The following is a 72,089-nucleotide window of genomic DNA, read 5'->3' as shown; positions in this document are numbered from 1 at the left end:
ATACAGGTAGAGGCCATTGGCAAGTGGTTTGGCTTTGTAAACCCACCTTGTGCCAATGACTTTCCTCTCCTTTGGAGGTTGCTGGGGGGTGAAGACCTTAAGTTGTTTTAAGCTCTGCATTTCCTTCTCCATTGCGAGCTGCCATTTCTCTTGCTCTTCGATGGGCAGCTCCTGGATATCAGAGAAGGATTTTGGGGTGACCACAACGCTGTTGACAGACGCGATGTGGCCAATGTCAATTCTCTTTGGCGGGACCCCTTTGTTGGACCGCTTTGACCTCCTTACCTTCTGCCACTCACCGCTCTTTTCTTCCGCGGGTCTCTGAGGTGTCGCAGGGAGTGAAGACGGCGTGTCTTCCTCCATGGGACTGGACGCATCTTCGTCTTGTTCCTCACTTTCGTCAGTGGCAGGGTACGAGGTCGCCTCTGGTGATGTCGCGGTCGGTGTGTCCTTGCTGGGTCAGTTGGCATATGGGCTCAGATCATTTGAGTGGATCTGGGTCCAATTGGAATCCTCTTCTAAAGAGGCAGATTGGGAAGTCACAGGCCTGCCCCCTTCTCCCAGGAAACGATAGGCCTTGGAGCCAGGAGCATAGCCCAAGAACCTTAGTCTCTGAGAAACAGATCTCCCCTTCTTCCGCAGCTGCTTGGGGATGTGTACCCATGCATAGGATCCAAACACACGCAAATGTCCCAGGTTTGGTTTCCTACCGTGAACCAGGAAATATGGGGTCTGGTTCACAACACTGCTCCAGGTGTGGTTTAAAGTGTAATTGGCATAATGAATTGCCTCCCCCCAGTATGATTCTGCGACATTTGCGTCCGCAATCAGACTACGCATCATGGTTTGCAGAACTCCATTTCTTTTCTCAGCTACACCATTTTGCGAAGGGGTGAACGGTGCAGTTAGAAAATGGCGGATGCCCTTACGCCTTACCCAGTCCTGGAACTTCTGAGACATGAACTCAGCCCCGCGATCGCTCTGCAATTGTGCGATCTTGGTCTTGTACTGGGTCTCTATGAAGTTGTACAGTGACTTTATGGCGTCAAAGGCTTCAGATTTTTCTGTGAGAGTATACACGTGACCGTAACGTGAAAAATCATCAACGGCAGTGAGAAAATACCTTTTCTTTCCTAGGGATGGTGTAAAAGGCCCAACCAAATCAACATGTACTAGTTGGAATGGGTACTGAGCCTTATGGGATGACACCTTTGGTATAGGGGCAGCCTTCCTCTTTGTTTTCTTGCAAATGGCACAGTCCAGAAACACGTCACAGTCCTTGAGCTGGACTCCCTTAGCAAACTCTCCCATCTTTTTAACTACAGGGAAGCTTGCATGTCCTAGCCTTCTGTGCATGAGGTGGATGCACTTATTGTGAATTGGCCTCCCCATTGAGACCCTCTTGGCTCTGGTTGCTTTGGGAGGTGCTGTAGGTGCCTGCTGAGATTCAGGCTCCTTGCCCACACTGCCCTTGGAAAGCCTTGGGGCAGGCTGTGGTGGCTTGGGAGAAAAATATGGTAAGCCGTTTATGATTGTAATATTTCCAATGACCCTCTGGTCCTGGGTGACATGACCTCCCCCCTTGCGAAATAAGACTTCCACTTTGTCATCGTCACACAATTTGGTAATGCTTAAAAGGTTGTTGGCTATGGAAGGGGCGTGTAAGACACCTTCAACTTTCCTAAGTCCAGGTACAGAAACAAACCCCTCCCCAACAACTAAAGCAGTATCACCGTTTGCAACCTTGACAGATGAGTTAATTTTCTTTAACCTTTTAAAACCTTGACTCATATTAGTAATGTGAGAAGAAGCTCCAGAGTCCAGTAACCATAAGTCAGTGGAGCTATCAGCCTTTGTTGTGGGGGTGAGGGAACAAGTATGCAGAGAATTTCCCTTGCTCCTGCCATGCCCCCTTCCTTGCCCCTTGCCCCTTGCCCCTTACTTGATTGGGACCACGTTTAGGGACTTGATGTTGATGGGGGCAGTCTTTCTTGAGGTGCTCCTCAGAGCCACAGATGAAACACTTAAGTAGAGCATTAATTTGCTCTGAGTTGTGGCGCCCCTTTCTGGCTTGCTGAGTGGTGACTCTGGCGTATTCTCCAGCATCCCGTCTCCTTCTATCTTCTTCGATCAGTCTCCCTGTGAGGTAGGACAGATTTAAATCTTCCCTCTTGACTGCTTCGAGTGAAACAATGAAATTTCTCCAACTCCTGTCTAGAGAAGTAAAAATTATGGAGAGCATGTTCACATCAGTTACGGGAAAATCTCGGGAAATCAATTGTGCCCTGAGTGCCTTTAATTTTGCAAGATGTTCAGGCATGCTGGCACCAAACTTCAGTTTGGTTGTATAAAACTCAGTTGTATATCTGGTGATGGAACCAATGGTATCGCTGTTGAATAAATTGTATAATAATTCCCAGACCTGAGCAGCTCTGAGACCTTCTGGGATGCTGGGGAACAAGTTATTGTCCAGCGAACTGAGCAGAGCAGAATAAGCCTGCAAGTGTCGCTGCTCTTCTTGACGTCCCCATGGGGGAGGGGGTGGTTTTCGAACCATTTGTAGAATCCCATTCTTTAAGAGATATAGCTGTATATCTTTACTCCAACTGCTGTAATTTTCTCCCCCCAGTTGTAGTTTTTTAAAATCTCTAGGACGATCTGTGGCTAGAAACTCAGACCCATATTCAAAGAAATCTGAGATGTCCATTGACATAAAGGGGAGCGGAAAAGTGGTTCCTAAAGTGAAAGGGGTCCCTCTAGTGGTCGAGGAGGGAATCCTTTCTTGACTATTTAGTAACTCCAGATGGGCGTGCCCGGAAACCATGTGACCTGGGGGAGGGCGTTGTTCAGGATTTCTCCCTTCTTCCCATGAGGCATTGGGGGGGCGGAGCCCAGATTTGCCAGTTCAGAGTTGCCGCAACGAATCCTCCCGAGAATTAAAGGCACATGGATTTTCAGCATTGCCTGGCTTGCCTGGCTGGCCCTGAAGACCTGAAGAGAAGGTGGGAGGCCGCGGGGGTTGATTGTTGGGAGGCTGCAGGCTGGATTCCCCCCGGCAGTTGGGCCCTGGGGAGAGGATGGGAGGCCTTGGGGGGGTGTGGGCACCCCCGATGCTGGGGCCGCTGTCTTGCTGGCCTCTAAGGCAGTGGCCAGGGCTTGCATGGCTGTCTGGAGAGCCGTTGTAACAGTTTTGGCTGGACAGACATCATTGTCACCATAGCACTTTAGGCTTTGTGGTGGGGAGAAGTCAGGAGTTTGCATGCTGCTTTGGCTGGAAGCCAGGGATTGCATGTCATTTCTGCTGTATGCCAGGGACTGCTGGCTTTCCAGACTTAAAAAATTCTTGTCTTTGTTAGACCGTGTGGGCTTACAGGGGGCCGCCATCTTGTTTCCTGTGCCAGACCACGTGGGCGGAGCCATCTTGTTTCTGCTTGCCCCAGGAAGCTGTAGCTCACAGCTGGGAGGGGGGGTTCACGCCAAAAGCCCTGGGGTCCCGGGATCACTAAGGGAGGTGGGTGCCATATTTGGAGGCCTCGTGGTCTTTAGGGAAAGACTCACCAGGGTTTCTGAGGCCTCCTGCGCGGTTTCTTGGGCTGCCCCCCCTTTCCCCTGCATTGCAAAGATCTCTTTAAGCAGCTCTTCACGTTCCTGTGCAGTCAGCTTACTCACACGGCGTTTGGCTTCAGCCAGGTCCGTCTCTGTAGCATCTGAGCAGCCTTGGGCAGTCTGCAAACCTTCTATGCTCTCCTCTGTGGCGTTCAGTTGTAGAGAGGCATGTGAAGGGGTCCTAGACGCTCTGCTGGATCCTCTGACAGGATGAAGGCCATCCGCGCTTTCATCTGCAGCTGAGGTTGCTTCAGGGACTGAAGTCTTGGATGTAGGCATCTTTGATTGATGACTTCTGGTCACAATCTGTGATCTCCGGCCATCCATTTCAGTTTCAAATCTAGGCGTCTTACGGCTATCTGCAAGCTTGGAAGCTTTCCTTTAAACCATCCTCTGCTACCAACTTGTGAGGTGATCTCACAATGAACCGTTAAAGGAGCTTCCAAGCGAAGGCAGCACGCAGAGATGCAATCATATTAGCTTTATTCATGATAGATCAAAGAGAAAGAAATACTTGGCATGAAAGCATTCATGCCTGCATGTAAGAGAGAAATAAAATAAAACAAGCTAGCATTACATGACTAAAAGAACAACTAAGAGCTAGGAGAGGAGAACTGGAACTAGAAGCAGAAAAGGAACAAAAAGCAGCCCCTCGTGCAGAGGTATTTATGGGGGGTCTTGGTTCCTCCCTGACCATAAAACTCTCTCACCAATGGGGCTGTAGGGTCTGAGACCCTTGGCTCATCAGTGGAAGCAAAGAAGCCTCTTTGCCTCCATCTGATGACCCTTTTGGGGAACTGCCAATGGCTGGCACTAATCATCTAACAGTGTAAGCAAACATAATTGAACCTGTAGGACAGGGGTGTCAAACTGGCAGCCCACAGGCCAGATGCATCACATGCAGGCCATGCCCACCCCTGCTTCACAAAGGCAAAAAACATTGTGATACGTCATGATATGTCATGTGCCCCGATCGAGTTTGACACCCGTGCTGTAGGACTTCAATAAATACTGGTTTGCTGGTTACAAAATGTTATTTCCTGGCCAAAGCAATTGTTACACATCAAAACATATTAACCTAATCTATTTCAATCTTAGTTTTGAGTCTGGGAATTCCTTGGTTATACTGATTAAAGACTCCTGTCAGCAGAAGGAATGCAATTTTATTAATTTTTCCATGATTTCTCACAGCTTGCAATACTACAACAAAACAAACAAACAAACAAAATCATATATTCCTTTACCATTATCATACCTTCTAGGAAGACTAATTCCAGAGGTCTGGGCTAGACTTCTCTGGACATGAATTCTTGGTATGGAGAAGCTAGATAAATATAAGTACTGTATGTCTATATGACTGTACAGTATATGATTTATCATACATCACACTTTATCTGACCAGTGAATGGTTGGGATGCAGTTCTTGTGTCAGTTATAAGTTTGCCTGTGTGGTTGTAAAACCATGGTCCTGATCTAATGCTTAGGTAGGCCATTTGAATCCTGCTTCTGTCCTTGCTCTAAGTGATTTTGAGAGCCACTGGGTAGGGACAAACATAACAGTCCTTCGCCCTTCGGGAGAAGGGCGGTATAGAAATTAAATTATTATTATTATTATTATTATTATTATTATTATTATTATTATTATTATTATTATTATTATTATTATTACGTGCTGGCCACCAAAAGGAGTTCTGCAATACTGTTGCTAAAAGCAATGAGTCTATTCCCATCAGCCAGATTTTAAACCTTGCTTCCAAATCCAACAGGAAAATATACAAGAAAGAATGTTTGAGTTAGCCAAGGGTTTAATAATAGGAAATGTGTTCCCACACAGCTGAGCAGTTGAAGAGGATTAGAGATTTTTTGCTGTATGCAGCAAAAATGCAGCATAAAACCTCAGTCCAACAGCTGAAAATGCAATGAAAGACAAAATAACATGTATTTAAACTGATTCCTCTGCAGGTTTGAACAAATTTATTAGGATAGTTAAGCTCTAGATTGCAAGTTTTTATCTCCTTTTATTTGTTGTAGTTACCGATCTTCTGTCTATGTCTAATATCATTTTGTGAGATGACTATCAACCCTCCAAAACAGATTTATTTTTCTTCTGTACAATATTTTTATTGTATTACTCTGCTAGACTCTCCCACATTTTGAGATGTACCAGCTATAATATAGTTAATTATTCTTGAATAATAATTCCAGATTATGTTATGACAAGCCTTTTTCATAAAGCCTCTTCTACAGGAATATGAAAGTAGACATTTATGGCTCTGTTAAGAGACCAAACGCTTTCTTTAGTGGTCTGATTAAAAAAAGACTGAATAGATTAGGGCTGTGAAGTGATAGCAGCTTTGAAAATGTAGTGCAAAACAGTGGACTGGACTATGGTCATTGGGATACTGTAGTGGCTTTCAGACCTATGCCTCACAAATGACTGGATGTGAAATCCTGTTAGTTTGGCTCTGGAGATTATTTGAGTTTGCTGCTCCTGTGCCGTCCTCCCTGCTGTATGCAACCTCTTTGCATGAACTCTTTAACTTTATGGTTGTGGTGATGGTGGAGTTCCCAGTTTATGGTCTTTAGGGAATTTAACTTGCCTTATTTGAAGCATCTTTTGTCCTTTGAACCAGGATCTCTGCACGTAATGTATTGAATGGAATTAAGCTTCAGTTATAGACCACATGTTTCACATGTACAGCATCTCATGTTCTAATCCTCAGCATTTCCTTAACCCCAGTTTTGCTTGAAACCTGATTTTGGCTGCCTATCAACATAGCTACTGCTGAATTAAAAAGACAAAAGTATGAATTGCCTTAAAGAAGTTTCCTGTAGTGTGCCATTTCTTTCTGCAGCTTGTCACCACTTGGTTTACACATCCCACTGAGTCATATTTATTACAACTATTTCACAAACCAAAATTGGATGGGCTGACATGATAAGCTAAGCCATCCACTGTGGTCTATAAATCACAGTAGCAAGGCTCAAATGGCACATTAAGCCAAAATAAGTCTGTATCATGCCTTAAACAATGGACAAATCTAGCCAAAGTGTCTCCTTTGAATTGGATACCCACTCCACAATATGGAATTTGGTTTGTGGGAGAAGCAGGGAAACATATATTTGATCTATCCAAGCCTTCATACTCTTTTCTTTCTTTTTTCTTTAGTTTTAATAATATATCATACTATTAACATAACTATATGTATCAAACTATTGTGCTAGTTTAATATTATAGAATATAAATCAAACCAGTATAGTTAAAGAATTGACTGATTTAATAGACACTCCCCTCCACCAAAAGGGGAATTTTGTGAAGAGATATTATATAAATGATTCTACTATATAAATTACATCGTTACTGTGGATTATAAATCCACAAAAAATATTTTCCCAAAAGTTTACTTTAAAAAACAAGCTAAGCCAAACCATGCTTTATGTCTCCTGGGAAGGCTGATCAGCTGCCTTTTTCCTATGGAATTTCTTTAGTAGAAGAAATAGTTTATGTTCCATGTTTTGCATCACAGAATAATAGACACATGAAAGCAAATCAGTGGTTTTGACATGTTGTTTCTCTTACTTAAGATTTGTTATTGTGAAAACTCCATTCCATATGGCTATAGAGCCTTCATATTGGAAGAATGTAAGCAAGTCCCAGCCAGTTTAGACATTTCTTCCCATCTACTAGACTGAATCAAACCCTTGTCAATATTGGCAACTATTGACAATCTTTATCTATTGACTGTCTCTTTAACTTTGACTAGCCCAAATTAGTATCTCTAGATATAATGAAGTGTTTGGAAAGAGCAATGAGCACTTGCTTTTTATAGATGTACGGTTCTTTATAGTAATAGGAAAATAAAAGAGTGTGCATTAGAATTACTGGGTTTGGAGATCAAAAGAATCCATTCTTGAAAGGTGTTAGTTATATGTCAGACTAAAATTTTAAGGAATCAAATAAGAAAAGAAAAGAAAAGCAACCATGAAAAATGGACATAGTCTAGATAAAAATTCCCTAAAAGAACATTTATCTAGTAATCAGTTCTTTTTGAGTGTCCAAACACAACTCTTATTGTTATGTATTCACATGTTAATAATGTTGTATATATAAACAGGGCTGAGGTAAAAGCCGCGGCAGCTTTTGACAGCTGTCAAAAGCTGCCGGACAGAACAACGCAGGCGCCAACCGACTGACAGCTCTCGGCTGTCAAAATCACCTGGTAACAGCACGCGCTACCGATGACAGCTCCGAGCTGTCAAAACCAGCCGACTCCGATTGGCGGAAACGGACGGCGCGGGAAAGCGGCTCAGCCCTGATTGGCCAAACCGTTGACAGCTGCTAGTATAAATAGGAGCAATGTTCTTCTGTTGTTTGCCTGGTTCGTAAATAAAGTTAAGTTGCTGAACTTGCTGTCTCGCCTGCTTCTTCGCCAAAGCACTGGCGACGAGGATGGGATGCCTGCTTGCTTAGCTGAAGTCACCGCCTAAGGGGAGAAGAGATTTTTCCCCTTAGCCTGAGCTAGTCACTCGCTGAAGTCACTCGGGAGCCTAACTCCCACACAAACGCAAGCAGCTGCACCCACGACTAGACAGACAGCATGACGAACCACGGCCACATTCGAGAGTTCAACACTCGCCACCCAGAATGCTGGGAATCTCATCTGGGTCAGGTAGAAGGATACCTGGTGGTGAAGAAGATTACGGATGACCGGGCGAAGGCAGCCGCCCTCCTCTGGCTCAGCGGGCCCGCTCTCTACGATGCCACTGTGGGACTCTTCAGTCCAGAACCAATCGCCACAATCTCCTATGCCGATCTCACCGAGGGGCTGAGTAAACACTTCATGCCCACGAAGTCAGAGCTCTTCTGGAGGGTAAATTTCGCCCGAAGAGTACAGCTTCCTGACGAGCCCGCCAATGACTTTATAACCCGGGTCAGACACGCCGCACGGCGATATCGGTTCCCGGACTTAGAGGACCGAATCCGGGACCAAATCATCATAGGGCTTAAAGATGAGCGGCTGAGGAAGAAGCTGATCGCCAAGCCCGAACTGACACTGGCTGAAGTGGCTAGGGAAGTCATTGCCTACGAGGACAGCCACGGTGACAACCAACGTTCCCCTGACAGCGGGCCCAGTGGGTCCGTGCACCAGGAGGACGGCGGTTTCAGCGGTCCAGAAGATGACGACGTCTCCATGGACATCGATGCTGTGCAGCGGCGGTTCGAAAGGCTCAGGCTGCAATGCAACAACAGAGGGGGCCCTGCCAACAACCAAAGGGGCGCTAACTACCAGCCAAACAGGGCTAAATGTGCCAGCTGCGGCGGAAGCCACCCGAGAGCAGCGTGCCGGTTCCGCAGTGCCAAGTGCCATGGATGCGGAAAGACAGGTCACCTCAAAGCCGTGTGCTGCAGCCGGAGCCAAGAAAATCTGCATGAACTGGAGATGACGTCCGCAGGTATGAACCAGCACACACCCAGGGTCAGGCACAATTCCAAACCCCTAGTGCTAAACGTGAAGGGAAGGGCGAGGGAACACACAGTCCACAGCACCCTTAAGCCCAAAGTCAAGGTGGACGTCCTGATTCACGGAATTCCCTGTGAGATGGAAGTGGACTCTGGGTCCTCCGTCTCACTCATTTCTTGGCAAACTTACAGGGACATTTGTAACCACAGCAGAAAACGGCCCGCCCTTCGTCCCACCAAACTCCGCCTAGCGGATTTTCAAAAGCCGCCCATTAAACTCCGGGGAAAGGCTTCCGTTCCAACAGAGTTTAAGCAATTTAAAGGACCCCTTACTATACTAGTGACCCAGGAAAACAGGACCAGCCTGCTAGGACTGGACTGGTTTGAGGCGCTAGGGATAGCGTTGACAGGCGTCAATGCCACTCAGCTGTCAAACTTAGAATCCGTCTGCCTTCAATTCGCGGACGTCTTTGACAGCTCACTAGGGAAATACACAGGGCCGCCTGTATCATTAAAACTAAACCCGAATGTAATGCCTGTCAGAATCAAGGCGAGAAGACTTCCCTTCGCCTTAAGAGAAAAAATAGAAACTGAACTAGACCGATTAACTAACTTAGGGGTCCTAGAACCAGTAGAAGGGGCAGAATGGGAGACACCCATAGTGACCCCAATTAAGCCAAATGGCCAAATCAGATTATGTGCTGACTATAAAGCGACCCTAAACCGCGCATTAAACGCCCATGCCTACCCGGTCCCGGCTGTCAAAGACATCCTTGCGGCCATTAAGTCAGGCGCCATTTTCGCTAAGTTAGACTTGGCGGAGGCGTATTTACAGCTGCCTGTCACCCCTGACACCGCCTTAGCACAGACTATCGTCACCCACAAAGGAGCTTTTAAAATTAACCGCCTTCAATTCGGCATCTCTGCAGCCCCAGGGATCTTCCAAGAAATCATGGAAAAAACACTTAAAGGGATCCCTGGGGTCTGTCCATATTTCGACGACATCCTAATTGCAGGGAAATCAGAAAATGACTTAGCTGACAAATTAACAAAGGTGCTCCTTAGATTCAGGGAGGCTGGCCTTAAATTAAGACGAGACAAATGCTCCATTGGGGTGCCCTCAACAGAGTTTTTAGGATTTAAAATTGACGCAAGGGGAATTCACCCCACTGAAACAAAAATTAAAGCCATTAAAACAGCACCAACCCCTAAAAATAAACAGGAACTACAAGCCTTCCTAGGTTTAGTTAATTTTTACCATACCTTCCTGCCTCATAAAGCCTCCATCGCTGAACCCCTCCACAGGTTATTAGACAAAGGCAAACCCTGGAACTGGTCACCTCAGCACGATAAAAGTTTTAACCTACTAAAAAATTTACTGACTAGCAATGCTACGGTAGCACTGTTCAACGAACAGCTACCCTTATGTCTGGCTTGCGATGCCTCTCCCTACGGCATCGGAGCAATCCTAAGCCACTTAACTAAGGAAGGTACGCAAACCCTGTAGCGTTCTATTCTAGAACGCTGTCAAAACCTGAGCGCAATTACGCTCAAATTGATAAAGAGGCTTTAGCTATAGTTGCTAGCGTAAAAAAGTTTCATGACTACCTATATGGCCGTCCATTTACCATTTTTATGGACCATAAGCCCCTATTAGGAATCTTTACAGTAAACAAACTAACGCCCCAAATATTATCTCCCCGCATCCTGAGATGGTCTACCTTTTTGTCAGCCTATTCATTCACTTTAGAATATAAACCAGGGAAAACCATTGGCCATGCTGACGGGCTTAGCAGACTGCCCCAACCAATAATCGACCCAGCACCAGCTGGAAAGATACTGGCTATCTCAGAACTGCCTGAATGCCCATTATCTGTTAAGGACATTTCTGCAGCCACTGCTGCAGACAAAACACTAGGCAGAGTCTTAGGCTATGTCACGTCTGGCTGGCAATCCACACCCCCAGACCCAGAATTCCAACCTTATATTTTAAAGCAAAAGGAATTATCCACCCATCAGGGATGTTTATTATGGGGCAGCAGGGGTAATCATACCTGAGAAGCACAGACTAAAGGTGTTAGAAAGCCTCCATGAAGGTCACCCAGGAACCGTCAAAATGAAGGCTCTGGCCAGAAGCTACGTCTGGTGGCCAGGATTAGACAAGCAGATAGAAGCGCATGTAGCCAGCTGCTATCCCTGTCAACTTGTCAGAGCAGCCCAGCCCCAAGCTCCCATACACAGATGGGAAACTACAAAGACACCCTGGTCACGTATCCACATAGACTTTGCAGGTCCATTCCAGGGACAAACATTCCTAATAGTCGTGGATAGCTATTCAAGATGGCTTGAGGTGGCCCCAGTGACAAGCACAACTTCGGCAGCCACAATACAGGTTTTAAGGGGGTTGTTTGCAACACATGGGCTTCCGGATGTAATAGTCTCCGATAACGGCCCCCAATTTACTTCCTACGAATTCCAGAGTTTCACAACGGTGAACTCTATTAGGCACACCACCACGACTCCGTTTCACCCATCCACTAACAGCTTGGCAGAGGTGATGGTGAAGTCAACTAAAGAGGCACTGCGGAAAATCATCACCGGCAACTGGCACCGCAGACTTGCTCAATTCCTTTTGGCACAACACACCACCCCCTGCACAACTACAGGGAAGTCTCCAGCAGAACTCCGCTGGGGCAAGAGACTAACTACTAGATTGGACCGTTTACATCCCGACAGATCCCCTCCAAACCCAGAACTTCCCCTCCAGTACAGAACTCTCAGCACAGGGCAAGCTGTCTGGGCAAGGAACTACGGAGGGGGCAACAAATGGACACAGGGGGTTGTCATTGAACAAACAGGTCCCCTATCATACGTCATAGACACAGGGCACAATTCCCACATCCGCAGACACATCGACCAACTTCGGCGTCGCAGCCCACAAAATATGGGGGAAATGCAGGCAGAAGCCCCGCTGCAAACATTATCACACCAACCCCCCCCCGATCAAATTGCACCACAACAATACCCCGCACAAAACGACTCTGAAACGACGGAGCCATGCCCCCTGCCCCCCGAGCCAGATCCCGATACGCCTGGGGAAAAGGAACAACCTACTGAGACAACCCCCCGGCGCTCCGAAAGAATAAAAAGACCCCCCGCCTATTTGGAAGACTTCGAATGGGGAAACCCAAAAAAGAAACAGTTGGGGAAACATCAACTCAATCAGAGGGAGGGGTAAGGGGTGTTATGTATTCACATGTTAATTATGTTGTATATATAAACAGGGCTGAGGTAAAAGCCGCGGCAGCTTTTGACAGCTGTCAAAAGCTGCCGGACAGAACAACGCAGGCGCCAACCGACTGACAGCTCTTGGCTGTCAAAATCACCTGGTAACAGCACGCGCTACCGATGACAGCTCCGAGCTGTCAAAACCAGCCGACTCCGATTGGCGGAAACGGACGGCGCGGGAAACCGGCTCAGCCCTGATTGGCCAAACCGTTGACAGCTGCTAGTATAAATAGGAGCAATGTTCTTCTGTTGTTTGCCTGGTTCGTAAATAAAGTTAAGTTGCTGAACTTGCTGTCTCGCCTGCTTCTTCGCCAAAGCACTTATAATCTAGAGAAAACCCATATTGTATGCATGGATGTGTGCTTAATGTATTAACTAATATAGAAATAGACAGTAGTTATAGCTCTCTTTAAAATATTTCATATTGTTTGGGTGGCCATGTTCTCTTCCTTTTATAAAAACTGAATGAAGGCCCAATGTGAATAATATCGAAAAGTTAATGAATAATGATTTTTATTTAGATATCCAATGTATGGTTGAGGTTAAACAAATCTTTTAGAGTTTTTGTAACTTATTATATTTTATGTGTTACTGATTCTTTATGGATAATAATAATAATAATAATAATAATAATAATAATAATAATAATAATAATAATAATAATAATAATAATATAATTATAATTATAATAATATAATAATAATAATAATAATAATAATAATAATAATAATAATAATAATAATAATAATAATAATAATAATAATAATAATAATAATAATATAATAATAATGTAATAATAATAATAATAATAATAATAACAACAACAACAACTCAGTCTTAAAGATGTCTATTCAAAATGTTCCATGAAGCTCAGCTGAGTTTCCCTTGAACATTTAGGACCACATATATCCTTCCAATATTACTGAGTCTTCAGTACTTTTAATTAACATATTGATTTGATGGATATGTGAAGTGGGTTGTAGAGGAATATTTTTAAATGCTATGATAAAACTGGTATGGAAATGCATTGTTCTACAGAGCTTAGATTTTAATTTTTCAAGAAGTTTTTCTACAAAGTAAAATTTGCTTTACCAAAGGCAGTCTGCACATGTGCTTATGGACAATTTCGCATAGCATTTCCCCCCTAATCCCATATTTCCTCTGTGTCTTCTAAAAATATGTTTCAATGTATTTGGGGATGTAGTTGTCCATGGGGATTGTGGGGATAGGACAAGCAATTGATGAAATGAGAGTTGTGACATTGTGATGCAAACCACATGACCAACATATCTGTGTTTGACATGTGACACATATTTCATACTTTTTCTTAATTATTTCAATTTGTATCCTACTTCTATGTCAGCAGACCTTTTGAAAAATATATTTTTGGAATGGGAAGTTTTAGAATGCATTTCAGTTAAGCTTTTTTTCCCTATTTCTTTCAGTGGAAGTCATTACTAAATCAAAAATGCCTGTTGCTTATGTAGGAAGGAATAATCAATCTTTTCTGTCCTGTTTAATATGACTGATACATTCAAATACTTCAATGTAATCCACAATCTACTGTTAATATTAGTCAATGCTTTTTTTGTAAAAGAAAAAGGTGCCGGAACTCACACATGTCATACAACCCACCTTGCCTACCCTACAAGGTTCTATCCAAAAAAGGTGCCGGAACTCCGTTCTGAGCGTTCTATGAGAAGCCCTGATATTAGTATGATTTAGATGTTTGAAAGAAAAGATGACATTTACAGAGAAAGTAAATGAGTTGTACTCATAAAGCAATATAATTCCATGCAATTATGAAGTACAAGGAGAAGAAAATGTTAACATCCTGTACTAGTATTTCCTATTTCTCATAATTTGATTATATTTGTCATTAATAATCCTAACCAGCTAAATGCTAACATGTTCTCTCACTATCTCATTTCAAAAGTTTTTTGTTAGTTTGCAAATTTCATATGAGCTATTGGATTATAATTCATTGAAAATGAGGTCAACATACCCTCAGTAATATTGTGCAGAAATTATTTCTAAAAAGAAAAAAGATAAAATATTTTCTCATTGCAGACAAAGAGATAAACATAAATTATTATTGCAAAGAATCATTATCAGTTTCTCTCTTGCTCCACAATGTACTTTCATAGTAACCAACCAATTTACTTTAATAACACTTGGATTCACATATATGGTCATTTCACAGGATGGTTTGAAAGAAATGATCTGGGTCTCTAGCTTGGATATTCATCATTATATCTTCCTTCTTTATTTTCTTTGTCAGCTTCTTTGTTTGATTGTGTTTTTGACCAATCAAGACAATACCTCATCATTGGAATGTTGGGTTTAACCAACAAATCAGAAAGTAGCTGATGGCTAAAATCATTTTATTAAAAATCCTTGGTTGAATTATAAAATCATGGTCTGGTTTGCATAGGTGACATTAAGTGGGAGACATTAAAAAAACGGAGTCTATTCAGGCATTTTTTCAATATGGTATGTCGTGCCATACCTAACTATTGTTGGTTTTTAATAGTTTCTATTTTTTATTTATTTCTACAAAAATGCTCTCAATAATTTTATGCACTTCCACTTGAGAAATGGGAAGAGATTTGGTGGACTAATATGAGGCTGGTGGTTTCCACGTCATATAAGGAGAACATATTCAAAATACTTTATAGATGGCATCTCCCTCCGGCTAGACTTTCCAAAATGTTCCCCGGATTGTCGGCCGATTGTTGGAAGTGTGGTAAAGGGATTGGCACATACTATCACTTATGGTGGACATGTCCGGAAGTGGTTAGATATTGGATGAGGATCCAAAAATGGAGAGAGGAAATCACAGGGTGTTTAGTTGATCTTAAACCAGAGATGTATCTGCTTGGCTCCAGGCCTGGAAATATTAAGAAGGAAATATGGTATTTGGTTTTACATATCTTAACGGTGGCAAGGATGGGGTATGCTCAATTTTGGAAGGCAAATCATACCCCGCCGGATGAAGTTATAATTAGGAGAATACTTGATTGTGCAGAAGCAGACACATTGACCAAGAAATTGAAGGGTAAAGAAGAGACACCAGCATTTCTATCATGGAATAAATGGTATATTTGGATGGATAAAAGATAAAAGAAATGAGGGTGGCTTGGAGGTTGGTCAAAAATGAAGTGATATAGTCTTTGTTAATGAATAAGCTTTGGAGTTGGATGGTTATAAGAGACTTAATGAGTGGAATATAATTGTTAGTTTAGAAGTAGATATAATGTGAAATTTTTGAAATGGTTTTCAATTTTTTGATTTCTTCGTTTTTTGTATATTGTAAATGTTTTTTTGTCTTTGTTGGTGTATGGTGTGTTTTTAACACGAAATGTAAATAAAGATTTATTTTTTTAAAAAATATTGTGCCTTCACCATCAATAGGGGAAAAATAGTGAAAACTGATCAAGATGCCCTATGGAAATAATATCTATAGACTAGATGAACAAGATCACTACAAATATCTGTGTATGCTTCTGACAACAAGCACACTGAAGTCAAGAAGAAGGTCAGTTAACATATCATGATAGTGCAAACTCAATGGTGGATTTACCATGAACAACTGGGCAATTCCAGTCATTAAAAACACAACTGGATTAGTGAATTCAAGCTGAATTCAAGCTGAAATAGAAGTCCTGGATAGGTAGACAAGAAAAATAATGACAATGAATCATATCCTTCATCTACAGTATGCAGCAAAGTTGTCAGACTCTATTTACCAAGTGTTGTGATTCAGGGTCAGCCTGTGGGTTCGGCAGTTGGGTCGGACGATTCAGAGGAGGAGGAGGGGGGTGTTGGAGAGCCTGCAGAGGGTAGCCCTGATGCTTCGCAGAGCCCTCAGCCAGGTCCCTCCCATCTGGTCACGATGCAGACCCAGCTGTGTGAGCCTGACAGCGTGCATGAAGTTGACCCAAAGCTGGCCCTGTTCAAGGACGCCTGACGCAGGAGGCAGTCAATCAGGAGTAAACAGAGGAAGGCAATGGGGCACCTCAGAAGGAGGCAGAGAGAAGCCACGCCTTGAACTGTTTAAAAGGGGAATGTGTGGGAGGGCTGGTTTGCTGAAGGCAAACGTTTGAATAGCTCCTGTTTCATGGTTCATGTTTGGTTTTGCTCTGTTTTATGTCACTAAATTTGGCAGGCTTAGTTCCAGCCTCTTGCCTTTTTGTAAAGGGGTTGTCCCTGCCTTTTCTGCAGGGCCGGTAGTAGGCTGGTACAGAACACCAAGGTTCGTAGGTAGATGAGGAATGTTTCAGCTACATCAGATAACTGAAGAAGAAAAAAGGTATTAGAAGAATATCTGAAGGACAGTGAAGGACAGTGAAGAATATGCACTGAAGCTAGCACACTATAGAGCAGGGGTGTCAAACTCAATTTCATTGAGGGCCGCATCAGCATTGCAGTTGCTCTCAAGGGGCCGGATGGGTGTGGCCAGGGTGGGCGTGGCCTACTGGGTCGGCGTGGCTAGAGTGCATGTGGCCTACTGGGTGGGCATGGCCAGCTCTACATCGTTCGCATGAAGGGTGCCTATGGGGGCCTGGGCAGGAGTGGGACAGATCTGAGGGTCTCTGGCAGAAGGAGGGTCTCTGGGCCAGGGCCAAGGCAGTGGGGGGCCGTTCCCTCACTGTTTCCAGGATGGCTTCGCGGGCCACATGAAACCACTTCGCGGGCCAGATCCGGCCTCCGGGCCTTGTGTTTGACATGTCTGCTATAGAGCCTTACTGAATATCAGAAAGACCAAATTGTCCTGTACAAAAGGCTGAATAAAGAACAGAAAAGAAATATGGCAAAGCAAAAAAAAACTTGCAGACAAAGCAGATAACAAGACCTGCCAAAGTCTAAAAGCAGGAAAGTTGAGGAAAGACAGAGGAACTTCTGGCTGAAAAAAAATAATAATATAAAGATCTGCAAATAGAACTACTGTGGCAAATGTGAACTATTGTGTATTATAATTACAAGTGGCTTGGGGCCTTCTTGGAGAACAGTCTATGCAAACTTTGGTAACATGAAACCATCATATTCTAAAATTAATAAACAAAATGCTTATATCCAGCTTACTGTAGGGCTTTGCTAACTGGGTGATCTAACTAATCCATGGTCATGAAGCTTGACAGCAAGTCCTGGAAATATGCTTAGTTTAAGTGCTAAAAATCTTATCTGGACAACTAAATATTTACTGATAGAAGACTCAATTAATAAATTGCTATTGTTTGTAATGCAGCTTGGCCAATTAGCAATATTTCAACAACTTCCATATGAGATCTTTGAGCCACTCCCAGATGTGCAATCCCCAAACAACTGAAGCCCCACTTGAACAATATTGACAAAATTACTATCAGTCAGCTTTACCTGGAACAGCTTACATCCTGCAATGATACCTTTAATACTACTAAGTAACATATGCCTAGGTCCTTGGGAAGGACTTGATAAATAGATAAAAATGTAAAATCCAGTCTAAGCATCTGGCTGACTGTGCAACCAATCATAATATATAATAGAGTCAAATCCCCAATCAACATTAAGGCATTTATAAATGAGCTTTGTTTCCCTTTTCAGGGTTCTCCTGGCTCTTTGAACCAAAAATCTTTTAGGCAGTGATTGAAGAGGATTGTTCTCTGTTAAAGTTATGTTTATTATAAGAACTAGAAAAGTAATTTGAAAAATAATCCAATGACTGTCAAGTATAAAATGCAAACTGTTATGTATTGGACTTGTGGTATTACACCACATGCGTTGCTGGAAGAGCTAATGGCTCTCCAGCAACCCAGACAGGCCGTCTGCAGTCCTGCAATTGGTCAGCCCCAGGTGGCAAGCATGGGTTCAAACCTATTGGCTGCCACCTAGGGGCTAGGCTATATATTGTGGCTGGGTATGGCTCAAGCTCCAGTATAGTCCCAGCAAGAATAAAAGAATGAGTTTCCCTGTACTCAGTCTTGTGTCATCATTCCTGGTCACCAGAGCCCACGACTTAACAGTGGTGACGAAGGTGGGATCCTGCTTCACCGTTTAAAGGGCTGAAGTCAACAAGGGGTCAGCAGTACACGCTGGAGGGAAGAGGCATTTCCCCCCCACTCTAGGCTGGCTAGTAAGCCACGCTAGCGGCCGCATGCTCAGAGGACACATTCCCTGAGCCCAAAAGCAGGATCCAGGAATGCAGGAATCTAAAGAAGATGCTGAAGGTCAGCAAACTACGAGAGTTTGATGTGAAGCATCCAGAAGAATGGCTGTCTTACCTCTCGCAAGTACAGAAATATCTAAGAGCAAATCAAATTGCAGAGTAAGGCCTAAAGGCTGCCACGTTGCTGTGCGTGTGTGGCCCAGCAACCTTCAACCCAGCAGAGTATCTTTTTGTGCTGACGCCCATTGAAGCAATATCATATGCAGACCTTAAGAAGAAACTGACCGGGCACTTCCAGCCCAAGATGTCGGAGATGGCGTGGCATTTTAAATTTGACCAAAGAGTGCAGCTACCTGGGGAGACAGCTTCAGAGTTTATTGCAGGCGTAAGGCAGGCCGCACGTCTTTGCAAGTTCTCAAACTTAGAAGAATGACTAAGAGACTGGCTCGTCTGTGGCCTTCGGACAGAACCCTTCAGCAGAGACTTTGCTAGACCTAATCTCACGTTCTCCGAGGCACAGGATGAGGCCATGGCCAACAAAGCCACCAGGGGTGCAGTGCAGACAGTTCAGCCCACCAAACCTGCAAGGGTCGAAGTTTCCATCCATCTTGAGGTCGCCAAATGCATCAGAGAATCGTCAGAAGATGAAGAACCCAAAATCAACAAGCTCCAAAGGCAACCAAACGTCCAAACCCACAGCAATCACCAGCGAGAGAACGATTACAAGGCAGTTCTCTTACCTAGATGTAAGGGGTGTGGAGGCAACCATCTTTGCACCAATTGCAGATTTTGCTCGGCCACGTGTAGAGCTTGTGGAAGGACCGGCCACATTGTGGTGGTTTGCAGAGCCCGCCAGAGAGACAGGGCACCGAAACACCAGTCGGAGGAACCGACTAGGAGAGGTACTGGGGCCCAGGGTCCAGTTAATGTGGGGTTCTTCAGAAGATGGAGAAGCATTTGCTACACCAGGGCTCAACGCCCCCTCAAGCCTAAACTTAAGCTCTTGGTAAAGCTAAAAAGAGTTCCATGTAAGATGGAATTGGACTCCAGCTCAGCAGTATCATTTCACAAGACAAATTTGACTTCGTGTGTAGGCGCAGTAACAATCGGGCTAAACTAAGAGCCTCAGATATCATTTTAATGGATTTTCAGAATGCTCGTGTTAAAGTTTAGATTTAGATTTAGATTTGTTAAATTTATATGCCGCCCTTCTGCCCAAGGACTCAGGACGTCTCACAACAATTAAAAAATTAAAAAACATAAAGTACAACATTTAAAAAAGAAGTAAACAATGGATATAATAAATAAATGACAATTTAACCCAATAAAAGCCAAATTTAAAACCATAGTCAGTCCAGGTCCGCTTGTTGGAACATCCATGTCTTCAGGTCACGGCGGAAGGACCGAAGGTCAGGAGCTGTCCGCAGCTCCGGAAGCAGTTCATTCCAGAGGGTCGGCATGCCCACAGAGAAGGCCCTCCCCCTGGGGGTCACTAGCCGGCATTGCTTAGCCGACGGAACCCTGAGGAGGCTGACTCTGTGGGAGCGAACCGGGAAAAGGGAGGTTGACAATGGCACCAGGTGGTCTCACAAGTACCCCGGACCTAAGCCATATAGGGCTTTAAAGGTAATTACCAGCACCTTGAATCATACCCAGAGGGCAACCAGAAGCCAATGCAGCTCGTGCAGGAGTGGTGTAACATGAGAGTATTGAGATCCTCCCATAAAGACCCGCGCGTCCGCATTTTGCACCAACTGAAGCCTCCGGGTGCACTTCAAGGGCAGCCCCATGTAGAGAGCATTACAGTAATCCAGGCAAGAAGTGACAAGGGCATGGGTGACCGTGCATAGGGCATCTCAGTCCAAAAAGGGGTGCAATGGCACACCAGGTGAACCTGTGCAAAGGCGCCCCTGGTCACAGCAGTTAGATGGTCTTCCAAGTTAAGCCGTGAATCCAGGAGGACACCCAAGTTGCGGGCCCTTTCTGAGGGGGGCAGTACCTCCCCCCTATCAAAAGAGATGGAACATGTTGGACAATACGAGATGCGGGTTTCCACAGCCACTCGGTCTTGGAGGGGTTCAGCCTGAGTCTGTTCCTTCCCATCCAGACCCGCACCGCCTCCAGGTACTGGGACATCACATCAAGGGCATCACTGGGTTGGCTCGGGGTGGAGATGAACAACTGGGTATCATCCACATATTGGTGATACCTCACGCCAAAGCCATGGATGATCTCACCCAGCAGCTTCATATAGATGCTAAACAGGAGGGGGCAGAGAACTGACCCCTGAGGTACCCCACAAGAAATGGGCCTCGGGTTAGAACTCTGCCCCCTGCCACTACAAACTGCAAATATCCCGAGAGGTAGAAGGAGAACCACCGTAAAACAGTGCCTCCCACTCCCAACCCCTCGAGCCGTTGCAGCAGGATACCGTGGTCGATGGTATCAAAAGCCACTGAGAGGTCAAGTAGGACCAGGACAGAGGAGCAACCCCTGTCCTTGGCCCACCAGAGATCATCTACCAGTGTGACCAATGCCGTTTCCGTGCTGTAACCGGGCCTGAACCCGGACTGGTATGGGTCCAGATAGTCTGCTTCATCCAGGAATTGCGGAAGCTAACACGCCACAACACTCTCAACAACCTTCTCTACAAAGAAAAGGTTGGAGACAGGACGATAATTATTCAATGAGGACGCAACCAGGAAAGGCTTCTTGAGAAGGGGCCTCACCACCGCCTCTTTTAAGGTGGAGGGGAAGACACCCTCTATTAATAAAGCATTGACAACTGCCTGGACCCAGCCCCCTGTCACCTCCCCGGAGGCTGAAACTAGCCAGGAGGGACATGGGTCCAATAAACAAGTTGTAGTGCTCAGTTTACACATAATCCTGTCAACATCATCCAAAGAGACAGGGTCAAACTCACCCCAAATGGTATAACCAAGATCTGCCCTCTCCACTCCGCCGGATTCCACCCAATTGGAGTCCAAGCCAGTCCAGATCTGAACGATTTTGTCCTGTAGATACTGTACAAATTTCTCAGCCCTACCCTGCAAGGGGTCATCCCTCGGTCGCTGGCTAAGCAGTGAGTGGGTCACTCTAAACAGGGCAGCTGGGTGGTTATCTGCGGACGTAATGACAGTGGAAAAGTAAACACGCTTTGGCACTTCCATCACCACTAGGTAAGACTTGGAACTGTTCGGTGAGATTCAGAACTGCTGGACAGCTCTCTAGGTGTCTTTTCCGGTGCTTCATCTCTCGGAGTCCCTCGGTGAACCAGGGGGCCACCTGGGATCTGCGCTGGGTCAGAGGCCGCAAAGGCACAACTCGATCCAAGGCCCCAGCAACTGCCCTCTCCCAGGCTGCTACTATGGCCTCGGCAGAGTCATGGGCAAGGGAAGCAGGAAATGTCCCAAGCTCCATCTGAAACCTCTCAGGGTCCATCAGGCTCCTGGTCGGTTCCGCCTCCCAGTGGCAGGGGGTGGTGTACTGAAAGTCTAGCTGGAGGAGAAAATGATCGGACTATGACAGGGGTTGGATGGTTAAATCCCCCTTACCCAGATCATTAATCCACTACCCAGAGATAAAAACCAGGTCAAGTGTGTGCACTCCATTATGGGTTGGGTCCTGAATTATTTGAGTCAGGTCCACGGCTGTCATGGAAGCCATGAACTCTCGAGCCAACTCAGACGCCTCACCCACAGAAGGCAGATTGAAATCCCCCAGAACTACAAGCCTGGGGAACTCAGTCGCCAACCCAGACAAGATGTTGAGGAGCTTGGGCAGGGCCAATGACATGCAGCTGGGAGACAGGTACGTAATCAATAGGCCCAACTGAACTCCAGGACCCCACTTCAAAAGGAGAGACTCACACCCACCTATCTGAGGGACAGTGGCCACTCGTGGACAAAGACTCTCCCTAATAATAACCGCCACCCCCCCGCCCCTGCCCTGGGCCCACGGCTGGTTAAGTACCCGGAAGACTGGCGGCCATAGTTCCGAGAGGGGGACACCCCCCTCTTGGCCCAACCAAGTCTCTGTGATGCAAGCCAGGTCCGCGTTGTCCTCCTCAATAAGATCATGTATGAGGGGAGCCTTGTTCACCACTGACCTGCCATTGAAATAAACCAACCTGAGCCCAGGGTCCTGCAATCCTATGCCCGCAGGGGAGCAAGAAGAGCATCAAGGGCAGGAACAGGCAACCACTTGAAGACAGCAGTGGCCCATTCCCCAATTCCAATAAAGCCCTCTGGTCCCACACCCTCTGCCCCTCCCAATCACCGTTGGGATGGGAAGACCCTCTTCACTCGGAGCTGAGTCCTCCCCTAAACCCCTACTCCCCCCTGTGACCGTCTGATGGCCTGGACTGCTGTCTGGGTCAAACTCCCTCAGGTTCTTTCCGGATCCCTTGGACCACCCCACTCCCGGATCCCCTTAAAATTTTAGTTAAAAATCTTGATAAAAATCCCCTTAAACTCCTCTTTGAAGCATGCTATCTTTCAGGGTCCCACATTATTAAGTGTGAAGGCACATTATTGATAAAATATAAAGGGTTTTTGGGGAACCTGGATGTAATAGTAGTAGGGGGCCAAAGAACGAGCCTTATTGGACTTGATTGGTTTGATGCTTTAGGTATTCAGATTACTGGCATAAACCGGACACAAACTGCAGACCTCATGACTGTTTGTGAAGAGTACACAGATGTTTTTGATTCAACCCTGGGGACTTACACTGGCCCACCAATTTCTTTTAAGTTAGATCCTAACGTTGTTCCAATTAGGATTAAGCCTTGCAGGGTCCCCTTTGCACTAAAGCACAAAATTGATTCCGAAATCAGTAAGCTTGTAGAACAGGGCATGTTACAGCCTGTTGATGGGGGGGAGTGGGAAACTCCTATTGTCACCCCACTGAAGTCCAACAGGGAAGTTCTCATTTGTGCTGATTATAAATGCACATTAAATAAGGCCCTCAAACAACATGCTTACCCGGTTCCTGAAGTCAACCATATTTTAGCCTCCTTGCAAGGGGGAACCATTTTTGCTAAACTTGATTTAGCATAGGCATATCAGCAATTGCCAGTCGACGAGGCCACAGCCGCAGCTCAAACAATAGTATCTCACAGAGAGTCATTCAAAGTCAAACGCTTACAGTTTGGAGTCAGTGTTACACCGGGTATTTCCCAAGGGATTATGGAACGCACACTTAAGGGTATTCAGGGTGTCTACCCTTGTTTTGATGATGTTCTCATTGCCGGGGAATCCCCAGAAGTGTTGGCCAGAAGGCTCAGGGCTGTTTTGCAGAGGATTTGCGATGCGGGCCTCAAATTGAAGAAAAACAAATGTAGTATTGGGGTCTCATCAACGGAATTCTTGGGGTTCCATATTGATGCTAATGGTATTCACCCTGCTGATTCTAAAGTGAAGGCCATCAAAATGGCTCCAAGGCCAAAATCCAAAGGAGAGCTGCAAGCATTTTTAGGCCTCTTAAATTTTTATCACACATTCCTACCTCATAAGGCAGCAATAGCAGAGCCCCTCCACAGGCTGCTTGATAAAAAAGCCCCTTGGAAATCGACTAACACAAAAAAAGCTTCCAGGATTTGTAAGCCCTTCTATCAGAAAAGTCCACTGTAACTCATTACATAGAGTCTAAACCTGTATGTCTTGCATATGATGCATCTCCCTATGGGGTGGGGGCAATCTTTTTTTTCTTTTATTGAAAAGTTTTATTTATTATTTATTTATTTATTTATTTATTTATTTATTTATTTATTTATTTATTTATTTATTTATTCGGTTTATATACCGCCCTATTTCCAAAGGACTCAGGGCGATTTACAAGGCAAAATTTAAAAACAATCCAATATAAAATTAAAATTAAATTAAATTAAGTCTAGCCGCAAAAATTAAATCACAATTTAAAAACATTAAACCCCTCAGTCCAGACCAGATAGCTCAAAGAGCCAGGTTTTTAGGTCCCAGCGAAAAGAACGAAGGTTGGGGGCAGTCCGGAGTTCCGTTGGCAGTTGATTCCATAGGGCAGGCGTGCCCACAGAGAACACCCTCCCCCTGTGGATCGCCCATCAGCAATCCTTGACCGGTGGTACCCTGAGGAGGCCCTCCCTGTGGGAGCGCACAGGATGATGGGAAATTGACGCTGGCAGCAGGTGTTCCCTTAGATAATCCGGGCCCATGCCATTTAGTTACAATATTATCCCATCCCCAACCCACCCCTAAACCCCCCTCCCCCACTTCCCAAAGCTGATTACAGGGTTACAAATATATAATAATCATAATCTAACTAACATTAACCAACTATATAAATAACCAAATACATAATGCACTTTAACCCGCCTATAACATAATTACAAACAATCTAAAAGTGTCCAACTTATACCAATACAATAATAATACCGTATAATATATATATTATTATAACTAATAATTAAAAAAGATTTAAGTTATAACAATCTAAAATTTACTCATAAGGTAAATGGAAATTTTTGGTTCCATATTTTTTCTGAATATAATCTATCCATCTTCTCCAAACCGAAATGTATCTTTCTTGTGAATGATCCTTCAAGTAAGCAGAAATCTTAGCCATTTCTGCTAAATTTGACACTTTAAGCGTCCATTCCTCTATAGTAGGCAGGCAATCCTTCTTCCAATATTTCCCTACCAATAACCTCGCAGCTGTTATCAAATTCAACATCAAGTTAATTTCTTTAGTATCACAATCTGTAATAACACCCAATAAAAATAATTGTGGGGTAAACTTTATCTTTCTCTTAAAAATCTTTTGAATGTTCCACCATTTTTTTTTATTGAAAAGTTTTTCAATACATTTTATCTTTAACAACCCCTCCCCCCACCCCCCACCCAACCCTTCCTAACCCTCCCTAGCCCTTCCCCCCTTCCCCCTCCCCGTCCCCGACTTCCCAGAGCTAAATACAAGGTATAAAAATAAAAGCTATCATAAACAACCATATGCTAACAACAATAAGCTATTAAGTCTATCGCACTCTAGCTCGTATAAAATGACTACAAGCAATACTAATATCACATCAAAACTTATGCAAATGCTAAATGAAATCAAAACTTATGCAAATACTAAATGAAATTTTAATCCAAAAAGCTTTTATATTTCTACAAGTCCACCAAATATGAAAATAAGTAGCATCCAAACTACCACATATCCAACATTTGGGCTGTAAATTGGAATACATACAAGACAGCTTTTTAGGATCCAAATGCCATCTATAAAACATTTTATAAAAATTTTCTCTTAAGTTTTGGGCTTGAGTAAATTTTACATTTCTAACCCAAATTACCTCCCAAACATCCAATGGGATCGATTCTTGAATATTTTGAGCCCACTTTACCATGCAGTCTTTCACCAATTCCGTTTCTGAATCCAATTCTATTAAAGCATTATAAATTCTCTTTATATGCACTCGAGTTTGATCTTTAATCTGTTTTACCAAATTTTCATCCATCAGTGTCAAACCAACCTTCTGATCTAATTTCCACCTAGCTTGCAATTGGGTATACTGAAACCAACACTGTACGATATTTTCTTGTTTTAACCCGGCTACCGACCTTAATTGCCAATCATTCCCTACCAATCTAAGTAATTGCTTATAAGAAATCATATTCAAATTCACACCCATAGATACACCCTCTATTGCGTGTCCAGGAATCCCCCAAATTGGTATTTTATAATTCAACTTATAAACTTATCAACTTTTTCCAAACATGCAATAAAACACTTCTTAAAATATGAGATTTAAAAGCCTTATCAACTTTTTTATCATAAATCAAATATGCATGCCACCCATATAATAAATCCCATCCCTCCAGATAAAGTATACTTTTATTGGTTAAATTGAGCCAATCACTAACCAATGTTAAAACCACTACATCATAATATAATTTTAAATTCGGCACCTTAAGTCCTCCTCTTTCCCGAGTGTTTTGTAAAATCTTAAGTTTAACTCTCGGTTTTTTCCCCGCCCAAATAAATTTATTAATACCCTTCTGCCAATCATCCAAATTAGCATCCTTTTTCAAAATACTGTAGGTATCATTTGAAACAAAAAGAGAAACTTTGGTAAAACATTCATTTTAACAGCTGCATTTTTTCCCAACAAAGATAATTGTAATTTTTTCGAATTATTTAAATCCTTTTGTACTTTTAACCATAACATCTCATAATTATTTTTATATAACTTCACATTAGAGGCTGTAATATATACTCCCAAATATTTAACCTTTTTCACTATTTCATAACCTGTCAATTTTGCTAACATTTCCTTTTCATTCATAGTCATATTTTTAGATAATATTTTAGTCTTATTATTATTTACCTTAAAACCTGAAACTTTCCCATATTGACTTATGATTTCCATCAAATCTATAACTGATTGAATCAGTTGAGATAATGTAACAACCAAGTCATCTGCAAATGCTCTTAACCTATAATCATTCTGCTTTATTTTTATTCCCTTTATTTTAGTTGATTCCCGAATTTTAATCAATAAAATCTCCAATGTTAAAACAAACAGTAATGGTGACAAGGGACACCCCTGTCTTGTACCTTTTTCAATTTTAAATGCATCTGTTAATCCTCCATTAATTATAATTTGCACTGATTGTTGTTGATATATGGCCTTAATAGATTGCAAAAATTTATCCCCAAAATTCATCTTATCCACAACTTTTAATAAAAATTGCCAGTTCAACTGATCAAAGGCTTTTTCAGTGTCCAAAAATATCAATGCCGCAGGGACTTGGTTATTCTTATCCAAATACTCAATTAAGTTAACTATTTGTCTTACATTATATTTCATATATCTTCCAGTTATAAATCCAGACTGGTCAGTATGAACCATTTGTTTCAAGAATAGCATTAATCTATTTGCCAATATTTTTGCAAAAATCTTATAGTCTGTGTTTAAAAGTAATATAGGTCTATAATACTTAGGCTGAGTAAGATCTTGATCCTCCCTTGGGATCAATGATATAAAAACCCTTCTCCAGGGTGGAGGCACCTCCCCTCCAGCCTGGATATTACTGAATACTTCTACCATCTCTGCAAGTAAAGTTTTATACTAAGTTGCTGTTAAGCCATCTGTACCAAGAGCCTTACCCACTTTTAACTGTTTAATTGCTGATATAATTTCCTCAGAAGAGATTAAACAATTCATCCCTTCCCGTTGTTCATGTGAAAGCATAGGAATATGCGCTTCCTGTAAATATTTATCTATATCTAAAGTTTGTATCCCCTTCATGGATTACTGCCTTGTCGTGGCGAAGGGGCTTGCATAATTCAATGAAGCTATGAGCTATGCCATGCAGGGCCACCCAAGACGGAAAGGTCATAGCAGAGAGTTCTGACAAAACGTGATCCACTGGAGAAGGAAATGGCAACCCACTCCAGTATCTTTGCCATGAAAACCCTATGGACAGTACCAAAAGGCAAAACGATATGACGCTGGAAGATGAGCAACTCAGGTCGGAAGGCGTCCAATATGCTACTGGGGAAGAGCAGAGGGCTAGTACTAGTAGCGCCAGAAAGAATGAGGCGACTGGGCCAAAGCCGAAAGGACGCTCAGCTGTGGATATGTCTGGTGGTGAAAGGAAAGTCCGATGCTGTAAAGATTTTTTCTCCATAGGAACCTGGAATGTAAGATCCATGAATCAAGGAAAGCTGGACGTGGTCAAACAAGAGATGACAAGACTAAACATTGACATTTTAGGTATCAGCGAACTAAAATGGATAGGAATGGGTGAATTTAATTCAGATAACCATCAGGTATACTACTGCGGGCAAGAATCCCTCAGAAGAAATGGAGTAGCCTTCATAGTCAATAAAAAAATAGGAAAAGCAATACTGGGATACAATCCTCAAAATGACAGAATGATCTCAGTTTGAATCCAAGGCAAACCATTCAATATCACAGTAGTCCAAGTCTATGCCCCAACCACCGGTGCTGAAGAGAATGAAATTTACTGGTTCTATGAAGCCCTACAGCACCTTATAGAACTAACACCAAAAAATGATGTCCTTATCATCATGGGGGATTGGAACGCTAAAGTAGGAAGCCAAAAGATAACTGGAATAACAGGCAAGTTTGGCCTTGGAGTACAAAATGAAGCAGGGCACAGGCTGATAGAATTTTGTCAAGAGAATACGATGGTCATAGCAAACACTCTTTTCCAACAACCCAAGAGACGGCTTTACACATGGACATCACCAGACGGTCAACACAGAAATCAGATTGACTATATGCTCTGCAGCCAAAGATGGAGAAGCTCTATACAGTCAGTAAAAACAAGACCAGGAGCTGACTGTGGCTCAGACCATGAGCTTCTTGTTGCAAAGTTTAGGCTTAAATTAAAGAAAGTAGGGAAAAGCGCTAGGCCAGTCAGGTATGAATTAAATCATATCCCTGTTCAATATACAGTAGAGGTGACAAATAGATTTAAGGAATTAGATCTGATAGACAGAGTGCCTGAAGAACTATGGACAGAGGTTCGCAACATTGTACAACAGGTAGCAACCAAAACCATCCCAAAGAAAAAGAAATGCAAGAAAGCAAAATGGCTGTCTGAGGAAGCTTTGCAAATAGCTGAGGAAAGGAGGGAAGCGAAAGGCAAGGGAGAAAAAGAAAGATATGCCCAATTAAATGCAGAATTCCAAAGAATAGCTAGAAGAGATAAGAATGCCTTCTTAAATGAACAATGCAAAGAAATAGAAGAAAACAATAGAATAGGGAGGACCAGAGATCTTTTCAAGAAAATTAAAGAGATGAAAGGAACGTTTCATGCAAAAATGGGCATGATAAAGGACCAAAATGGCAGGGACCTAACAGAGGCAGAAGAGATTAAGAACAGGTGGCAAAATTACACAGAAGAACTATACAAGAATGAGCTTAATGTCCCTGATAATCACAATGAGGTGGTCACTGACCTCGAGCCAGACATCCTAGAATGTGAAGTGAAGTGGGCCTTAGAAAAGCTGAGCAACAACAAAGCTAGTGGAAGTGACAATATTCCAGCTGAGCTATTCAAAATCTTAAAAGACGATGCAGTAAAAGTGCTACACTCAATTTGCCAGCAAATTTGGAAAACTCAACAGTGGCCACAGGATTGGAAAAGATCAGTTTACATTCCAATTCCAAAGAAAGGCAGTGCCAAAGAATGTTCAAACTATCGCACCATTGCACTCATTTCTCATGCTAGTAAAGTTATGCTTAAAATCCTACAAGCTAGACTCCAGCAGTATGTGGATCGAGAACTACCAGAAGTAAAGGCAGGATTTCGAAGAGGCAGAGGAACTAGAGATCAAATTGCTAACATACGCTGGATCATGGAGAAAGCTAGAGAGTTCCAGAAAAACATCTACTTCTGCTTCATTGACTATGCTAAAGCCTTTGATTGTGTGGATGATAACAAACTGTGGCAAGTCCTTAAAGAGATGGGCATACCAGACCATCTTATTTGTCTCTTGAGAAATCTATATGCGGGCCAAGAAGCAACAGTGAGAACTGGACACGGAACCACTGATTGGTTCAAAATAGGGAAAGGAGTCCGGCAAGGCTGTATACTGTCGCCTTGCCTATTTAACTTATATGCAGAGCACATCATGAGAAAGGCAGGGGTAGATGAATCAAAAGTTGGAATTAAGATTGCCGGAAGAAACATCAACAACATAAGATATGCAGATGATACCACTCTAATGGCAGAAAGTGAAGAAGAACTAAAGAGCCTCTTGTTGCGAGTGAAGAAGGAGAGTGCAAAACCTGGGTTGAAACTAAACATTAAGAAAACCAAGATCATGGCATCTGGCCCTCTCAATTCCTGGCAAATAGATGGGGAAGAAATGGAGGTAGTGACAGATTTTATTTTCCTGGGCTCTAAGATCACTTCAGATGGGGACTGTAGCCAAGAAATTAAAAGACGCTTGCTCCTTGGGAGGAAAGCCATGGCAAATCTAGACAGCACACTAAAAAGCAGAGACATCACCCTGTCAACAAAAGTGTGTATAGTCAAGGCTATGGTCTTCCCAGTTGCAATGTATGGCAGTGAAAGCTGGACTATAACAAAGGCTGAGCACCAAAGAATTGAAGCCTTTGAACTATGGTGCTGGAGAAGACCCCTGCGAGTCCCTTGGACTGCAAGGCGATCAAACCGGTCAGTCCTAGAGGAGATCAACCCTGACTGCTCTTTAGAAGGCCAGATCCTGAAGCTAAAACTCAAATACTTTGGCCACCTAATGAGAAGGAAGGACTCACTGGAGAAGAGCCTAATGCTGGGAAAGATTGAGGGCAATAGAAGAAGGGGACGACAGAGAATGAGGTGGCTGGATGGAGTCACTGAAGCAGTAGGCGTGAGCCTAGATGGACTCCAGAAGATGGTAGAGGACAGGAAGGCCTGGAGGAACATTGTCGATAGGGTCGCGATGGGTCGGACATGACTTCGCAACTAACAACAACAACAAGGTTTGTATATTCTCATAGCATATAACTTTTCATAAAAATCCAAAAAACCCTTTTTAATCAAATTTTGTTGATATGTTTCTTTACCCTTATATTCTATTTTCTCTATAGTATGTAACTTCTGTTTTTTCCTTAATTTATAAGCTAGCCACCTACCAGGCTTGTTTGCATTACAAATGGTATTATGTTTCGCATATCGCAAATTAGTTGCAACCTGATCCACCATTAACATATTAAATTGCTCTTTCAACAAATTTACTGAAATCCTTAGTCTCTTATCTGATGGATTCAAACTAAAAGCTTTCTCCTTCGATTTAATCTCTTCTTCCAATTCTTTACATTTTTGCATCTGCTTACGCCTATGACCATTATTCATATGAATCAAAATCCCCCTCGTGTAAGCTTTGCTGGCATCCCAAACCATTTCAATCGATGTTCCTTTATGCATATTCAAAACAAAAAACTCTTTCAAATAATCTTTACATTTCTCTGAAAGTACATCACATCTAAATAAATTTTCATTCAATCTCCAAGATCTTCTTATCCCATCTTCCCTAGATAGTTCCATCCATACAGGACTATGATCCAACAATGTTCTAGGAAAAATCTTGACATTCTTGACTCTGGAAATAAAATCACCAGTAATTTAAAAAAAATCAATTCTCGAAAATGATTGATGCCTGTCCCAAAAAAAAGTAAAATCTCTGTCCTCCAAGTTCCGCTCCCCCCAAATATCTCTTAATTCCAAGTCATCTTTCAAGTCAAAAAAATCTTTAGGCAATCTAGAATAATTAGGAGAATTTTTAAAAGACCCCTTCTTGTCCTTGAATCCAAAACACCATTCCAATCACACATCAAAATAACAGATTTATAATCCAATTGAGTTAATTTATCATGTAAAAACTTATAAAACTTTTTTTGCTGTTGGTTAGGAGCATATAATCCAATAATGAGAGGTTTCTTGCCTTGTAGCAATAATTCAATAATAACATATCTTCCCTGTGAATCAGACTCAATTAATGTAGCAGATAAGTCTCTTCTTAAATAAATAACCACTCCACTCTTTTTATCTGAAGCAGATACTATAAAATGTAGTCCCAACTGGGAGTGTGGGGGCAGTCTTAAGCCACATAGAGAAAAATGGGAAACAGGTTCCTATTGCATTTTACTCTAGGACCTTATCCTCTGCTAAGCGCAACTATGCACAGATTGATAAAGAAGCCTTGGCCATAGTTGCTTGAGTTAAGAAATTTCATGATTATTTATATGGCAGGGATTTCACTGTCTACACTGACCACAAACCTCTTTTGGGATTGTTCACAACAGACAAACAAACCCCCCACATACTATCTCCAAGAATGTTGAGATGGTCTATATTTTTGTCTGCATACAATTTTAAGTTAATTCAAAAACCAGGGAAGGAAATGGGCCATGTGGATGGCCTCAGCAGACTACCACTGCCACTAATGGATCCAGATCCAGCTCCCGATGCTAGAATATTGTCCATACAGGATTTACCTGAGTTTCCCCTCCACACAGGGGATATTGCTGCTGAAACTGCCACAGATAAAATTCTGAGTAGAGTGTTGTCATGGGTATAAACAGGCTGGTTGGAAAAATGTCCAGGGTCTGAATTTCAAAGTTATTTTGTCAGCCGACATGAGTTGTCCGCACATAAGGGCTGCATTTTATGGGGGAACAGAGTCATAATTCCCATTTCCCTAAGGGACAGGGTCTTATACTCCTTACATGAAGGCCATCCAGGCATTGTCAGAATGAAAGCTTTAGCTTGAAGCTACCTTTGGTGGCCTCGCCTTGATAAGGCTGTAGAGGATCAAGTTCATGGTTGCTATATATGCCAGCAATCTAGGCCTGAAATGCCTCAGGCCCCAGTTCACAGGTGGGAGGAAATGCACACCCCCTGGTCTAGGATTCACATAGACTACACTAGGCCTTTTCAGGGCAGCTTTTCCTGATAGTAGTGGATAGCCACTCAAAATGGCTGGAAGTAATTCCAGTGCCTAACATGACTACTGCTAGGACCATCCAGGTGCTGAGAAAACTCTTTGCAACACATGGGTTGCCTGATGTTTTAGTTTCTGATAATGGGGCCCAATTCACTGCTGCTGAGTTTCAGGCTTTTCTTAGAGCTAACCTCATCAGACATGCTACATCTGCATCATTTCATCCCTCTGGACAAGCCGAACGCATGGTGAGGACAACAAAGGAGGCACTTAAGCGTATTGTCACAGGTGACTGGCATCACAGATTGGCAGATTTTTTGCTCTGCCAGCATTCTACGCCCTGCACTGCTACAGGTAAAAGTCCTGCTGAGCTACGTTGGGGAAGGTGTTTAATTACTAAACTGGACAGGTTGCATCCAGACAGAGTGGCATCAGAAGTCTCTCAACCAAAACCTCCGAGGGGGCTGTACATGGGCAATTGGGTTTGGGCCAGAAACTATGGGCCAGGGAATTTATGGGTTCCTGGTCAAGTAACCAAGGCATCCGGACCCCTATCTTATGAAGTGGGGTTGGAGGGAAGGCAACTGGTCAGAAGACACATCGACCAACTCAGAAAAAGGTTTCCAGAATGGTCACAAAGTGAGGACTGCGGCATAAGTCCCTCACAAGGTCCTCAAACTGGTAGCCAAGCCAGCCCACACCGGATCCACCAGGATTTCCCCTTCTCAGCAGAAGTAGATTCAGAGGAAGAACCAGGAAGCTCGGAAGTGCAACATGGAACCCATGACCAGGTGAGCCAGCTGAATCTCAGCAACCACTGTGCCTACTCTGCAGAACAGACTGACTCTGGGGTGGGCCAACCTGGTGAAGCCAGCCAGAGTGTTTCCATCCCCCTGGACACTGGAGCACAAGGGGACCTGGGTCTACCCAGCCCACTGGGTAAGCTGGGAGACCACAAAGTGAGGGGACCTCCAAGATGTTCCTCTAAGCCACACAAGCCGCCTGTGTACCTCACAGACTATATTGTAAAATAAAGTGATGTATAGTGTTGTGAAACTCGTACCACTACCTACAGAAACTGAGGCATTTGGAAACGGCCAGTACTGCTTTGGAAGCATGTCATTAGACATTGTTTAATCTCATTGTAGTCCTTACTGCATTGGTAAACCATTCAGACGTTGTTTAATGTCATTGTTGCCACAACAAATTTGTAAGTATTATTATTTATTATTTTTGTTATTATTTCATTATGCTTGTTGGGAGTGATTTATAAGTCTTGACTGTTGTTAAGGCTATTTTTGTGGTATTATAGTCTAATCTAAGAAGGGAGGGGTGTTATGTATTGGACTTGTGGTATTACACCACATGTGTTGCTGGAAGAGCTAACAGCTGTCCAGCAACCCAGACAGACCATCTCCGGTCCTGCAATTGGTCAACCCCAGGTGGCAAGCATGGGTTCAAACCTATTGGCTGCCACCTAGGGGCTAGGCTATATATTGTGGCTGGGTGTGGCCCAAGCTCCAGTACAGTTCCAGCAAGAATAAAATAATGAGTTTCCCTGTACTCAGTCTTGTGTCATCATTCCTGCTCACCAGAGCCCACGACTTAACACAAACCATATTCATATTTTGCCAATAAAGAATCCTATCCTATCCTATCCTATCCTATCCTATCCTATCCTATCCTGTCCTGTCCTGTCCTGTCCTGTCCTGTCCTGTCCTGTCCTATCCTAACCTATCCTATCCTATCCTATCCTATCCTATCCTATCCTATCCTATCCTAGGTGAGATAAATAATTCACATATCTGCATCATTACTGTCATGGACCAGCCTGGTCTTAGAACATTAGCTACTGATCTAGTCAGATTTAGTCCTCACAGTCCTATTCTACAATGCTTAACTAACTTAAGGTCTTTGTTGTCTTACACAATTTTGCTTATTTGATCTTGTTATTCTTCTTCTCATTTTGACAGCCTGCTCTGAATATATTTGGTAGTATCTGCCTTCAGCTCTCTCAGGTCAGGGCCCATCTTTTCAATATTTGATCTTCTTTTACTATTTAGATTTGTAATCAAGATTCACATAGCCTTACCACCATTTTTCCATGGTTGCCATTTTGAAAAAAAAATATTCTGTCTTCATGTTTTTCCAATTGAATGGCTTTACTAAGAGGTACTCAGGAAACCATTGTGCATTATAATTACAGGCTGCTTGGGGGCTTCTTGGAGGCTAGTCTAGTTAAATGTTGGTATCATGAAATACCATCAGATAACAAGATTCTATTATTAATATTCTCAGTACTTTATATCCAACTTGCTGTAGGTTTTTGCTGGCTGGATGATCTGAGTAATCCATGGGGATGAAGTCTGGAAGCAAGGCTTGGGAAAATGCTGTGTCTATGTGCTAAAAATCTTCTCTCTGAATGGAAGACTCAAATAGTAAATTGCTACTGTTTGTAATGCAAACTGGCTAATTTGGCAGCACTTCAGCAAGTTTCATACAAGATCTTTGAGTCAGTCCTAGATGAGCAACAAAGCCTGGTCTACTTCAACAAGTAGGCTAATTTTATTTTTGCTTAACTGAAGTACAAAACAAATGTCTTGAAAGTGCATTTCAGCTGGGAAACTAGAGTTCTGTGAAACTTGGCGACAGGCCATTATCCATTAATTCACCCATTTTCCAGCTCCTAAACTCTTGAATTATTCTAGGCCAAGAGAATAAACACTGATGTGACATTGATAATTCAGACAGTGTGTTATATATTGAGCTTTTGGGAAGAACTTATCACATGTACACTGGAAAACTAACAGTTCTCCAGCAACACAGATGGGACTCTCTAGTCCAGGCTGCATTCAACTTGGTGGGAATGATGGGTTCAATCTGATTGGTTGTTCAGACTATGGGAAACTATATAAAGACTGCATGGATACCCCTAATGCTTAGTACAGTTAAAGTTATGAATAAAGCAACTATTCTTCTGTACTCATCTGCCTGGTGTCTTCCTGCTCATCTGGACCCAAAACATAACAGTGGCGATGAGGGTGGGATCCTGCTTCGCAAAGAGCTGAAGCCACGAGTGGTCGGCTTTACATGCTGGTGGAAAGAGGCATCCTTCCCCCCCTCTCTTTCGGCCGGTTAGTATTAATACGTTGGCGGCCACATGCTCAGAAATACCCATCTGAGCTCATGAAGCAGGATCCAGAATGCAGGAATTGAGAAGATGCCAAAGGTCGGCAAGCTCCAAGAGTTCGACATCCGCCACCCCAAATATTGGCCGTCGTACCTCGGGCAGATCGAAAATTACTTACGGGCAAATCAAATCATTGAAGAAGACCTCAAGGCAGCAACACTGCTCTGCATATGCAGACCTGCAACATTTGATCTAGCGAGAGCCTATTTGCCCCCAAACTGATAGAGTCAGTATCATTTGCCGACCTCAAGCAAAAGTTGAATGGACATTTTAAACCAAGAATGTCCGAAATGGCATGGAGATTCAAATTTGTTCAAAGCGTGCAACGCCCAGGAGAAACAGCGTTGGAGTTCATTGCAGGCCTGTGCCAGGCTGCGCATCTTTGTAAATTCTCCAACCTGGAAGAACGCCTGAGGGATTGGTTAGTATGGGGCCTTCGCGATAAAGCCCTCCAACAGAGACTATTCGCAAAACCAAACTTAACACTGTTGGAGGCACAAGACGAAATATTGGCTGACGAAGCGGCTGGAGGTGCAGTACAAGTAGTGCAAACCACCAAACCTCTCAAAACAGAAGAATCAATCCACCACAAGGTCGCAAAATATGGTGGCAAAACCACAGTAGAGGAAGAGTCAGAGATAGACAAGCTACAGAAGCAAGCAAGAACACAAGAACGCAGACTTCAACAAAAAGAGAACAATTATAAGGCAGTTCTCTTCCCTAGATGCATGGGTTGTGGCGGCAACCATGCCAACGTGAACTGCAGGTTCCAGATGGCCATGTGTCGGGCCTGTGGAAGGACTGGACACATCACGGTCATATGCCAAGCTCATCAAAGAGACAGTCAACACAAGCAGCAGTCAGGGGAGCTGAGAAGGAGAGGTACCGGGGCCCAGGGTCCAACCAGTGGGGTTTTTTTTAAAAGCTGGAGGAGTATCTGCCACACAGGGGCTCGTCGTCCCCTTAAATCCAAGCTTAAACTTTCAATTGAATTACAAGCCATTCCACGTAAAATGGAATTAGACTCTGGCTCAGCAGTCTCGATCATTTCACACAAGACATTTAACTAAATTTGCAGCCACAGCAATCACTGGGTGAAATTGAGGCCCTCAAGCATTATTCTGACCAACTTTCAGAATGCCTGTGTTAAAATCAAGGGGGAGGCCACCCTGTCAGTAAAATTTAAAAAGTTTCTAGGGCACCTGGATGTTGTAGTGGTAGAGGGCCAATGAACGTGTCTGATAGGACTTGACTGGTTTGAGGCATTGGGAATCCAGATAACAGGCATAAATCGAACACAAATTATTGACCTCAGAACTGTGTGAGGAATTTGCAGACGTGTTTGATTCTAAGTTGGGAATTTACACAGGGCTGCCTATTTCATTTAAATTAGACCCTAATTTATCAGAATAAATCAGAATAAAACCAAGAAGAGTTCTGTTTGTGTTAAAACACCAAATTGAAGCAGAAATAGATAAATTAGTGGAACAAGGAGTGTTGCAACCTGTTGAAGGGGGGAATGGGAAACCCCTATCGTTACCCCACTTAAGCCAAATGGAGAAGTTTGTATTTGTGCAGACTATAAGTGCACCCTAAACAAAGCTTTAAACCAGCATGCTTACCCAGTTCCAATAGTCAGCCATATTCTCGCCTCTTTACAGGGAGGCACCATTTTTGCTAAGCTCAGTTTGGTGCAGGCATACCAGCAGCTGCCAGTAGATGAGGACACAGCAGCGGCTCAAACTATAGTCACACACAAAGGAGCTTTCAAGGTCAAATGGTTGCAGTTTGGTGTAAGCGTAGCACCTGGCATATTTCAAGAAATTATGGAACACACACTTAAGGGCATTCAGGGTGTTTGCCCATACTTTGAAGATGTTCTCATCACAGGAGAATCTGAAGAGGTTTTAGCTAGTAGGCTCAGGGCTGTATTACACAGGCTATGCAACGCAGGCCTTAAATTGAAAAGAAACAAATGCAGTATAGGGGTCACTTGAACAGAGTTTTTGGGAATCCGTATAGATGCCAATGGAATCCACCATGCAGAATCAAAGGTAAGGGCCATCAAATTGGCTCCTAGTCCCAAGAATAAAGCAGAATTACAAGCATTTTTGGGTTTATTGAATTTTTATCATACATTTCTGCCTCATAAGGCAGCCATTGCAGAGCCCCTCCACAGGCTGCTTGATAAGAAGGCTGTCTGGAATTGGACCAATGTACATGAGAGGAGTTTTCAGGACCTTAAGGGCCTGTTGTCGGCATCTCCCTATGGAGTGGGAGTTGTTCTAAGCCACTTAGAAAAAAATAGGAAGCAAGTCCCCATACCATACTATTCTAGAACCTTATCTGTTGCTGAAAGAAATTATGCACAAATTGGTAAGGAAGCCTTAGCCATAGTGGCTGGGGTCAAAAAATTCCATGATTATTTATATGAAAGGAAATTCACTGTATTTACTGATCACAAACCTCTTTTGGGTTTATTCACAACAGATAAGCAAACACCCACATATTATCACCTAGAATGCTCAGGTGGTCCATATTTTTGTCTGCTTATAATTTCAAGATGGTTCACAAACCTGGAAAAGAAACGGGCCATGCTGATGGCCTCAGTAGGATACCCTTACCTTTTATGGATCCTGATCCAGCCCCTGCTGCACAAATACTGTCCATACAGGAGTTACCTGAATTCCCCCTCCATGCTGGGGACATAGCTGCTGAAACTGCTACAGATAGAATTCTAAGCAGAGTATTGTCATGGGTATTCATGGGATGGCAAGACAGAAGTCCAGGCCCTGAATTCCTGAGTTATTTTATCAGAAGGCATGAGTTATCTGCATACAAAGGATGTTTGTTATGGGGTAATAGAGTCATTATTCCCTCAGTTTTAAGGGATAGAGTACTACAGTCCTTGCATGAGGGACACCCTGGTATAGTGCGCATGAAAGCATTAGCTAGAAGCTACCTGTGGTGGCCTGGTTTAGATAAGGCTGTTGAGGAGCAGGTACACAGTTGCTATATCTGCCAAAGGTCAAGACCTGAAATGTCTCAGGCACCTGTCCATAGATGGGAAGCAACTCACATGCCCTGGTCCAGGATTCATATTGATTACGCTGGGCCTTTTCAAGGACAGCTATTCTTAGTTGTAGTGGATAGCCACTCAAAATGGCTGGAAGTAGTTCCAGTCCCCAATATGATTACTGCTAGGACCATACAGGTGCTGAGGAAACTTTTTGCTATACATGGGCTATCTGATGTCGTGGTTTCAGATAATGGGGCTCAATTTACTGCTGCAAATATGATCAGACATGCCACATCTGCACCATTCCACCCATCATCGAATGGACAAGAAGAACGAATGGTGAGAACGACCAAAGACGCACTCAAGCACATCATCACAGGTGACTGGCACCACAGACTAGCAGACTTTCTACTTTCTACTTTCTACTTTCTACTTTGTTAACACTCCACACCTTGTACAGCCACAGGAAAAAGTCCTGCAGAGCATCATTGCTCTGCCTCCATTGCTCACAGCTCGGCGGATGCCTTAGTGGAAACCTGGGAAAGGGCAGCCACTGAGGCACTTGACCGGGTTGTACCCTTGCGGCCCCTGACCCGGCGCAGATCCCAGCGAGCTCCATGGTTCTCCGCGGAGCTCCGGGAGATGAAGCGTCGGAAACGGGGCCTAGAGAGCTGTTGGAGGTCGAGCCGATCCGAACCCGACCGGTTGCGGTTAAGAACCTATATTAGGTCTTATCTCGCAGCGATGAGGGTGGCGAGGTGTAATTACTTCTCTACCCTCATTGCGTCCGCAGATAATCGCCCGGCCGCCCTGTTTAGGGTGACTCGCTCACTTCTTAATCAGGAGGTGAGGGAGGATCCCTTGCAGGGTCGTGCCGAGGAATTTAGTCAACATCTGTCGGATAAAATCGCTCGGATTCGGACCGGTTTGGACTCCAGCTGGGCAGAGTCAGGCGATCAGGACACGGACGGTCTTGTCAATGTTATCTGGGAAGAGTTTGATTCTGTGACCCCTGATGAAGTGGACAGGATTATGGGGAGGCTGAGCTCCTCCACATGTTTGTTGGACCCGTGCCCTTCCTGGCTGGTTTATGCAGCTAGGGAGAGGACACGAGGCTGGCTCCTGGCGGTTATATCTGCTTCTTTGAGTGAGGGTTATTTCCCCACCGTCTTGAAGGAGGCGGTGGTGAGACCTCTCCTCAAGAAGCCTGCCTTGGACCCAGCTGTATTGAACAACTTTCGTCCGGTCTCCAACCTTCGCTTTCTTGCGAAGGTTGTTGAGAGTGTGGTGGCGCATCAGCTCCCTCTGGTCCTGGATGAAGCGGATTATCTGGACCCCTACCAATCGGGTTTCAGGCCCGGGTACAGCACGGAGACGGCATTGGTCGCTCTGGTGAATGATCTCTGGAGGGCTCGGGACAGGGGATATTCCTCTGTCCTAGTCCTATTAGACCTCTCGGCGGCTTTCGATACCATCGACCATGGTATCTTGCTGCGGCGTCTCAGGGGATTGGGAGTGGGAGGCACGGTTCTTCGGTGGTTCTCCTCCTATCTCCTGGGACGTTCGCAGTCGGTGTTGGCAGGGGGGCAGAGATCGACCCCGAGGTCTCTCGCTTGTGGAGTTCCTCAGGGGTCGGTTCTCTCGCCTCTCCTGTTCAACATCTACATGAAACCGCTGGGTGAGATCATTCGTGGTTTTGGAGTTGGGTATCATCAATATGCCGATGATACCCAACTTTTCTTTTCGACCCCAAACCACCCCAGTGATGCCCTCGCTGTGATGTCCCGTTGCCTGGAGGCGGTTCGGGTCTGGATGGGGAGGAACAGACTTCAGCTCAACCCTGACAAGACTGAGTGGCTGTGCATTCCGGCATCCCGGGACATTCAAAATGTTCCACCTCTTTCTATGGGGGGTGAGCTCTTACCCCCCGTGGATAGGGCTCGCAACTTGGGAGTCCTCCTAGATTCACGGCTTACCCTAGAAGATCATGTAGTGGCCGTGACTAGGGGGGCTTTTGCCCAGGTTCGCCTGGTGCGCCAGTTGCGGCCCTATCTGGACCGGGATGCCCTGTGCACGGTCACTCATGCGCTCGTGACCTCTCGCCTTGACTACTGTAATGCTCTCTACATGGGGCTTCCCTTGAAGACCACTCGGAGGCTCCAACTGGTACAGAATGCGGCCGCGAGAGTTGTCTTGGGAGTTTCCCGGTACTCCCATGTTACACCTTTGCTCCGCGAGCTGCATTGGTTACCAGTTGTCTTCCGGGTGAGGTTCAAGGTCTTAGTTATGATCTTTAAGTCCCTACATGGCATGGGTCCGGGGTACCTCGGGGACCACCTGCTGCCGGCTTCAACTCCCCTCCGCCCTGTGCGTTCCCACAGAGAGGGCCTCCTCAGGGTGCCTCCGGTCAGGGAATGCCGACTGGCGGCCCCCAGGGGGAGAGCCTTCTCTGTGGGTGCCCCGGCTTTGTGGAACCAACTGCCGGTGGAGCTCCGGACGGCATCGGACCTCCGAACTTTCCGTCGTGGTCTGAAGACCCATTTGTTTGAATTGGCCGGTCTGGCCTGATGGGGGAGTTGGGTTTTAAATTGTCTTTTTAGATTGTATTATTGTTTTTAATTGGGCACTGATTTAATCTTTGTTTTAACTTTTGTATAGTATTGTATTTTTATTTATATGCCCTGTGAACCGCCCTGAGTCCCCAGGGAGAAGGGCGGTATATAAATTAAATAAAACATAAACAAACATAAACATCATTGGGGCAGACGCCTCATCACTAAGCTGGACAGACTCCATCCAGACAGAGTGGCATCAGATGCTGCTCAACCCAAACCCCCGAGGGGGCTACAACCTGGTGACTTGGACTGGGCCAGAAATTATGGGCAGGAACACTTGTGGGTTCCGGGGAAGGTGGTTGACAAATCAGGGCCCCTATCTTACACAGTAGGGGTGGAGGAAGGGCATCTGATAACACGGCATGTGGACCAACTAAGGAAGAGATTTCCAGAACGGTCACAAAGGGAGTATGGGGGTACTAGTCCCTCTCGTAGTTATCAAGGTGGCACACAGGCTAGCTCTTATCCTCCCTATCAGTGTTTTCAGCACACAGCAGGATTTGAGTCTGAAGAGGACCAAGACAGCATGGAGGTACAACATGGAACCCCTGATCAGTCAGATCAGCCAAACTCCAGTGACCACTGTGCTCACTCTGCTTCAGGTTTTGACTCTGGGGTGGGCCTACTGGGTGAGGCCAGCCAGAGCAATCCTCCATCCTCAGATTCTCCAGCACAGGAGAGCATGAACACACTATTGTGATTCAGGGTCAGCCTGTGGGTTTGGCATTTGGGTCAGATGATTCAGAGGAGGAGGAGGGGGTGTTGGAGAGGTTGCTGAGGGGGTTGGAGAGCTTGCTCCCACCTGGTCACGACACAGACCCAGCTGTGTGAGCCTGACAGCATGGATGAAGATGACCCACAGCTGGCCCTGTTCAAGGACGCCCGACGCAGGAGGCAGTCAATCAGGAATAAACAGAGGAAGGCAATGGGGCACCTCGGAAGGAGGCAGAGAGAAGCCACGCCCTGAACTGTATAAAAGGGGAATGCGTGGGAGGGCTGGTTTGCTGAAGGCAACCGTTTGAATAGTTCCTGTTTCATGGTTCGTGTTTTCTCTCTTTGCTCTGTTTGTTTTTATGTTAATAAATTTGGCAGGCTCAGTTCCAGCCTCTTGCCTTCTTGTAAAAGGGGTTGTCCCTGCCTTATCTGCAGGGCTGGTAGCAGGCTGGTACAGAACACACACCTGGCGTGCCAGATAAGTTGGTAGACCACAACGTGGGTGGAACTCAAAGATGTTCCTCACAGCCTCACAGGCCACCTGCATACCTTGCTGACTATGTTGTCAAATAAGACAAAGTATTGTAAATGGTTACCAGCTTGTGAGCATGCCCATTGTTTTTTGAATTTTGTTAATCAACATGTAATAGGTTGCAATTGCATACTGAAAGGGGATTAACTGAGAGAGAGTCTTTTCAGTGAGACGTTCTTTAATTCGTTGTAGTCCACTTGTACTTTTAGGTGGTGTAATACTACTGGCAGAACAGCAAAGCTGTCTTTAGTCTCATTACATGCAACCTATACACTGCACATCCAAGAAGGTCGCGTTATGATTATTCTACCTTGAATGGGGTCAAACATTCAATTAAACATTGGAGGTTGGGAGTGATTCATAATCCTTATATGTCAAGGGTTATAATGTCTGTTCCTTAAAAGGGGAAGGGGTGTTATGTATTGAGCTTTTGGGAAGACCTTATCACGTGTATGCTGGAAAGCTAACAGTTCTCCAGCAACACAGATGGGAATTTCCAGTCCAGGCTGCAGTCAACTTGGCGGGAATGATGGGTTCAATCTGACTGGTTGTTCAGACTATGGGAGACTATATACAGACTGCATGGATACACCTAATGCTCAGTACAGTTAAAGTTATGAATAAAGCAACTATTCCTCTGTACTCATCTGCCTGGCATCTTCCTGCTCGTCCGAACCTGAAACATAACACAGTGTACGTGGGATGGAGAAGAGATTATCTTCAGCAGGTGGTAAACAATTAGGATGCTTGGGTTGTGTTTCTTTCCCTTCCTTCCTTCCTTCCTTCCTTCCTTCCTTCCTTCCTTCCTTCCTTCCTTCCTTCCTTCCTTTCTCTCTCTCTCTCTCTCTCCCTCTCTCTCTCTCTCTCTCATTCTCTCTATGTTATGTGGGTTGGGAGGATGGAGGAATCATTATTGCAGCATATGAGGGTTGGACACTGCTGAATCAAGACAAACAATATTATTTAACATCTTTATTTTAACCTAGCAGCCTACAAATAGCCCAATGTGGACATTCTGGCATATGGCCCGCTTATACTATTCTATTGCAGACCTATATGCCCTCAGGAGAGTTCTGGCCACCTGGGCACGACCTGCCGTCTTGTGCTCTATCTCCCTTGAGGACGGGCCCAATTGTTGGGACCCTGAGAGGTGGTTGGGCATAGATAGGGGCTGCTGGTTGAAGTGGACTAAAAAGCCCCTACTATGTTTTTTAGCTGGTTGTTTTAGGGGGTTAGGGAGGGGGGTGAATGATAGGGGTGGGAGAGATAAGGGTATTTTATCAACCGGCTGTCAGTCCAGGCTGGAGATGGTTCCTGGCGAGATGAGCTTGGGGTTTGGGTTTTCTGGTTCCTCCAGTTGTGGGGTGGGGTTTCAAATCCCCACGATGATTGGGAATGGTAGCAGGTGGTTGCACGGAGGGCCGTATCAACATCTGGGATCACGCCCCTGCTGTCTTCAAGTGATGATGTGCTCTGACCCTCCGGTTGATACCCGTTTACCTGGGGCTGAGGGAGATCGGCCCCCTGAGCTTAGGCTGGTGTATTTTAATGCCAGATCCATAGTGAACAAAGCTCCCCTCGTCCGAGATTTGATAGAGGGGGAACGCGCGGATCTGGCATGCATTACGAAAACCTAGTTGGGCTCAGAGGGAGGTGTCGCTCTGACTGAGCTCTGCCCTCCAGGTTTCTGTGTGCTGCACTGACCGTGGGCTCAGGGTAGGGGCAGGGTTGTGGTGGTGGTTATATGGGAGACTTTATATCCTCAGGAGACCACTGTCGTACAGATTGGTGGGAGTGAGTCGCTCCTCCTGAGGTTTGGCTCTGGGGTTCAGTTGGGTTTGTTGCTGACATACCTGGTGCCCAGCTTTGTTGCAACAACCCTGCCCGGGCTTCTTGACACCCTTTCAGGGCTGGTGGTTGAATTTCCCAGACTTATGGTTCTGGGTGATTTCAACCTTCCATCCCTGGGTGGGTCATCAGAGTTAGCTTGGGAGTTCATGACCTCCATGATGGCCATGGACCTGACCCAGATAATTCAGGGGCCAACCCATGGAGGGGGTCACACTCTCGACCTGGTTTTCCTATCTGGGCAGTGGTTTGATGATCTGGGAGGGGGTATGCCAAATATTGTCCCCCTGTCATGGTCCGATCATCACCTCCTACGGTTGGTCTTCCAATACGCTATCCCTCACTGCTGGGCTGTGGAGCCGACCAGGTGGTTCCGCCCCAGGCACCTAATGGATCCAGAATGGTTCCAGATGATGCTTGGGTCTATACCTATCTCCCTCACTCACAGCCCAGCTGATGCCTTGGTGGAGGCTTGGGAGAGGGCCGCTACTGAGGCACTTGACTGGGTTGTACCCTTGCGACCCCTGACCTGGCGCAGATCCCGATGGGCTCCATGGTTTTCTGTGGAGCTATGGGAGATGAAGCATCGGAGACAGAGTCTGGAGACCTGTTGGAGATCCATCTGGTCTGAATCTGACCGATTGCAAATAAGATCTTTCACTAGGTCTTATCTCGCGGCGATGAGGACGGCGAAGTCTAATTACTTCGCCGCCCTCATCGCGTCCGCAGATAACCGCCCAGCTGCCCTTTTTAGGGTAACCCGTTCCCTCCTTTCTCAGGAGGTGAGGAAGGAGCCCTTGCAGGGGTGGGCCAAGGAGTTTAGCCAGCATCTGACAGACAAAATTGCTCAGATTCAGACTGGTTTAGACTCTGACTGGGCAGAGTCTGATAGGGAAAAATCGAGCGGTCTTGAGAGTATTATCTGGACTGAGTTTGATCCTGTGACTCCCGAGGAGGTGGACAGGATTATGGGGAGGCTGAGCTCTACCACCTGTTTATTGGACCTGTGCCCTTCCTGGCTGGTTTATTCAGCTCGGGAGGAGACACGAGGCTGGTTCCAGGCAGTGATATCTGCTTCTTTGAGTGAGGGTGTCTTTCCCGCCGCCTTGAAGGAAGTGGTGGTGAGACCCCTTCTCAAGAAGCCTGCTCTGGATCCAGCTATTTTGAATAACTATTGCTTTTTAGTGAATAACATTTGCTTTTTAGTGAAGGTTGTTGAGAGTGTGGTGGCGCATCAGCTTCCTCTGTTCCTGGAAGAAACTGATTATCTTGACCCGTACCAATCGGGTTTCAGGCCCGGGTACAGCATGGAGACGGCATTGGTCGCGCTGATGAATGATCTCTGGCGGGCTCGGGACAGGGGTTGTTCCTCTGTCCTAGTCCTATTAGCTCTCTCAGTGGCTTTTGATACCATCAACTATGGTATCCTGCTGCGACGTCTCAGAGGGGTGAGAGTGGGGGTACTGTTTTACGGTGGTTCTCCTCCTACCTCTTGGGCCGTTCACAGTTGATGTTGACGAGAGGGCAGAGGTCCGCCCCGAGGTCTCTCGTTTGTGGAGTTCCTCAGGGGTCGGTTCTCTTGCCCCTCCTGTTCAATATCTATATGAAGCTGCTGGGTGAGATCATTTGTGGTTTTGGGGTGGGGTATCACCCCAACTTTGATGATACCCAACTTTTTCTTTCCACCCCAAACCAACTAAGTGATGCCCTCGACGTGATGTCCCTTTGCCTGGAGGCAGTTCGGGTTTGGATGGGGAGAAATAGGCTCCGACTCAATCCTGCCAAGACTGAGTGGCTGTGCATACAGGCATCTCCAGTGAACCATTCTATTCCATCTTTAATGATGGGGGGTGAGGTGTTACCCCCCGTCGATAGGGCTCGCAACTTGAGTGTCCTCCTGGACTCGCAGCTCAGTCTTGAAGATCATATAGGAGCCGTGACCAGGGGGGCTTTTGTCCAGGTTCGCCTGGTGCACCAGTTGCGGCCCTATCTGGACTGAGATGCCTTGCGTACAGTCACGTATGCGCTCATGACCTCCCGGTTAGACTACTGCAATGCTCTTTACATGGGGCTGCCCTTGAGGACCACTCGGAGGCTTCAGCTGGTGCAGAATGCAGCCGCGCGAGTTGTGATGGGGGCTTCCCGATACTCCCATGTAACACGTCTGCTCTGCGAGCTGCTTTGGCTTCCAGTTGCCCTCTGATTGAGATTCAAGGTGCTGGTGATGACCTATAAAGCCCTAAATGGCTTGGGTCTGGGATATCTGAGGGAACACCTGCTGCCGGCATCAAGTTCCCTTCGTCCTGTTTGCTCCCACTGGGAGGGCCTTTTCAGGGTGCCACTGGCAAAGGATTGCCGGCGGGCAATGCCCAGGGGGAGGGCCTTCTCAGTGGGCGTGCCTGCCCTTTGGAACCAGTTACACATAGAGCTCAGGACTCCCCCTGATTTTTGTTTGTTCCACCGGAACCTGAAGACCTGGCTCTTTGAGCTTTCTGGCCAGGACTGAGAATTTTTAATTTTTAACTTATTGTAATTGGGTTTTTAATCAGAGTTATAGGGGTTTTAGATTTTTAATCAAGGATAATTTAATCTATTTTAATTGTTATTAACTTTTTGTATTGTAATGTTGTTTTAATTGCCTTTTGAACTGCCCTGGGTCCTACGGCAGAAGGGCGGTATATAAGTTCAATAAATTATTATTATTATTATTATTATTATTATTATTATTATTATTATTATTATTATTATTATTATTATTTTCAATTATATTTCAAGGACCTGGGAATGGATAAGGTGATGGCATCATAGATGTTTGGAAGAAGCCATGATGATGTCATGTACTCAAATAAAGCAAATTATGCTTAGAATGTTACTTTGTTCATTTGTGAATATCCATCAATGATATGAATGTACATGGATTTTGCAAGTTGAATCATGTTCTCTATAATTTTTTAATATTAGTTTTTCATTTTTGTTCTCAAAATAACCTTACTCTGACTAAATAATTCTGATTTCCCCAAATAAACTGTAAGAAGAAATTTGACAAGAATTTTTTTTTAAAAAAAATCTGCTTGCTTTCCTTTTTACAACATTTTAGAAGTTAATTTCTGATATGCTACGCATCACAATTATAAACTAATATATTTGCAGCAGTGTTGCATTATGGATATTTACATTTATCTAAGCTATTTCCTCATTTATCAAGAGGAAAATGTGGAATTTAAGAAATTAATCTGAACTATGCCTTTGGATTTGTTTTTAAAAAATATTCTAATTCGTCAAATTGAAAACTGTTGTTTAGAATCCATTTGCCAGTGTGGTATTTTTCCAAACTATCAAAGTGAATCAGTTGACTTAACAGCATATCTGGAATATTATGCTTTTATGCTGTTGCCACATGTTTATGTAGTTTATGCATGTCATAAAAGAAATCCCAAGAGACCATGAGCTTACCTTCTGTACCTTTCATGCACTCTTAGCTAATTTTTCAGATAACTGTGAAGCAATGTTTCTTAGTTCTATGAAAAATAACTAAAAGTAGGAAAAATAGCTTCTCTTAAATCTCCACATCTCCCAGCAAGTCTTCTGTAAACAACTACCGTATGTCTTCTCACATTTCATAGCACTGAACTTTGGAAAGTTCTTTTATTCCCTTTTGCTTCACTGAGTAAAATGAGTTTCCTGTAAATAAAGAACATTTTTGGTTAACTAATATGAAACTTGCAGTGTTTGGTGGCCACATCTGTGTATATCATTTTGGGCTGGTCTGCTGGGAATCTCAGACTGAAACAGTGCTTTTAAAAGATTGCCATCAAGGCAGCCATAATTTGAAAACCATGTTCTTTCCTCTGGAAGCTGCTTATTAACTAAAATACCTTTTCTGTGATAGAAAGTGGATTTTGAAAATGGATCATTATAGGCAGAATGAGTGCTGGTTTGGGGGTTAAACTAGAAACATGAGTGTGTAAACTCTTACTAAATATTTATGTGAACTGTATTCTTCACTAGATAGCAAATTCTGTTCAATCAAAGCTGATCTTGTTCTTTGGGATTAGTACATATCATTGTTTTTCCAGAAGTGGGTTAATAGTAGGAGTGATCAAGTTATTGGGAAAAGAACATGAACTCTAAGTTTCCCTTAGCTATTGTGAGGACAATTGGAATACATACTTTCAGAGTTCCATTAAACTATCTGCCCTGATTTTATGTCTGCCTGACTTCCCCAGTGCCTTTCTGTCCTTTTTTGTTATTATCCCTCTCCCCCGCCCATCCCCCCCTGCCACTTTTTCCTGCCTTTTGATGCTCATGGTTTCCCTGATACTCACCAAAGCCTGGAACACACATATCAAGACTTACATCACTTTAGTTCATGTTGCAACCAGCTGTAGAGATGACTGTTCTCTATCCCAGTGGTTCCCAGCCTTTTCTATACACCGCAGCCCTAGAACACTTCTGATATATTCTTGCACCCGTTACAAAAGTAATACCTGGTTTGAAGATGATGAAAGCAAATATACACTCAATCTGAACAACAAACTTATTTAAACAAATTTTGAATGATATGAATATAAAAAATAAGAAAAAAGTATACAAATTCAAATACGTGCAAACATTCAATTTGAATTTAATGATTTTTTGCTCCTCTTCAAAATGTGGCACTTTGTTGCTGATGGCAATCTGTAGGTCTGCTTGTGGGTTCAGGCGATTTCTCAATTTTGTCTTGATTGACAAAACAGAACTGAATCCTGCCTCACATAAATATGTCATTGAAAATGGGATAAGGACACCCATTGCCTTTTCAAAAAGTCTTGGAAACCAATCTATTACTGAACACCAATTCTCCTCCAAAGTGTTGCTTTAAATTTCATTTTAAGATCCCAACTTGTTTGCAAATCAAGAAGATCTTTCTTCAGCTCATCATCATCTGACATTTTCTCCAAATTGTAGGAATATGGATTCACGACCCATTTTTCAGACATCTTCAGGTCTCCAGGAGCAAAATATCAATCAAACGATTTTGACAGCATTTCCAAATGAGCCACGATTTCTTCATGCACAATTGGAATCATAGATCTATGATCATTCACCATTTTTTCAAGTCATGGAAAATTTGAAAAATTACCTCTTCCCACCTGTTGATGCCAAAGAAGAAGCTTTTCTTTGAAAGAATTCAACTTTTTACAACATGGTTGACTCAGCCTTCCATCCTTCCGAGGTAGGTAAAATGAGGACCCAGATTGTTGGGGGCAATTAAGCTGACTTTGTAATAATGCCGCTTGGGGTGTGTGTGAAAGCCCTAACAAGCAGGCATATACATAGAATGAAGGCTACTGCTAAGCTTGTAAGCCGCCCTGAGTCTTCGGAGAAGGGCGGGATATAAATGTAATTAAAAAAATATATGTTTATCTGTTTCCCTTGAAGAGAAACACTCAGATCATTCATACAAGTGAAAATGTCAGCCAAGTATGCCAGAATTTGGATGAATTCTTGATTCTTGAAAGCTTTGAGCAGATGAGAGTCACATTCCTCCAACAAAATTTTGATTTCTTCCAACAGTTCAAGGAAGCAGATTAAAGCTTGTCCTTGTGAGAGCCAGTGGACTTCCGTGTGAAAAATCAAAACTGTGTGTTAATTTCCCATTTCTTCACAAAATGATTTAAAGATCTGATGGTTTAGAGCATGACCCCTAATCCAGTTGATGATATTTATGCAGGTGTTGAGTACTTTTTTCAAATTTGGAGGCAATGTTTTTGATGCCAATGTGTGACGATGAAGGAAATAGTGGGTAACTTGCAAGTGCTGAATCTCCCCTTTCATCAATGCAGAAAATCCTGATTTATTCCCTAGCATCACAGGGGCACTATCAGTGCACACAGAACCAATTATTTGGATGTCTAAATCATGTTTCACAAAGAAGTCCTTCACAATCTGAAATACATCTTTCCCTTTTGTGGTTGTTTTCAGTTCTTCACAAAACAGGAAATCTTCCTTTACAGCTCCATCATTAACATACTTTACCAAAGCAATGAGTTGACTGCAGTTGGACACATCAGTTGACTTGTCCAATTGAAGAGAAATCTTCAGGAGACTGGATCTTATATCTGAGATTACTTGATCCAAAATATCTTCATTCATATCACCAATCTGGCTGTAAATGACATTGTTTGACAGCAGCACTGATCCAGGTTCTTCCCCACTTTTTGGCCCAGAATAATTGTTCCATTTCTAATACACATGGTTTGATAAGCTCTTCTGCAACTGGATGTGGCTTCTTGGGCATGGCTACTTTATATGCCACTTGGTTTGAAGCTAACAGTAGTGGTTTGTCAAGAGAAAAGAAACCTAACTTTGGAAGGGTTCCTCCAGAATTGAAACACGCTCTTTTAATTTTCAGTGACTCCATATCATATCCAGAAACACCTGCTCCACTGTGCTTGTTGTTGAAGTGCTCTTTCAGCTTAGATGGCTTCAGATTTCCATTAGAAAACACAGCATTACAAAGCATGCACTGTGGATTTTGTAAATCCTCCTTTCCTGTACAAGTGAAACTGAAGCACATGTAGTCATCATTCCATTTCCTCTTCTTTGACATAATCAATTAATAATTGATTGGGTTGAGCAATTTAATTGTAATCAATTATTGACAACCCTTGTATGGGCGCCTGCATTGAAGGGACACCACTCACACTCTGGCCAATGTGCATGTGCTACAGTGATTGGGTTATATGGGCAGGTGTTGAAGAAGTGAAAAGCACCAGCGCAAGGTAAAGAGGCAAGAGTCGTGGCTCACTTAGTGCTGGCGCAAGGGCAAGGTGTGAGGTGCAAAAGTTGTGGCTCACCTAGCATCAGCGCAAAGGCAAGGGGTGAGGTGCAAGAGTCATGGCTCGCCTAGCGCCAGTGCAAGGGAGGGGGCGAGGAGTGAGACTTGCAGCACGCCTAGTGCCAGTGTTAGGGAATTGTTGTGCAAATGTCAGAATCCATTTATATCACATTTAATAAAAGTATAGGTAGAACAATGTGCTTATTTTGGGGATTCTGCCATCTCTCCGAAGGGGGGGAGAGGATAGACTTTAGGCATCTTCAAACAACAGGGAACATTTGAACAAAAAAGGAAGCAATAACCATAAAACCAAGGAGAGTTCCCTTTCCCATGGAAGGGCCTGACATCTGACCAAATGGATGAGGGGAGGGGCTGAAATGGGAATGCTTTATATAGTATTGAAATGTAACTTTGTTAGATTCCGTCTTGTATTGCCACAATCGATTCCATCCTAGTAAACATTTTCCTTTTGGACTAAACTTGCATCCAAGAGTTCTAATTTCCTAAGATGTGGATTGAGGTGGGTCCTGACAGTAGACGGAATCTAACAAAGTTAGATTTGTGCTACCAAAGAGTTGCACAGACAAGGAACGGTACTGAGAGCAGTAAGAGTCACACAGTAACCACAAGAGTACACTGAGTTGTAAAAGCAAAAAGCAGTTTACTTTAAGGTGGTGTAAGAACAAAAATGCAGTCAAAAATAAACAGTCCAGATCATACACAATAGCAATAGTCCAAGGAGTAATCCAAAATACAAAGTCTTCTTACTGGTCCAGAGGTCAATATACAGTTGTACAGGTTTATCACAGTAGTATAGCAAAACAGAGCAAAAACAGTAATAGTAGAGAGCAGTGAATTCAGAGAGAGAAAAGCTATGATCCTAGCTTCCTCTTATGGCCATGAGAACACTTACACACCCATTGGCCAATTAACATCTTAAAGACATAACATCATGGTTAATATATTTTCAACCCAACATTGTAGGCTATCACCATATGCCTAACATTCTCCCCTTTGGATAGAATAATATATAACCCTTTACAATCTTATGCACATTCTTTCACAATTAGCATTGTGTTTCACATCACTTTGTACCTTTGTAAAATGGTCTGCAACATTTACATCAGATGGGCGGTACTCTAGCTGTATTAATTTATCCTTAACACATTGTCTGATATTCAAATAACGAAGATCAGTATGTTTGGATCTTGTTCTAACTGCAGCATTGTTTGCCATCTTTATCACAGCTTGATTGTCCTCATATACAATAAATGGATCCTTTACAGTTAAACCCATATCTAACAATAATTGTTTGTACACTAGCAGTTCTGTACATAACACTGATAGACATGAAAATTCAACCTCCATTGTAGACAGGCTTATGTGCTTTTGTCTGATGGACTTCCATCCAATCAAAGAATCACCCAACATTACAGCCAACCCTGAAGTTGATTTACAAGTGTTTGTCTCAGAGGCAAAACTCGCATCTGCATATGCTGTGAAGATTAACTCACGATTTGGCTCTAAATATAACGAGTAGTGAATAGTCTGCTTCAAATACCTTAATACTCATTTAGCTGCTTGCCAGTGTCTAACAGTTGGTTCATTGTTGTACCTAGCTAATTGGTTGACACAATAAGAGGTATCAGGTCTAGTCCAATTACTCAGATACATAAGACTACCTATCAAAGATTGGTACATAGGTTTATCAAATACAGGACTCTCAACATTAGTGTCCTTGAAATCCATAGCCATCGGAGTTTTTGCTGGTTTGCAAAGTTCCATATTGTATCTCTTTAATAACTGAGATGTTTTACCGGCTTGCGAAACCTTAAAACCCCTATTCGTTTTCACAATATCTAACCCCAAATAGTGGCTTATTTACCCAAGATTCCTAATTGTGAATTTGTTTTGCAATCTTGAAATGATGGTTCGTGCTTCTAACTCAGTTTTTGTTATGATTGCAATATCATCTGTGAATAATAGAAGAAAAGATAACACTCCATTGTGTTCTCTTCTAAATAAACAAGGATCAGCATTACTGGCTACAAAACCTATTGCACTCAATTCATTGACTATACATTTATTCCATTCATAGCCGGATTGTTTCAATCCATAAAGGCTTTTCTTTAATTTCCAACAATCATGGTCTCTATCATTGGTCACTCCTGGTGGTATTCTTAAATAAATAGTGTGTTGCAATGGAGCATGTAAGTATGCAGTTTCCACATCTACATGGTTAACCATATATTGGTTTTTAGCCACCCACACTAAAGCTGCTATTAAAGTAGTTGCCCTCAGACTGGGTGCAAACACCTCGTCATAATCCTCAGTAGTTTGGGCAAAACCTTGTGCAACCAAATGTGCCTTATGGGTTACAGTCCCATCTCCACCCTTCTTTATTTTATATAACCATTTGCAACCTATAGCTTGCTCACCAGGTGGCAGTTTTGCTTTCTCATAGACCTTAAGATCCTGCAAAGACTTCAACTCCCTGTTCATTGCAGCTTTACATGATGCCTGTTCCTTTTCAGGATACATCCTGATCTCACCATAGTTAGAAGGCTCTAAATTAACTTGACATATTACACTGGCTTCATAGTGATCAGGTGGACATCTGATGCGTGTTGAACGCCAAGGAAGTACAGGGTTTTGAATTTCTGACTCCTCTCCTTCCTCTGATTCATCTTTTATCTATCCTATCTCCTCTTCATCTTTTATAATTACAGGAGATGTCTTATCATTACTAGTTATGTCATCAGAGAGGTCCTCAAATACTAGAGGATCTGTGTTAACAGTTTCTTGCTCTAACCTATCCCAACCAACATGCTCAAGGAATTTGGCACTTGCACTATTATATACATTAGTTGTGCCTTGTTCCCAGAAATGATAAGATCTATGATTAGATTCGTAACCCACAAAGTATAATTGTCTAGCGCTATGTTGGCCTTCACTCCTGAGTTGTGCAGAAATGTGGACCCATGCTGGGGTGCCAAAAGTGTGCAGATAATCAAGGTTTGGTTTTTTACCATGCCATATTGTGTATGGTATTTTACCAGTAGAAGTATTAACCACTATATTCAGAATATGGTTTGCACATTTTGCTGCCTCCCCACACAGTCTATCTGTTAAGCCAGAATCTTTTAATGTGGTTCTCATCATGGCTTGTAACGTTTGCCCACGTCTCTCAACAAATGTATTATGTTGAGGCCTATAAGGGGCTAAACGTTTATGCTCAATGCCAGCTGATTCAAGCATATCAACAAAGTGCTTGTTTGTAAATTCAGTGCCATTATCAGTTATTATGCACTGAACCTTTCTCTTTGTTTTCCTCTTGACAAACTTCAGCCAGTTTGAAAATTGTTGGAAAGTGTCTGCCTTTGACTTAAGCAGATAACAAAAACCATAACGAGAGTAATGGTCAAGTATACTTAAAATATAACATGATCCCCCTAAACTAGGCTTCATGGGTCCAATTAGATCTGCAAATACAACTTCCAAAGGAACAGTTGTTTTGAAGCCATTTACCCTGTTTGCAGGAGTGGCCTTACTCTTTTCCTGATTACAGGCATTGCAATTCAAATATTTACTACATGGCTTCAGTTTAATTCCTTGTACTAACTCAACTGTTTTGCGTAGTGAGTTAAAGTTTACATGCCCTAACTGCCTATGCAATAAATGTATACATTCGTCATGTGGCTTCTTGTACTCACATATCGAGTTAGCTTTAACTGTACTAACCGGGTTACCTGTAAGAACAAATAAACCATTTTTCAAATTAGCAGTTACACAGGTTCCATTCCTCTCAATAGTGCATTGCTCCCCTCTGAATGTTACCACAAACCCAACTTTAACCAATTCCCTTACAGATAACAGGTTGAATCTTAGTTTAGGTATATATAACAGGTAACTGTTCATCAATGCATGGACAATAGGAATTACCTTCACCAGAGGCCTTCATTCTCCAACCATTGGCCAGTGAAACATGTTGGTTGCTGTTTTTCATATTAATAAACCTCTTTTTCACTTTAGTAATGCATTGTGAAGCCCCACTATCAACAACCCACAATTCATTATTTCTGGATATTGGTTCACCAGAAACAGCCAAACCAATGCCCTTCTTAGGCTTCCCACTGCTATTCACATTCTGTTTTCTTCCCTTTCTACAGAATTTGGCTATATGCCCTCTAGCCCCACAAGAATAACATTTCTTGACGTTGTAAGCAGTGGTAAATGGCTGCTCCTCTCGTAGCTGTGTCTCTCTCAGCTGGTCTCTGTCACGCCGCCTTCTGGACTCTTCCAGCAGTCTCCCGGTAATGTTTGTCAATGTCAGTTCCTCTCTGGTCAAGACTTCCAAAGAAGAAACATACCCATCATAACTCTCATCCAAAGATGACAGAATAATGTAGACCTGATGCAACTCTGAAAAACTCAGCTCCTTTTCATGAAGCTCTTGAAAAGTTGCCTTCATGTAGTTTAAATGGGTCAGCATATCTCCATTCTTTTGCAGACGAGCCCTAAACAGCTTACGTGTAAGGTGTATATGTGCACCCACACTGTCTCAAACATAAAGCCTTCGCAAAATGTCCCAACACCTAGCAGCAGACTCCTCACCATGAATATGGACAATCTGCTGGTCGTTCAGTCTTAGTCCAATAATGCAAAGAACTTTCTCATTTATTTATTATTTATTTTTGGGACTTATATGCCGCCCTATCTCCCGAAGGACTCAGGGCGGCTAACAACAATAAAAAACAACAATACAAAAATTAAAAAAGAATTAAATAACAGCCCCAAAATAAATTAACTACACAGTTAAAAATTAAAACATATTTAAAAACCAATCATCAATCCAGGTCAGCCTGATGGAAGAAAAAAGTTTTGAGGTCGCGGCGAAAGGACCGGAGGTTCGGGGCCATCCGAAGCTCAAGGTGGAGTTGGTTCCAAAGGGCTGGTGCTCCCACAGGGAAGGCCCTCCCCCTGGGGTTCACCAGCCAACATTGTCTGGCCGACGGCACCCAGAGGAGGCCCTCTCTGTGTGAGCGCACTGGGCGATGGGAAGTCGTCCCCGGTAGCAGATGGTCCTGCAAATATCCCAGGCCTAAGCCATGTAGGGCTTTAAAGGTAAATACCAGCACCTTAAATCTCATCCAGAAGACAACTGGTAGCCAATGCAGCTCACGCAGGAGGGGTGTAATATGGGAGTATCGGGATGCTCCCATCACTACCCGCGCGGCTGCATTCTGCACCAGCTGAAGCCTCCGGGTGTTCTTCAAGGGCAGCCCCATGTAGAGAGCATTGCAGTAATCTATCTGAGAGGTAATGAGTGCATGAGTGACCATACGTAGGGCATCTCAGTCCAGATAGGGGCGCAACTGGTGCACCAGGCGAACCTGGGCAAATGCCCCTCTGGCCACGACTCCAATATGATCTTCAAAATTGAGTCGTGAGTCCAGGGGGACGCCTAAATTGCACGCCCTATCAATGGGAGGCAACACCTCTCCTCCCATAACCAAAGATGGAACCTCTTGAACAAGTTGAGATGCCGGTACGTAGAGCCACTCAGTCTTGGCCGGGTTGAGCTGGATCCTGTTCTTCCCCATCCAAATCCGTACCGCTTCCAGGCAACGGGACATCACATCGAGGGCATCACTGGCTTGGTTCGGGGTGGAGATAAAGAGCTGGGTATCATCGGCATATTGGTGATACCTCACCCCAAAACCACGGATGATCTCACCCAGCGGCTTCATATAGATGTTGAACAGGAGGGGCGAGATCACCGACCCCTGAGGCACCCCACAATTAAGGGGCCTAGGGGTTGACCTCTGCCCTCCTGTCAACACCATCTGCGAGCGGCCCGAGAGGTAGGAGGAGAACCACCGTAAAACGGTGCCTCCCACTCCCAACCCCGCAAGACGTTGCAGCAAGATACCATGGTCGATGGTATCAAAAGCCACTGAGAGATCTAAAAGGACCGGGACAGAGGAATAACCCCTGTCTCGGGCCCGCCAGAGATCATCCACCAGTGCGACCAATGCCATCTTTGTGCTGTACCCGGGCCTGAAACCCGATTGGTATGGATCCAGATACTCAATTTCCTCCAGGACCAAAGGGAGCTGCCATGCCACCACGCTCTCAACAACCTTCACAAGAAAGCGAAGGTTGGAGACAGGATGAAAGTTGTTTAAACTAGCTGGATCCAAGGCAGGTTTCTTGAGTAGGGGCCTTACCACCGCCTCCTTCAAGGCGGCAGGGAAGCACCCCTCACTCAAGGAAGCATTTATAACTGCCAGGAGCCAGCCTCGTATAACCTCCCGAGCCACATAAACCAGCCAGGATGGACACGGGTCCAACAAACACGTGGTGGCACTTAATTTCCCCATGATCCTGTCCACTTCATCTGGAGTCACAGGATCAAACTCTTCTCAGATATTATCGGCCAAACCCATTGTTTCCCCTTTGTCAGACACTGCCCAGTCGGAGTCCAAGCCAGCCCGAATCTGAGCGATTTTATCCACCAGATACTCACTAAACTCCTCGGCCCGTCCCTGCAAGGGGTCCTCTCCCGTCCCCTGATTTAAAAGGGAACGGGTCACCCTAAACAGGGCGGCTGGGCAGTTATCTGTGGATGCAATGAGGGTGGCGAACTGAGCATGCTTCGCCACCTCCATTGCCACAAGATAAGATCTAGAAAAGGATCTTAACTGTGTTCGGTCAGACTCAGACCAACTGGACCTCCAAATGCTCTCTAGGCCCCTTCTCATTGCTTTGTTTAAAGTCGTCTATCTTTTTTGCATCATCCTCGTCATCTGGATCCCAAGCAGCAGTATCAGGTCGGTTATTTACTACAGTCCATAGTCCTTCCTTGCGCAAAAGCAAGCAGCATTTCATGGACCAGGAAACATAGTTTGTCCCATCCAACTGGGTTATCCAGGAGATGCCTGACAACTGTTCTTGTGCCATTTTACACCAAATAGCTAACACAAACTCAGCTAGGAATACTGTGTGTACTAACTCTCAGTACAGGCCTGGGCCCATACCCAGTGTTAGGAAATTGTTGTGCAGAGGTCTCCTTGTGCTACCAAAGAGTTGCACAGACAAGGAAGGGTACTGAGAGCAGTAAGAGTCACACAGTAACCACAAGAGTACACTGAGTTGTAAAAGCAAAAAGCAGTTTACTTTAAGGTGGTGTAAGAACAAAAATGCACAGTCAAAAATAAACAGTCTAGATCATACACAATAGCAACAGTCCAAGGAGTAATTCAAAATACAAAGTCTTCTTACCGGTCCAGAGGTCAATACACAATTGTACAGGTTTATCACAGTAGTATAGCAAAACAGAGCAAAAACAGTAATAGTAGAGAGCAGTGAATTCAGAGAGAGAAAAGCTGCATTCCTAGCTTCCCCTTATGGCCATGAGAACACATACACACCCATTGGCCAATTAACATCTTAAAGACATAACATCATGGTTAATATATTTTCAACCCAACATTGTAGGCTATCACCATATGCCTAACAGCCAGCACAAGGGTAAGGGGTGAGGGGCGAGACTCACAGCTCACCTAGCGCTGGCACAAGGACAGGTTTTCACCCCCCCTGGAGTATCGTCTCACACCCCCAGTTGGGAATCCCTGCTTTATCCCTATGCAAGTGCACTTCCTTCATAAACAGGTAGTCCTTGACTTATGACTACAAATGAGCCCTAAATTTCCATTGTTAAGAAAGACAAGTGTTACATGATTTTGACCCATTTTATGGCCTTTCTAGCTACATTTGTTAAGTGAATCACTGCAGTTGTTAAGTTAGTGACAAGCTTGTTAAATGAATCTGGCTTCCCCATTGACTTTGCATATCAGAAGACCACAAAAGATGATCACAAGACCCTGGGATATTGTCATCATCATAAATGCATATCTATTGCCAAGCATCCAAATTTTGACCACATGACTATGCTGTAACAGTCATAAGTGAGAAAAATGATCATAAGCCACTTTTTTCAGTGCTGTTGTAAGTTCAAACAGTCAGTAAATAATTACTTATACTAATGACAGCACAAATCCATTGGTACTTTTTTATTGAAAAGTTTTAAAAATACAGTTTTCCTTTAAAAAAACCCCTTCCCCCTCCCTCCTCCCCTCCCTACCTCCCCCCTTCCCCCCCTCCCCCCCTCCCTCCTCCCCCCCACCTCCCCCCAACCCCCCTCCCCCCCCGGACTTCCCAGAGCTAAATACAAGGTATATATATATAAAAAAGCAATCATAAACAACCATATACTAACAACTATAAATTCTAAAATCCATCACTCTCTAACTTATATAGGATCAAACAAAACTTAGCATTATTAAATATATATATAAAAGACAAAAGAAAAAAAGAAAAAAGAAAACGAAAGAAGACTTATTCAAATGCTAGATAAAACTTCTTGACCCTATACTTATTCTGGATAAACTCAATCCATTTTCTCCATTCCATAATATAATGTTCTTGCGAGTAATCTTTCAAATAGGCCGAAATCTTCGCCATCCCTGCCAAGTCGGAAACCTTTAAAATCCACTCTTGTATAGTCGGCAGTTCCTCTTTCTTTCAATATTGACCTATCAAAAGTCTTGCTGCCGTAACTAAATTCAACATCAACTTAGAGTCCACAACTGTAGCGTCAACAATTATTCCCAACAAAAAAAATTGCGGACAAAACTTTATCCTCCGTTTAAAAATCTTCTGCATATTCCACCAGACTTTTATCCAAAAAGCCTTGACCTTTTTACATGTCCACCATATGTGAAAATATGTTGCCTCTTCATCACCACACCTCCAACATTTAGGCTGATAATTCGGATACATACTTGCAAGCTTTTTAGGATCTAGATGCCATCTATAAAACATTTTGTAAAAGTTCTCTCTTAGACTTTGAGCTTGAGTGAATTTTACATTCCTCACCCAGATCTTTTCCCACGTGTCCATTGTAATAACTTCCTGAATGTTTTGGGCCCATTTTATCATACAATCCTTAACAAGCTCTGTTTCTGAATCGATCTCTATCAATGCAAGATATATCCGTTTAATATGTGCTGGTCCTTGATTTCTAATTTGCTTTATCAAATTTTCATCAGTCGTTGCAAATCCATTTTTTTGGTCTTCTTTCCACCTGGCCTGTAACTGAATATATTGAAACCAAGTCTGAACAACCTTCTCTTCTCGCAAGAAACTATATGATTTCAAGCACCAAATATTCCTTTCCAAACTTAAAATTTCCTTGTAAGTAGTCTCATCATGTTTGAAACCAGCATGTATATTTTCTATTGCGTGTTTTGGGATTGCCCACAATGGTATCTTGCTGCTTAACTTATGTCTATACTTCTTCCAAACTGTTGTGACTCAGGGCCAGCCTGTGGGTCCGACAGCCGGCTCCGACGTATCGGAGGACTCAGATGAGGGGGAGGAGGGAGACGAACCGGCTGATGATGGTTTGGAGGCTTTGCAGAGTCCTCAGCCGGGGACCTCTTCTCAGCTGCGTGAGCCCGAGAGTGCGGAGGATGATGACCCACAGCTGGCCCTGTTCAAGGACGCCCGACGCAGGAGGCAGTCGAGCAGGAACAAACAAAGAAAGGCTATGGGACTCCTCGGGAGGAGGCACAGGGAGACCACGCCCTGAGCTCTCTATAAAAGGAGTGTTTGGGGAGGGGCTGGTTGCTGAAAGCAACTTTTCCGCTTGAGAAGACAAGCTCTAGTGTTTTTGTTAACTGCGTAATTAAATCTTGGCAGAAGCCTTTTAGCCTTGGACGCTCTCCAGTCTCTTCTTTCTGATAAGGGGTTTGTTAGAAGAGGGCTGGTTCAGAACAGAAACTCTCAGCAATGCCTGTCTTAAAATATGCATCCTAAACACAGTATCTACCTTCTTATCATACAACAAATATGCATGCCAGCCAAACAACAGATCATGGCCCTCAAGATTTAATAACCTCGATTGTGTCAAATTAATCCAATCACTTATTCCTACTAGTGCAGCAGCTTCATAATATAATTTAAAATTAGGCATTTTAAGGCCACCTCTCTCACGAGTATCCTGCATAATCTTAAGTTTAACTCGTGGCTTTTTCCCTGCCCACACAAATTTATTGATACCACGCTGCCATTCCTCCAAGTTAGAGTCTTTCTTAAGAATCGGTATCATTTGAAATAAGAATAAAAATTTGGGCAGGACATTCATTTTCACTGCTGCAATCCGTCCCAACAAAGACAATTGCAATTTTTCCCAACTCTCCAGTTCTTTTTGAATTTTCCCCCATAACTTTTCATAATTATTTTTATATAGCTTTGTATTAGAGGGCGACAAAATCACCCCCAAATATTTAACCCTTTTTCCATTGGTACTTTTTTATGTTTCCCATATTTGCCCTGTGTTTCAGCAGTTTCCATTATTTATCCAAGTTTCCACAATGAGCCACAAAGGAACCTGAAGAGATTCCATAAATTCTAATGTTCTGAAATGGGAACCCTGCTTTCAGAAGTGGGTGTAAATTAAACCTTTATGGAAAACATCTCACAAGAACACACCAATATTATAAAAATGTGGATTGAAGTTTAAAATTTGATTTAGCATATTACCGTGATGACAAGTAAATATTCCACATTGCTGAAAACTGAAATTTCCAGCAATGTTCTGAATCCAGGATAGTTATTTGACCATCAGCCTAAAAGTCTTCTGACATTTAGTGTTTAATATCTTTGAAAAAATATGCTAAACCTATTTGAAATCCCCTCCCCCTCACAAAAAACACCTTTAGATTGAATTTACAATATTTGGGGTTTTGTAAAAATAATTTAAGTTTATGTCTTTTATTTTAGAAGAAGAGTAGACACACGATCCTAATCAGTAGGATGTGGAAAATATTGACTGGGCTGTTAACCAGCTGTTTTTACTTCAAAATAAAAGTATAACTGCCAGGACCAACCCCAATCCACATCTTAGGAAAGAAGAACTCTTGGAGACAGGATTGTCCAAGCAGGAACTTTTACTAAAACATGATTGTCAGTGAAAATTCTAGACAGGATCTGGAAACTGTGTTGCAGATTGATACTTTTAAAGTGTCCCCAAGTAAAAAAAAACCCCTCCCCTCAGTCCATTTGGTCAGTCCCAGATCAATTAAGGTTCAGGTGTCAAAACCTTCCATGGGAAAAGGGATCTTCCATGCCTTTATGACATTTTTTTAAAAAAATCCCATTTATATCCTGCCCTTCTCCGAAGACTCAGGGCAGCTTACAATCTAAGCACAAATCAATGTGCTTAGCAATAGCCTTCATTCTAAGTATATGCCTGCTTATTAGGGCTTTTGGGGGGGGCCCAAGCGGCATTATTACAAAGTTAGCTTATTGCCCCCAAACAATCTGGGTCCTCATTTTACCTACCTCGGAAGGATGGAAGGCTGAGTCAACCTTGAGCCTGGTGGGATGTGAACCTGCACTAATTGCAGGCAGCTGGTGTTACTTAAGGAGGCATTAGCCCACTGCTCCACCAAGGCTCTTAACTTTACTTTACTTCTAGAAGTCCTTTACTTCCTCCCCTTCAGATTCCAATCAGAGATACAAACCAGAATCTCTCCCCTCCCCACTTTCTTTGTTCTTCTCAGTTCAAAGGTTTCTTCCCTGGAGTTTGATGATGGCCTCCAGGCAGGCTGAATAAACAACCCTGCATCTAATGGATAGGGATGGCGAATTAACATCTTCTCTCCTCCTCCTTGAGAATGGCAGAATCCAGTGAGGGGTGAGATTTAGGGGTATACAGATAGGGATTTAGGAATGGGATATAAATGGATTCTGACAATCTGCTCTCCTTAAAAGAAAGATAGGTCAATCTGTTGAGGAAATAAAATATAAATGTTAGCCCAGTTTGTTAGGATATTTTGTATGAAGCTTTTTAAGCAACTTTGGGGCTCTAACATGGTGTTTATTGACCCACTTATTTTCTGCAGAGGAGAGGTGTTTCCAAGCTACTAGATATTGAATTGCTCCATGGTGTTTCCTGGAATCTAGGATTTCCTTCACCTCAAAGTGTTGTTCTCCTTCCACCATGATGGGAGGTGGTGGTGGTGGGGTTTATGTTCATAGGGGTGACTGTTATTCTCTTTTTAGTAAACTCCAGTGAAAAATTGGGTGTATCTGCCTAAGATTTTTGGGTAGTCCTAATTCAACTGTAGGGGACGCGGTGGCTCAGTGGGTTAGGACGCTGAGCTTGTTGATCAGAAGGTTGGCAGTGAGCGCCTGTTACTCGTCCCAGCTTCTGCCAACCTAGCAGTTCGAAAGCACGTAAAAATGCAAGTAGAAAAATAGGGACCACTACGGTGGGAAGGTAACAGCGTTCCGTGCGCCTTTGGTGTCTAGTCATGCCAGCCACATGACCACGGAGACGTCCTCGGACAAGCACTGGCTCTTCGGCTTTGAAACGGAGATGAGCACCGGCCCCTAGAGTCGGAAACGATTAGCACGCATGTGCAGGGGGAACCTTTACCTTTACCTTTAATTCAACTGTTACTGGGTTTATGATTCTTTTAATTGGAAAAAGTCCAATATATTTTGGTCCGAGTTTTTTACAGGGTTAGTTCTGGCATGGGGTTGAAACTTTGACTGGTAGCTACTTGAAAAGGAGTGTAACCTGTGCTGGAGTGGACTGCATTATTATATGCCGCTTCTGTGAAAGGCAGTAGGTCCATCCAGTTTCTTTGCTGGAAATTATTAAAGCATCTTAAATATTGTGTAAGTACTGAGTTAGATTTTTCATATTGACCGTTCGATTGAGGATAATGACTAGATGTCAGTCCTTGGGTGGTTCCTAAAAGGGATAAAAATTATTTCCAAAATGCCAACGTAAATTGCATGCGTTGTGGTGCCCCATGCAATCTCTAAATATGCTGCATGAAAAGTTTTGCTAAGGCTTTTGCGGTGGGGATATTTTGGCAAGGTATGAAATGCACCTGTTGAGACAACAGATCTGTGACCATCCAGACTACAGTGTTCCCGTTGCTTTCTGGTAATTCCACTATAAAATCCATGGCTATTTCTTTCCATGGGGCTGAGGGGTTTGCCACCAGTTGTAACAGTCCTGGTGATTTCCCTTGCAGCCTCTTAGCCATTGCGCAAATTTGACAGCTGCCCACATAGCTTTCTATGTCCTTCTTCATGGATGGCCACCAAAATTGCCTTTTAGTTAAGTGTAAGGTTTTTACAAACCCAAAATGTCCTGCTGATTTTGTATCATGGCACAGTTCCATTAAATTGATCCTCTGGGTGGCAGGTATGTATAACTTCTCACCCACCCAGGGTAGTCCATCTTTAATTTTGCACACATGTCTATTTTTCTGGAACCATTCATCACTTTCCAAAGACTTTCAGAATTCTATTCCAGTTTGGCTATCCACCTTCAGCTTCATTTTAGCTTGGGCCCTGGTGGTGACTGGTGCTGCCAGTTGTTGTTCAGGCACAAGTGGTTTAGAGTCATTTGCCCGTGTGCAAATTGGGGCATGTAAGATAATGCATCTGCCAGGAAATTCTTCCCCCCTGGTAAGTGTTTGAGAGTGAAATTGAATCGGTGAAAATGTTGAGACCAGCAGGCTTGCTTAGGGTTGAGTTTTATTAATTTTTTTATTTTAATTCCATTTATATCCTGCCCTTCTCCGAAGACTCAGGGCAGCTTACAAGCTTAGCAGTTTCCTGGGTGTTTTTAGTGCTTCCAAATATTTATGGTCTGTCCAGACCTGGAAGGGGATTTTATTTCCTTCAAGGAACTGGCCCCATGTAAGTAATGAACATCTCACAGAATAAGCCTCCTTTTCCCACACAGGCCAATGTTGTTCTGTCTCGTGAGTTTCCTGGATGTATATTTATTTATTTATTCATTCAATTTGTATACCGCCCTATTCCCAAAGGACATGGTTGCAATGCCCCCTCATCATTTTCCTGTAATAATACAGCTACCACCACCACATGGCTAGCATCTGCCTGTATTACAAAAGTTTTATCGGGATCTGGGTGTCTCAGGACAGGTTCAGCAGAAAAAAATCTCTTTAGCCTCTCAAATGCTGCTTGACATTCCATTGTCCACTTCAGAGGCTGGCTGGGTTTCACTGGGGACCCCCCTCATTTTCAACAAGTTTGTGAGGGGCAGGACTATTTGGGCAAACGAAGGGATAAATTGGTGGTAGAAGTTTGCAAATCCCAGGAAACTTTCCAATTGCTTTCGTGTGCAGGGGGGGTGCCCATTCTAATACTGCCCTGACTTTCTCAGGGTCCAATTTGATGCCCTCTGGGGATATGCGATACCCCAGATAGTCTATTCTTTCCTGGTGGAATTCACATTTCGATAGTTTAGCATATAGGTGGGCGGCCTGCAACTTTTTCAGGACTGCTCTGACTAGGTTAATATGTTCCTCTTTGGTCTCAGTGAAGATAAGGATGTCATCTAGGTAAACCAGGACCCCCTTATACAGTATAGGTGCTCTCTTAGCAATTCATTAATTAACTGCATAAAAACTGTGGGGGGCCCTTTCAGTCCAAATGGCAGTACTTTGAGCTGGTAGCAACCCATTGGGCAATTGAACGCAATCTTCCATTCATCTCCTTCCTTTATCCTAAAGCGGTAGTATGCTTCTCTCAGGTCTAGTTTGGTAAAAGTCCTTCTTTTCGATAGGTGGGATAGCATATCCTTCATTAGTGGTAGGGGACACAGATTACATTCACTAATTGCTTTTAGGGACCTATAGTCCATGTACAAGTGAAAAGAACCATCCTTCTCCCTGCACAGGACCGGGGCGGCCACTTTGGGTTTGTCAGGCTCAATAAATCCCCTTTCTAAGTTTTTATTTATGAATCTTTCCATCTCTGCCATTTTGTTTGGGCTCATGGCATACATCCTGGGCTTTGGGAGTTTTGCCCCAGGTTTGAATTCTATAGCACAGTCTGTGGGGCTGTGGGGGGGAAGCTCATCTGCCCGTTACTCACTGAAAACCTCTGCAAGGTCCCTGTATTCCTCCAGTATCTCTGGTAAGCCCTTCTCTTCCCTCACTGATGCTGACTCCTCTCTTTGGGTTGGGGGGATACTTTGGGGTTTTAAGCTCCTATGCTCCCACTTCTGGGAAGTTGAGTTCTGCTGTCCTCCAAATTATCCCTGGGTTCCATTTCTTCAGCCATTCCAGTCCTAAAATTATTGGGCATTCCATGCCTGGGGCCACTACAAACGTTATGTCTTCTTCATGAGTCCCCAGGGACAGGTTAATTTGTAAAGTGGCTAGGGTAGGTGGGGCCCCCCTGCTATTGACCCATCTAATTGGCTAAAGGAGATTGGTTGTTTTAGTCTCCTCACTGGTATGCTCAAATTCCCCACCAGCGTTGGGCTGATGAGGCAGCAGGTGCAACCAGAATCTATTAGGGCTTTTACTTTGATGGCTTCAGTTATAAAAGCTAATATAGTCACTGTCTTAAGGATGGGTGGAATGGATTCACTTACCAATGGTTCTCCCTCCGAGGTTTCGAGGTGTCCACTGCCCCTGCAGTGTAGGCCGGAATCCAATCTCAGTTCTTGGCAGGGGTTGTGGAATCTGCAGCCTCTGTCCCCTTCATGGAAGATTCTTTTAGGTTGCCTTGGGACTTCCCTAGTCTCTTGGAGGGTGATGCCTCTGATTTATACTGGGGGGCTTTTGAGCGGCATTCTGCAGTGCAGTGACCCTCTCTCCCGCATTTGAAACAGCCTGTTTATTTCTTAGCTGTGGATGGTGGTTTTTCTTTGCTTGGGTGGCGGGTGGCCCCATGGCTTCCCCCAGTGGTGCCTCTTCAGTAGGTCTATTTCTGCCTCCTCTGCCAGGACATACCAGTCATCGAGATGGGATGGGTCTCCTCGAGGCAGTCAAGCGTCTTTCAGGTCGTAATTTAACCCATCTTTGAAAGGGCTAAGGAGGATGTCTTCCGGCCAGTTCAGTTTGCTGGCAATAGCTCAGAATTCTTGGGTATATTCAGCCACCGGCCGTCTGCCCTGCCTCACCATTGTGATTCTCTCCTGGGCCTTACGATCAGGAAAAGGATCCTCAAACCGCCTCCTCAAGGATGACATGAATCGGTTGAAGTTGTTGAGTTCTGGGGCTTTGGAGTCATGCAGGTTCACCACCCAGTCTGCAGCCGGTCTGTCCAGGGCGGATTGCATGATACAGATGTGGGCTTTGTCACTGGGGATGTCCCATCCGTATTCTTCCATATAGCTGAGGACTTCAGTTAGGAAAAACCCCAAGCGTGGTGGCTCTCCCCTCAATTTTGCTTCCAGGGGCGGTAGTCTTTGAATGGATTGTTGTCTGCGCACTGGGCAGTATTGCCTCTCATCCTGATCCATGTCTGTGGTTCTGGGGGGGTGCTACTGAGGCAGCAGCTCCTGTTCCAGCGGATGGCCCCAGTGTTGCAGGTTCCGGATCCCCCCACTGTCTCTCCAGTTGCAGCCCCAAACACTTCTGCAGCTGCGATATTCAGCTTTCTCCTCTCTTAGTGAGCTAAGGGTTTTCTTCATCAGGTCAATAGCTCTCTCTAGGTTCCATTCCTCTTCACTGTTGTGCAGGGAGCTCTCCATCTCTTGCCTCCATTCAGTTGGTGGCCGCCCCGCCTCAGGGTCATTTTCCTCGATGCCTTTTCCCACTCACTTTTCCTTCCAATGCCCATTGACCACCGCAGTTTGTGGTCGTGCGTCTACACCACCTCTTCCCCGGAGGAATATGATGCTTCAGCTTCTGACCGTTGATGGGGTTTTGTTTGGTGGGAAAACTCCCTTTCCATGGGGCTTTCCTCCTCACTTGCTTCATCATTAGACATTGTACTTTTTGCAAAGTCCCCCGGTAAGGTTTTTCCTTCCAGGTTGACTCTTACTGCAGATCCTGTCTAATGTCAGGACCCAACCCATCCCACGTCTTAGGAAAGAACTCTTGGAGACAGGATTGTCCAAGCAGGAACTTTTACTAAAAGATGATTGTCAGTGGAAAATCTGGACAGGATCTGGAAATTGTTTTGCAGATTGATACTTTTAAAGTGTACCCGAGTAAAAAAAAAAACCTCCCCTCAGTCCATTTGGTCAGTCCCAGATCAATTAAGGTTCAGGTGTCAAAACCTTCCATGGGAAAAGGGATCTTCCATGCCTTTACAACATTTACTTCCTCCCCTTCAGATTCCAATCGGAGATACAAACCAGAATCTCTCCCCCCCCACCTTTCTTTGTTCTTCTCAGTCCAAATGTTCCTTCCCTGGTCTTTGATGATGGTCTCCAGGCAGGCTGAATAAACAACCTTGTATCTAATGGATAGGGATGGCCAATTAACATCTTCTCTTCTCCTCCTTGGGAATGGCAGAATCCAGTGAGGGGTGAGATTTAGGGGTATACAGATAGGGATTTAGGAATGGGATATAAATGGATTCTGACAATAACTCTGTTTCTAAAAGAATAAACAACTTAATAGGAAATATGGTACTTAGACCCAAATGAAAAGACAAACAAAAATAGACTTCAGCAGTTGTCAATAACTAAAATCAGTGCTTTTTTGGTAAAAGAAAAAGGTGCCGGAACTCACACATGTCATACAACCCGCTTTGCCTACCCTACAAGGTTCCATCCAAAAAAGGTGCTGGAACTCCGTTCTGAGCATTCTATGACAAAAAAAGCCCTGACTAAAATATTATTCAAAATATTTTAGTAATTGTTATTAGACATCTAGATTATTTTAAATGACAGAAAATACATAGTATGTTGCAATTAGAGCATGCGAAATGGCAGTCACCAGGCTTTGCTTGCTTGGAAGCTAAACAAAACAAAAATCTTCAATTAGAATAAATGTTCTAGTAACAACTAAGTAATCTAAGTTCCTTATCAATGTTCCATCATCCACAAGCACTATGTTGCATTTTAGGAATACATGTTTCTAATGGAAAAAAAGAGTTGTCTAGTAATGTCTAGTATTGCTAAGCACATTGATTTGTGCTTTAGATTGTAAGCCGCCCTGAGTCTTTGGAGAAGGGCGGGATATAAATGCGATTTTTAAAAAAGTCAGGTTTTCTTTTCTTTTTTCTCAGTTTCTTTAATTAATAGTGCAATTTGTTTTTGGGAAAACAATGCACGTTTTACTGGTTAATATGTCAGACTAAGTGGCTTTAAGGGGAAAAAAGTTATGATGTAATTTTTTGGATGCAAAGCATAAAGGAGGGAGAGAGGGGCTATTTTAATGCCTCCAAATCTAAAGTGTTGCAAGACATCAAAAACTCATGCAAGCACTTTTTTTCTCAAATACAATTTATCCATTAAAACACTCAATTGATATCCCAGAAAAAATAAAGGAAATAAAGGAAATGTGTTAGTGATAATATAACTAGCATTCCCCCAATCACCTGATCCCAGCCCTTTGTGGTAGGTCAGGTCAGGAAATAGATTCCACCAGGAATACTGAAACTCGGCTTTATGGATACAGACTTTAATAACAGAAATTGGAAGCCTGACAGCATTTGCTCTTATACCATTCCTTTTATACGAAAGGGAATCAAGGCAGGATTACTTTCTATGTTCTTCTAACATCTTCTTGCGCTTAAGGCATATTTTGCTAATGATTTCCACATAGTTTCTTCAAGGTCATGCCTGTGGTTCTTTATGGTGAAGGTAAATTGTGTTTTTCTTTTTTTAGTTCAATAGCTGAACTATATTATTTATTTATTTATTTAAATAACTGCAAGCCTGCCCATCTATCCAGTGGAACTCTGTATGACCAGCAAAAGTTAAAAATAAAAGATGCAGTCCAAATCAATTAAATAACAACAATAACAACCTGACTCTTCACCCTTTGCCAAGGATGATTGAAGCATCTTTTTAACCTAGAAACCTTTGTTTTATTTCCAGCCAGTTTGTTATTCTGCCATCTCTACCTTTTTTTTGTTTCTTGCTGTTTTATTGTCTGGTTTGATTTGTAAAATATCATTAAGGTTAAGGTTAAGGTTTATTAAATTTATATGCCGCTCTTCTCCCTGATGACTCAGGGCAGCTCACAACAATAAAAAGTTAAAAGATATAAATACAAAAATTAAAAGAGGATTAAACAATATAAGAAATAAGAGCAATTTAAACCAATAAAAACCAAATTTAAAAACCATGATCAGTCCAGGCCCGCTTGTTGGAATAACCAGGTCTTTAGGTCACGGCGGAAGGACCGAAGGTCAGGGGCCATCCGCAGCTCCAGGGGCAGTTCATTCCAGAGGGTCGGTGCAGCCACAGAGAAGGCTCTCCCCCTGGGGGTCGCCAGCTGGCATTGCCTGGCCAACGGCACCCTGAGGAGGCTGACTCTGTGGAAGCGAACCGGGCGATGGGAGGTTGACATTGGCTGCAGGTGGTCTCGCAAGTACCCCGGGCCTAAGCCATATAGGGCTTTAAAGGTGATTATCAGCACCTTGAATTGCACCCGGAGGGCAACCAGAAGCCAATGCAACTCGTGCAGGAGTGGTGTAACATGGGAGTATCGAGATACTCCCATAAGCACCCACGTGGCCACATTTTGCACCAGTTGAAGCCTCCGGGTGCACTTCAAGGGCAGCCCCATATAGAGAGCATTGCAGTAATCCAGACAAGAGGTGACAAGGGCATGGGTACGGTGCATAGGGCATCTCAGTCCAAAAAAGGGTGCAACTGGCGTACCAGGTGAATCTGTGCAAAAGCCCCCCTGGTCACAACAGTTAGATGATCTTCCAAATTAAGCTGTGAATCCAGGAGGACACCCAAGTTGCGGGCCCTTTCTGAGGGGGGCAATAGCTCCCCCCATAAGAACAGATGGAACCTATTAGACAATATGAGATGCCGATATCCACAGCCACTCAGTCTTGGAGGGGTTCAGCCTGAGCATGTTCCTTCCCATCCAGACCCGCACCGCCTCCAGGAACCGGGACATCATGTCAAGGGCATCACTGGGTTGGCTTGGGGTGGAGATAAACAACTGGGTATCATCAGCATATTGGTGATACCTCACCCCAAAGCCATGGATGATCTCACCCAGCAGCTTCATATAGATGTTGAACAGGAGGAGGGAGAGAACCGACCCCTGAGGTACCCCACAAGAAAGGGGCCACGGGGTAGATCTCTGCCCCCCTGCCACTACAAACTGCAAATGGCCCAAGAGGTAGGAGGAGAACCACCATAAAACAGTTCCTCCCACTCCCAACCCCTCGAGCCGTCGCAGCAGGATACTATGGTCAATGGTATCAAAAGCCACTGAGTGGTCAAGTAGGACCAGGACAGAGGAGTAACCCCTGTCCTGGGCCCACCAGAGATCGTCTACCAGTGCGACCAATGACATTTCCATGCTGTAACCGGGTCTGAAACCAGACTGCTATGGGTCC

This window comes from Vipera ursinii (genome assembly GCF_947247035.1).
Source record: "Vipera ursinii genome assembly, chromosome: 4".
In the NCBI taxonomy this organism is placed as follows: domain Eukaryota; kingdom Metazoa; phylum Chordata; class Lepidosauria; order Squamata; family Viperidae; genus Vipera; species Vipera ursinii.
Note: the sequence above shows the minus strand (reverse complement) of the source record.